The 71560-nt window shown below is 36.2% G+C and overlaps 6 protein-coding genes and 1 pseudogene across 6 annotated transcripts in view; 6 read left to right on the top strand and 1 right to left on the bottom strand.

Annotated features, from left to right (window-relative positions):
* The window catches only part of LOC126788960 (ubiquitin C-terminal hydrolase 12-like), a 12551-nt gene extending 1410 nt beyond the window's left edge, over window positions 1-11141 (top strand). The window contains exons 5-32 of the mRNA XM_050514994.1: window positions 429-694; window positions 813-1031; window positions 1161-1269; window positions 1369-1484; window positions 2686-2784; window positions 3302-3411; window positions 4104-4178; window positions 4415-4493; window positions 4610-4756; window positions 5107-5187; window positions 5273-5392; window positions 6171-6293; window positions 6522-6599; window positions 6683-6771; window positions 6863-6971; window positions 7104-7172; window positions 7275-7385; window positions 7961-8016; window positions 8124-8301; window positions 8400-8501; window positions 8585-8656; window positions 8811-8876; window positions 9698-9763; window positions 9841-9927; window positions 10046-10162; window positions 10291-10365; window positions 10476-10562; window positions 10728-11141. Coding sequence (XP_050370951.1) covers window positions 429-694; window positions 813-1031; window positions 1161-1269; window positions 1369-1484; window positions 2686-2784; window positions 3302-3411; window positions 4104-4178; window positions 4415-4493; window positions 4610-4756; window positions 5107-5187; window positions 5273-5392; window positions 6171-6293; window positions 6522-6599; window positions 6683-6771; window positions 6863-6971; window positions 7104-7172; window positions 7275-7385; window positions 7961-8016; window positions 8124-8301; window positions 8400-8501; window positions 8585-8656; window positions 8811-8876; window positions 9698-9763; window positions 9841-9927; window positions 10046-10162; window positions 10291-10365; window positions 10476-10562; window positions 10728-10769 — 2948 coding nt within the window. The 3' untranslated portion in view covers window positions 10770-11141. The remainder of the gene's footprint in view (window positions 1-428; window positions 695-812; window positions 1032-1160; window positions 1270-1368; window positions 1485-2685; window positions 2785-3301; window positions 3412-4103; window positions 4179-4414; window positions 4494-4609; window positions 4757-5106; window positions 5188-5272; window positions 5393-6170; window positions 6294-6521; window positions 6600-6682; window positions 6772-6862; window positions 6972-7103; window positions 7173-7274; window positions 7386-7960; window positions 8017-8123; window positions 8302-8399; window positions 8502-8584; window positions 8657-8810; window positions 8877-9697; window positions 9764-9840; window positions 9928-10045; window positions 10163-10290; window positions 10366-10475; window positions 10563-10727) is intronic.
* A 2183-nt stretch (window positions 11142-13324) lies between these two features.
* Window positions 13325-16937, bottom strand: LOC126787225 (uncharacterized; annotated as a pseudogene).
* A 6587-nt stretch (window positions 16938-23524) lies between these two features.
* LOC126788961 (uncharacterized) lies at window positions 23525-26102 on the top strand. Its single transcript, XM_050514995.1, has 4 exons — window positions 23525-23872; window positions 23996-24032; window positions 25388-25471; window positions 25918-26102. Exons 1-4 carry the CDS (start codon window positions 23543-23545, stop codon window positions 25968-25970), a joined length of 504 nt encoding a protein of 167 aa, XP_050370952.1. The 5' UTR covers window positions 23525-23542; the 3' UTR covers window positions 25971-26102.
* A 99-nt stretch (window positions 26103-26201) lies between these two features.
* Window positions 26202-27197, top strand: LOC126787224 (uncharacterized). Its single transcript, XM_050513144.1, has 2 exons — window positions 26202-26254; window positions 26492-27197. The coding sequence occupies exons 1-2, from the start codon at window positions 26202-26204 to the stop codon at window positions 27195-27197; spliced, it is 759 nt and encodes a 252-aa protein (XP_050369101.1).
* Window positions 27198-32900: 5703 nt separating this feature from the next.
* On the top strand, window positions 32901-33986 carry LOC126787223 (F-box/FBD/LRR-repeat protein At1g13570-like). Its single transcript, XM_050513143.1, has one exon. The coding sequence runs from the start codon at window positions 32901-32903 to the stop codon at window positions 33984-33986; it is 1086 nt and encodes a 361-aa protein (XP_050369100.1).
* An 18262-nt stretch (window positions 33987-52248) lies between these two features.
* On the top strand, window positions 52249-54143 carry LOC126787222 (probable carboxylesterase 15; the record flags this gene model as incomplete). Its single annotated transcript, XM_050513141.1, has 2 exons — window positions 52249-52922; window positions 53764-54143. Coding segments are annotated over 2 exons (981 nt in total), but the record flags the coding sequence as incomplete, so codon positions are not given.
* Window positions 54144-58594: 4451 nt separating this feature from the next.
* Window positions 58595-68872, top strand: LOC126788959 (kinesin-like protein KIN-12E). The gene is made up of 22 exons (XM_050514993.1): window positions 58595-58865; window positions 59297-59452; window positions 59549-59632; window positions 59733-59852; window positions 60472-60585; window positions 60808-60900; window positions 61405-61494; window positions 61618-61688; window positions 62019-62093; window positions 62236-62323; window positions 62749-62807; window positions 63035-63098; window positions 63305-63370; window positions 64110-64262; window positions 64350-64454; window positions 64741-64976; window positions 65289-65358; window positions 65454-65510; window positions 65600-65668; window positions 65881-65940; window positions 66029-66108; window positions 66355-68872. Exons 1-22 carry the CDS (start codon window positions 58605-58607, stop codon window positions 68567-68569), a joined length of 4386 nt encoding a protein of 1461 aa, XP_050370950.1. The 5' UTR covers window positions 58595-58604; the 3' UTR covers window positions 68570-68872.
* Window positions 68873-71560: the final 2688 nt, after the last annotated feature.

Genomic DNA, 71560 nt, shown 5'->3' with positions numbered 1-71560 from the left:
TGAGTTTCGGAGCGGTTTGTCATTTGTGGAATTCAAGAAAGTAGCATAAAATATTTTTTCTTATTCTTGTTGATCTATAAGATTAGGTTGTAACTGTAGTTTGTTAGAACATACTACCCCAATAAAAGTTCAGTTGCATTGGACGAATTCATTTCAGTGACTGTTTGACTATTGGGAATTTTAGCACGTCTTACATAGTTATGTTTTTTCCTTGCCATTTATTTCCCCTAGGCTAGCCTTCACATTTTGAACTTTGATAGTCTCTTAGGATCAAGCTTGAAGTAGTTGGATATCTGGTGGCAACAATTTACCACATTCCTAATTTAATGTTGCCTTCTGTTGTATCCTTATTAAAAAATAAAAAATATGCAGAAAGTACAGTTCAGTGTGGCTATAGATATTAATTCCATCCTAGTTGCATGGTACAGACACACAACATCAGTTCAATGCACGTGAAAGTGATTGGGGTTTCACATCCTTTATGCCTCTCGGTGAACTGTACGATCCCAGCAGAGGTTATCTCGTGAATGATGCGGTTATAATAGAAGCGGAGGTTCTCGTTCGCAGGGTTGTAGATTATTGGACATATGACTCAAAGAAGGAAACAGGGTATGTTGGGCTTAAGAACCAAGGAGCAACATGCTACATGAACTCTCTCCTGCAGACTCTGTATCATATTCCTTATTTTAGAAAGGTTAGCCATGTGACATGTTTTCGTCTATCCCACAGTAACTTTATTTATTTGATATTTGTGAAGAAAACACTGTCTTGTGATGAGGAAAGCTTCCATATTTTGGATTTATTTATTTCAGGCTGTTTATCATATGCCCACGACTGAGAATGATTTGCCTTCACAAAGCATACCATTGGCTCTTCAGAGTCTATTTTACAAACTCCAGTACAGTGACAATAGTGTTGCAACAAAAGAGTTGACAAAGTCTTTTGGATGGGATACATATGATTCATTTATGCAGCATGATGTGCAAGAACTGAATAGGGTTTTGTGTGAAAAACTTGAAGACAAAATGAAGGCAAGTAATATCTTTAAAGTTAAATTGATGACCCCCTTTTTATCTGTCAAGAATCAAAAACCATATATCGAGATTTTGAGCTTAATAAAAATCTTTAAATCTTTTAATTTTGTCTTACTATGATCACAGGGAACTGTTGTGGAGGGAACCATACAGAAGTTATTTGAAGGTCACCATATGAACTACATTGAATGCATTAATGTGGACTACAAATCTACAAGAAAGGAGTCATTCTATGGTACTGCTTTGTGTTTGAAAAATTTATATATTTTTTCCACCCAACCATGATTAAACTTTGCTTGGATAACACTATTTTTTTTTTGCATGCCTGCGACAGACCTTCAACTTGATGTCAAAGGTTGTCGCGATGTGTATGCTTCTTTCGATAAGTACGTAGAAGTTGAACGTCTTGAGGGTGATAACAAGTATCATGCTGAACAGAATGGATTACAGGTTGGTGATTCTATTCAGTTGGCAGGCTGATAATATTGCATGAGCTTATGTGAGTTTATATGTTCATTTCCTTGAGTAAGATTATGGCTGCAGCCATAGATTATTTGTTCTTATTCATGTTAGGTGACTCATTACTGAACCGGAAAATCGTATTCATCTCAGCTTCCTAAACTCTAACAATCTGCTCTTGAACTGCCTAGCTCTCACCACCCTGAGAAAAAAAACCGTGTTACTGTTCCTCCCTCCCTCCCTCATGAAAATCTGGACTTCAGTTTGGGATAGGTGCTTGATCATGGCACTGATGGCTGCAAAGTTAACCCCTACCCCTACCCCTCCCAACCTCTCTCTCTCTCTCTCTCTCTCTCTGTGCTGACTGAAGGCAGAGTACCTTTCAATGTGATTTTTCAGTCAGCACAGAGAGAGAGAGAGCATTTATTTATGCATTTGATCCTACAGGATTATTTAATTTTAACCTTTCACTCCAAAAATATGTTTAGGTTGCTAAAGATTGGGTTGGATATTAATAGCTGCAGCTGTATGTTGTCCTTTTCTTGTGAGCTATTATTCTTGATCAAAGTGCTGCTGGACTTTATTTGTTCTGCCGTGGTGGGAACTCCGTCCCAGAAAAGCCAAATCTTATTTTCAGTGTCATTTGCACAATAATCTGAGTGAACATATTAAAATCTTGCCTCCCAAAAAGGTAAACAAGGGATGAGTGTGGAGGATGGTAACTAACAAAGATTTGACATTGCCAATAAGCTAAAGGAATTTAAAGTTGTGTTGCTATTGTCGTTTAATGAAAACTGAAGGAGTAATAGATTTCACAGTGCTTAGAGTTTCATTTTCTCGATGGTGGAAAACTTATGGATTCATAAACCTAACCCCAAGTTCCTAACCGTATCTGCTGACACGCGAGGATAAAGCGAGTTCATAAGTCACTCCAGTAGAACAGATTATAATTTTTTATTATTTTGCTTAAATTTACAGTTTTAAGAGCATTAATAAGACTTGTATTTGTGAAAGATTTCTCCATTGTTGTTTGCTTTGTGGCTGGACTGTAACATCCCATCTCTAATGGGCCAGTGCAGTGTGCATCGGCAACAAGCATATTTTTTGTCCTTTTGTTTACTGGCTATCATGAGATAGTTGCTTTGCATCAGACTTCTTGATGACCATGTTGTGCTTTTCCATAATATTTCAGGATGCTAAGAAAGGTGTGCTCTTCATTGACTTTCCGCCTGTGCTTCAACTTCAACTGAAACGGTTTGAGTATGACTTTATGCGAGACACCATGGTGAAGGTTGGGATTTACATCACTTCCTTAAAAAATCATTATATATTATTTGTGCATTATTATCATGAATTTTCTTATTGTAGTTTAATTTCGTATTCCTGTTAGTAATTTGAGTCATTGGATTGGAACTCATGGTATGTATTCCCTTTGTAAGTTAATACACAATTGCATCTCCAAATTAAATGTATAAAATGTAATCTCTATAGTGCTGAAGTCTTTTATTGATTCTTATCAAACATACACCAAAGGAAGTAAGCCTGATGCATTCTAGAATGTACAACCTCAAATATGTACGAAATTTTATCAGTTTGGCAGTCAGTTGGGTGAAGTCTAATATAGTCAATAATGACTCTGGTTGCTTCATGATATATTTGCCTCTTAAGGGACATCATAATTCAATTAATTGTTTCTTTGCTTCATGATATATTTATGATTAGGTTGGCTGTTGTGGTTTGAATTTTAATCTACAAAACTTGCTTCAACATCACAGAGTAGTGCTCTTATTTTCACTCTCATTGTGTAGATTAACGACCGTTATGAGTTCCCTTTGCAACTTGACCTTGATCGAGAGAATGGAAAATATTTATCACCTGAATCTGATAGGAGTGTTCGTAACCTTTACACACTTCACAGGTAATATGTCAACGGTTTTACCATCTATCATAATTACAGACCATTCTGCTGAAGTAAATCTCATAGTTAAGTTTTGTTGTGATACATAGTAATTATAATTGTGTGGTCCAATTAGACAATCAGTGGTAGAAATATGGGAAGTGATCCAGGTCCTGATTCTCACGTTTAAAATTCCAGTGCTGGCTTTTCATTTTTAGTTGAACCCTGTTTCTGACGTCAGCATCTTAATATGGTCATACAGTTTTTGCTGCGAGGATACTTTGACTGAGATCTTGCAATTGCCTGGACTAGTAAATATTTTGCCCAATGCACGTGTTTCCCTAGTTGTCAAAATGAAAATTTTCTCTTACTTTGTATCTTTAGTATACAAGCTTGCTCACCAAAAATTAAAAACTAGATGATTTTCAATTAGTAAGTGCATACCCTATTTTTTCGTGTAAAAGAGCATATTGTGTAACTAGGAACATTTAATCAATTCATGTAAACATAGATATTTGTCCTTAGTTTCATTTTGAAATAGATAGGAGTTTAACTCATATTGAACCTGGTGAAAAAAAATTTCCTCATTAAATTCCGTAATTGAATCGATTCACAAAACTTGTTGAGATTGCTTCATTTTAACTTTTTAATATTCTTACCATCTGGAATAGATAGGATTGTATTGTACTTAAGTGTTTGGTGGTTGTTTGCAGTGTATTGGTACACAGTGGTGGGGTTCATGGTGGACATTACTACGCTTTTATCAGGCCAACGCTTTCTGATCAGTGGTGTGTATCCAGTTCTTCATTCATATGTGTAGACACTTTGTGTGTGTGGACAACTTAACATTGATTTGACGATTTTATTACGTCTATCTTTAGTTGTGGATATACATTTTTGAAAGTCTCATAAGCATGTATTTATGCAAACTTTCTCTTACCGAGAATTATGAAAAATGCATGCATTATTCTACTATTGCCGAGCATTATTCTACTATCATGCCGTTAAGATTTGTGTTTCTTAGGTACAAATTTGATGATGAGAGAGTAACAAAAGAAGATATAAAGAGGGCACTGGAGGAGCAGTATGGTGGTGAGGAAGAGGTATGCATATCTTATTCTTCATGGACTATTGCCTTTTTTACCTGCTCAGATATAGTCAGTCTATTGTCTTCCCTGAAGTTCGGGTCATTTCTCATAATTTGCATATGGTATGACAGCTTCCGCAGACAAACCCTGGATTTAATAACACTCCTTTCAAATTTACAAAATACTCAAACGCGTACATGCTGGTGTACATACGTGAAACTGACAAGGACAAAATAATCTGCAATGTTGATGAGAAGGACATTGCTGAACATCTACGGGTGAGATCTTGTTCTTACTGCAAAGTTTTGTATTTGAGACTTAAAGTCCGATATCAATTCAGTAAAATTTAGAACATTGATGAAGAAAAGACATGGAAAAAAAAAGCCTATGCTTTTTCCCGCATATATAGCTGTATTAATTTGCTCACAATTGACAACTAATAGCTCTTCAAATGTTCACTTTTCTCATTTTCAAATTGTCATGTGACTCATATCATACTCTTTCAAGTGGTCATTTGAGTGTATACATATCTGGATGTATGCATTTACACATATCTCTATCTATGTACACATTTCACTATGTATGTCTTCTGACAGATAGTGTAAATTGAAACATTCATTTGTCTCAGGAGAGGTTGAAGAAAGAACAAGAAGAAAAGGAGCATAAGAAGAAAGAGAAAGCAGAGGCACACCTATATACTATCATTAAGGTTCATCTGTTCAACCTCTTGCTACTTAATCTCTGCTTTGTTTGTGCAATTGTTTTCTCTGGCGTAGTAACTTAACTACCTTCAGGTTGCCCGGGATGAGAACCTAGTGGAGCAAATTGGGAAGGATATATATTTTGATCTTGTGGATCATGACAAAGTGAAAAGTTTCCGTATCCAGAAGCAGATGCCTTTCAACCTTTTCAAGGTATGATCCAAATTTTTTTTTTGTGCTAATTTTTCTGTAATTGACATATTGTTTCATGCAGTAGAGAATATGCAGTTAAGAATTTCTTTTCTGCTCTCTTTTTGCCTGTGTAAAGTGTCTGGCTTAAAAATTCATGATACATACATATATATATATGTATTGTTATAGTTATAGTTATATGGTGGGGTATATATAAGGATTGATGCATTCCATTTGTTTTCTTTCCATTATACTCTTATATATCTTTTTTAGATTGTGTCTGTTTTGGTGACATAATATAATACTTACCATCATCATTTGGTTTTCTTATTCGACATTTTCTTTTCTGAGTTTCGCTACCAGATTCATTTATCTTGAAATACAAACTTCTGAAGCAAACTTTCAAAAAATTTCTTATAAAAGAGGACGGGCCCAATTTAAAACCTGATCATTCTGCTCCTTTTTGTAGGTAAGTTTTTATTTTTACATGAAAAAGTATTTGGGGAACTTGTTTAGTGATAACATCTAAGCAGTCTTTTTAAGGCATCTGAAGGAAAAAATTACTCCAGATGAATAGAGTACGGGGAAACATTGTAAATTGGATTGTTTTGCATTGTTCACATATATTGTGGCAGTTCCCTTGAAAATTTAGCATAATTAGTTTGGTAGAAACAGTAATCAGCTGAGTTGAAAAACATATTGTGTCCAAAATTGTCCTAGCGGATATTTGTTTATATATTGCAAATTGTTATTTTATCCTACTGTTTTCCTCATTCTTCATCAAAATGACTTCATCCAGGAGGAGGTTGCTAAGGAGTTTGGCATACCAGTGCAATTTCAGCGGTTCTGGCTTTGGGCAAAGCGTCAAAACCATACATATCGTCCAAACCGTCCATTGACACCTGTGGAGGAAACACAATCTGTAATTATCTATTTTTTTTCTCTTTTCTTCTGTTTCAAGTTTTTTTTCTCTGTTGAAGCTATCTTTTGCATTGCTAAACGTCTTTATCTGTTACTGCTTGCTAAGATTCCTGGTTTACTATTTCCAGAATAATGTGATGGTGGCCCTGTGTTTGCTTGTTTATAGGAGTGATATGCATATGGATCCATTCTGATTCTTGAATTTTTGTTTCTTTTTATTTGTTGTTAGGTTGGGCAGTTGAGGGAGGTATCAAACAAGGTTCATAATGCAGAACTAAAGTTATTCTTGGAAATAGAGCTTGGACCGGTAATATTGCCTTGCATCTAGACTGTAGTTCTTCCTGAAATGAACTATTCTGCTTATTATCTGATTTTTGCATCCTCGTTCAGGACTTGCACCCTATTGCTCCACCCAACAAGACAAAGGATGATATTCTGCTCTTCTTTAAGCTTTATGATCCTGAAAAAGAAGAACTACGGTACTTAGATGTCTTTTGGTTAGCCTTTCTTGTAGTAATGTAAAAAAGAATATTATGTCTGATATAATGCTTGTTTTTCTATACTATCCAGTTTTGTTGGAAGGCTTTTCGTGAAGAGTACTGGTAAGCCAGCTGAAATATTATCTAAATTAAATGAGCTGGCTGGCTATTCCCCTGATGAGGAGATTGACCTTTATGAGGTTTGCATCAAGCATCCTTTTCTAAGAACCTTTTTGTGTAATTTCTAGACAACGTTTCAAGCACATCTTCATTTTCAAACTGCATATGGGGGCAAACTGTCATGTAAAATATGCCGCATTTTTCTCTTGTAGGAAATTAAGTATGAGCCCACTGTTATGTGTGAACCCATCGACAAGAAATTCACATTTCGAGCCAGCCAGGTTTTATTTTGATATTTTGAACTTTCACGAACATCTGTTGCTTGTCAATGTTTTATTTGTTTGGGCTGATTGTTTTGAGTTTTACTTCTGTGTGTTTTGCAGCTTGAGGATGGAGACATTGTTTGCTTTCAAAAACCAATTTCAGTTGAAAGTGATCAACAGTTCCGGTATCCGGATGTTCCATCTTTTCTGGATTTTGTGCACAATCGCCTTGTAAGACTTTCAACACTTTAATTTACTCTATGGGAACTGCTGGTTTTATTTCGTCGTGCTTTACTACATTTGGCTTTTCTATGATAGCAGACTCTAGTGAATTTAAACCAGAAACTGTTTGTCTTTTTAAAATTGTTTTGCTTCATGTTTTCCCCTACTATTGTATTCCAAAATGAGCTGGCTAGTGTGCTGAATAATGGTTTTATTTGAAATAAAGCATCCCTACCCAAACCCCATTGGCAAGGATAAGCCCAAGATCTTACATATCATGCAAGAGTTAGAAATTTTTAGTGGAGGATCATGCATTATTCGGTGTTTTTATTTGTTTCTTGGTATTTCTAAGATGGGAATGCTATTTTACAAAACATGGTTGTTTGTTTTGAGGCCTGATTCATGAATGTCTATAATCATTGTAAAATTGAGACCATCTTCCTAATTGACTACTGTTTGTGATTGGGATGTACTTGGTCGAGGTGTTTTGTATTTAATTATATATGATGTGTGACCAATTTTGTCTTTCAGGTTTACAGCTTTACCGTGACTTAAAATTTTATAACTGATTTGATTTGTGATAGGTTGTTCATTTTCGATCATTTGAGAAACCCAAAGAAGATGATTTCAGCTTAGAATTGTAAGTTTTATTGGTTGGTGGTTATGATAATTTATATATCACTGCTATATAATCTTAAGGTGTTTCAGTAATATTTTATTCATAACTTTTCCTTGTTGATTTTAAAGGTCAAAACTTCATACCTATGATGATGTTGTGGAGCGAGTAGCTCAACAACTTGGATTGGACGATCCATCCAAGATTAGGCTGACCTCACATAACTGTTACTCCCAGCAACCCAAACCTCAGCCAATAAAGTACCGTGGGGTAGATCGTTTGACTGATATGCTGGTACACTACAATCAGGTAATGTTCTGTAATGACTGTCCTAGGTGATGTGTTGTTTAATTGGTGACATTTTCTTAAAACTAGAATATCACTGATTCTACAACAATATGTGACAGACTTCAGATATATTGTACTATGAAGTGTTGGACATCCCCCTGCCTGAATTGCAGGGGTTGAAAACCCTGAAAGTTGCATTCCATCATGCCACCAAGGAGGAAGTGAGTATTCCAGTCAGATCTGATAAAATTATGATTGATTAGTGTTAATTTTAATCATGTTTTGGCGTTTTTTCCTTCACCAGGTGGTTATTCACACCATTAGACTGCCAAAGCAGAGCACTGTGGGGGATGTAATCAATGATCTTAAAACTAAGGTGAAGGTTTTAGCCTCTTGGCACACCATGCTATCCACCAACTTCTAACCCTCTATAAATAAATGGCTATCTATAATACTTTGTACCATTTTTTGTTATGGTTTGTTGAAAATTGTATGCTTTGTCGTAACTAGTGTGTTTGATTTTGGATCAGGTTGAACTGTCTCATCCAGATGCAGAGCTTAGGTTGCTCGAAGTTTTCTATCACAAGATTTACAAGGTCTGACTTGATCTTCCCATGAAAACTACTTTCTGACTACGTACCTCTGATGTGTGTGTGTGTGTGTGTGTGTGTGAGAGAGAGAGAGAGAGAGAGAGAGAGAGAGAGAGAGAGAGAGAGAGAGAGAGAGAGATTGATGTGTTTATATTTTTGTTGTGGGATCAATATCTCCTATCCAAAGTAAATCATTTTATACCATCCATGCAGACTAGGCTTGTGGAACTGTCAACCAAGTTTTGGCTGGTTTCATTTTCTTGTCTGAGTTGTCAATTCTCAACTTGGATTTTGGGTAGGATAGAGCTGTCTTATCATTCATATTTGGTGGCGGAAGAAACTTTTTTCTTTTCTTTCTCAGGGTTCAGTGAAGTATTTAAATAAGCTTCACCTCGCATGTATGCCCATGCTCTCTTTTGCCATTGATCAAGATTAATGATATCTAGCACACTAAGTTTTGTGGTGTGTGAACATGGGAGAAGAATCCCATCTGTCATTTTATTAAAGCATCAGTCAAACAGGAAGTGCTCCATCAGTGCGTGTATACTAGAACATGCATGATAATAAAATATGCTTAACATACTTTATATTCATTTTATCATACAGTAATGCCTATGCCTTTTAATTGGTCTGGGTAATCCAACTCTTTCGTTCTTCCTGATTTCTTGTCTATTTATTGCCAAGTTGGCATATTGAAAGAAAGGGAGTCGGGCACTTTTGATCCTTCTTGTCCACTTTTGCAATTGTATAGTGCAGCTTAGGAATAGCACATGATTGTTATTTCTCTTTTTCCATTGTTCTTTAATCATGCTGTGACACATCTGCAGGTCTTTCCTCAAAGTGAAAAGATCGAAAACATAAATGACCAATACTGGACATTACGTGCTGAAGAGGTCTTTCCCTCTCCGATATGTACTCCTGGTTGACTTAATGAGTGGTCTATATTGATCTTTTACTGTGTTATGCGTAGGTTCCAGAGGAAGAGAAGAATCTTGGTCCTAATGACCGTGTAATTCATGTCTACCACTTTACTAAAGACACTGCTCAGAATCAAATGGTAGTTTCAACTACATTGTAATTAAAATATTAATATTTCTCTTTTGATGTTTAATTGCTTGCCTTCAATCAAATTTTTTTATATCGTATTGATTAAAACTTTTTCCATACTTCCCCAGCAAATTCAAAACTTTGGGGAACCTTTTTTCCTGGTTATACATGAAGCTGAGACCTTGGCTGAAATAAGAGTTCGCATACAAAAGAAGTTACAGGTTGCAGATGAGGAATTTGCGAAGGTAAAATCTAAGTTGCCTTGCAAACATTAATATTAGATTAAATTTTGTCTCAACTGCATAAATTTATGTTGTTGAATTGCGTATTGCTACTTTAAGCTAGTTTATATTTCAATTTTGTCCTATGCCAGTGGAAGTTTGCATTTCTTTCGCTAGGTCGGCCAGAGTACCTTCAGGAAACTGACATTGTTTCTAGTCGGTTCCAGGTGTGTTTATCGACCATAAGTGTTACTATTTTGTGTTTCTGTTTTGAATTATATTGCTTCTATTTTCTGTTTTGATTTGAATTTCATTTGTTCTGTCCATCTTCCTACAGAGAAGAGATGTTTATGGTGCTTGGGAGCAGTACCTTGGGCTGGAGCACTCTGACAGTACTCCTAAAAGATCTTATGCCGCTAATCAGGTAAGATGCAGCTTCTGTTTCATTTTTTGGTTTTCCCCTGAAATGTGTTCGCGGCTTTTGGCTTACAGCAGTTCATGTAGGCCAAGTTATTCACATATTTGAGGCCAGATAATATTTGTGCTTGGACAAAATTGCATTGTGATTTCACTTTGCTGTTGTTTGCAGAATCGCCACACATATGAGAAGCCAGTAAAAATCTACAACTAGGATGCAGTGCGTCGAGTGCACTTTCTTCATTCCAGGGACGAATTTGGTGATCCTGTACATCATTTGGCTGTAGAAGTGGGAAAGTGGTGAAACGCAACTGTATAGCCTGGAAGGTGTCAGCAACTGTATAGCCTGTAACAGTAAATAAACAGGATTTTTGAACTAGTGAATGTGTATACAGGGTATAGTTTGGTCCTTCTGGTGTTTGGTTCGTGTTTTGTTCACTACTTCAAGTTAGGTAGGAAGATGGGGTTGTATAATGGTCCATCAATTAGTTTCTAAACATGTTTTGTAAAAGTGACTTCCGGGGTACTGCCATTGAGGGCTATTCTTAATTCAGTGTAGTATATAGATACACTTGTCAAGAGTCAAGACAGGCGTGTTTCAAATCTGTTTCAACTAAGATCACCTACAAACATGTCAGTTTAGCCTCGTTACATGAGTTCATGTCCGGTAGTAGCAAAAAATAAATAAATAGAAAGTGAACCATTGTTGACAATGTATACCCCTAATAACCCTGTTGTTAACTTCAGGTTGTCTTATTCATCCCGTTCTCCGTGAACTTGCTTAGCACGCATGAGGCTGTAGTTGAAAAAATAGAAAACTGAGTCTAGAATAGGATTTCAGAGAATCCCAGAGCCTGATGAGAAGGTATCGTTGTGTTGCTTTCCAAGTAATGGAACCGCAGTTCGATATTCATTTCATGATCAAGTATTTAACGGAAGAGTGTGGTTCAGTTGGGATGTTATCTCTGTAATCTGTATGGTTGTGGAATTGATTTGTCTGACCAATTCTTTAGACCGTATGCCTCGTTTGTCTGTGAATTCCAAATGAAGATAGAGTTATAGTTTCCAACACGATTAGTCTGAAGAGTCTTAATCTCTTTCACTGGAATCTTAAAACTTCTAAGCACACCAATAGCCTCAGAAGGTTGCTCCATGAGACACGCCCATGAAAACCTACTAATGTTGTGAGGAAGAAACCCGTCACTAACCTCTTTTGTTGCAGTCTTCAACCCATTAATATTAAGATGACTATAGCGCATATCAACAAGCACGGCACATACGACATATGCATAATTACCAAGTTTGCATAGTCTTTGAATGCCGAAAGGATACATATGGTAGGTTGTTTGGTAACTTAGAGCTATCAACCCCCTCTCTGGATGCATATTTTGATCGCATCCTCCTTCCGAAAACGGATGAGATTGCTTTTCAAGTCTGGGACGTAGAAAATATCATTATGAAGGTCAAACCTTTTGCTCATATATATAAGGTGAGTAGGTGATAATCAGTTAGACTAAGGGTCACATTACTTACATATTTCAATCTTCAGTTTTTAGGTTGGTCACTTGGGTAAATTTTCAGGAAATTGATGACGTTATCTTTCATTGGGTTTAGCCGTTTAGGCCGTATCTTTTGTACTTTAAATTTGGAATTTTACAAAAAATTTCCTCTAAAAATAAGTTCGTACTATATGCGCGCCTTACGTAGGCACCAATAGTGATTTTTTTTTTGGTCGAAACCCTAAACAGTGATTTCGGATGTGCTTCATTCTTTGTTAAAAAGATAGAATTCTCTAAATTACAACTCTTTCAGTCTTTCTAATGACCTTAATTAAGGATGAGTCGTTATGTGTACTTTCCGTAATCTAGTATATGAGTTTATAGTTTTTTGAAAATCATACAATTGAATTACCCTTTCACATAAGATGAAGAAAGATCAAAATTAATCAATAAGATGAAGAAGATCAAAATTAATCGAAGTGACAACTTTTCTGACCACCCAAATGTGTAAATTCTAATATAGTAAAAGAGTTCGATATAATTTTTGAAAAATAAAGTTAAGGAAGAGTGAAGTATTGGACACTTTTATTTAACATCATCTCCAACATTAGCATCTATCAAATTGCTATATTGAATTGAAAATTTGGGTAGCAATTGATATAACAATATTACTCCAGCAACAGTTGTTAAATCAATCGTAGTTTGACACATGGAGAGTGGATATTGAGCTATTTCTTTAGTAATGGATGAGTCAATTGACAAATTTATCAATTCGATCTAGCGAATATCAAATTTAGCAATTCTTTTGGAGATCCAATTTACCTGAAAATTTGGTAATATAATATTTCAAATATAGCAATACTAATGGAGATGGGTAAGACTTTGTTGGTATTAGGTTTTACAAGGAATCAAGGATTAAGGATATCTTGAAATAGCCCAAACTTAAAATTATATACTCTCTGGAGTATAATTGCATTACTTTAAGATCAAATTCAATCATAAAACCAGAATCCCTATACAGAACACTAAGAACTTAAGACATTAGATACAGTAATTTAGTAAACTTCATGAACTCCCATAACTTCTCTCAACTTGGAAAAAAAAACAAATTAGTAAAATTTTTACTCATCTATGTAAACACAAAAACTCTTCACCAACAGAACTCATGAAGCACATATCAGATTCAAAAGGACCTTTGCCATTTATAACACAGCTTTCATGTATACCATTACTTATATATATGTTTTATGATCACACAAACAAACAGATATCCACCTATACTTCATAATTAGCTTCTATCGATCAAACCCAAATTTATTAATTTACCATATTAGTAACACTACTGATCAGCAATCACTAAGTTCATCATCAATACCTGTGACATTCATCCTAGCCGACTCTTGCTTAGCCCACTTGACAATTTTCTCAGCTTCCCTACTGATCTTCTCTTCCTCCTTCATCGCCTTCTTCAGAATCTTGCTCTGCTCTTTCTTCGAAAAGCTTCCCAAACCCGATAAGAGCTCATCGTCATCGCTGAAATCGAGACCAATCCCACCTCCAATACCCCCATTTTCCTTACTCCTCCTCTGAGACGAAGCACTGTTCCTCTTCGGGGAACACCAGAAGCACCCGGCTTTCCTCGGCGGCGAAGGAGAGTCCTCCCTCAACGAATTGCAAGAGCCCAACGGAGAAGACAACCACCCTGACTTCGACTTCGACTTAGACCGCTGCTTCTTCCCTGAAACTCGCTTGGCCGGTGAGAACGTCGCACTTTCTGGAGATGAACTCGAAGAATTCGAGGCAGATGAAACGGACCCATGTTTCGGTTTTGGCTTCGAAGCCTTCGACGACGACACTACCTTTTTCGGTGAAAACTCCGGCGATTTCAGAGGCGGCGAGACATTCCCTGATAGTTGTGCTTCTGGAAGAGGAGCCTTTAGCTCATCTGGGCTTTGAGGCGGAAGGAAGCGGTGGTTGTGGCGGGGGCGGTGGTGGCCGGGAAGGACTTGAGTTTGGAGAAGCGGGACTCGAGGTGGGTGGGAAGGACGGAATCGTGGGTGAAGGAGGAGCAGTTAATGGCGGCGAGCTGCTCGAGGAGGACGTGGTCTTTGGCTTGGGAGAGGAGGTCTTCAACGGCGGAGTCTTCGTCGGAGTCGGAGAGGTGGTGGTGGTGGTGGGAGAAATCCATGATGAGGAGCAGCAACAGAGCTCGTGGAAGTGTGAAGGAGTCTAACGGCTACACTAAAGATTTCGGCGTTTCGTGTTGAAGTTTCAACTCGGGGGTCCCACGCTCCTTTCTGTTGCCCTCATCACCGACAAAGCATTATATATAGTCGCTATATATTCCACCTGCTCTAAATAAATTTTTATTATTTTCACCGCGTACATGTTAATTATATCATGATGTAATATAATTAACTGAGAAAACTACATGACATTGTCACGTGGTGTGGCAGGTACACAAAATAATTACTCATCCCCACTATAATTTTCTCACCCCCTTCTTCTTTGAACGGACATGGTGACCATTTTATTTTCTTCTTTCTCGTTTTATTTTGATTTGAGATATTTTCTCCTCCTTTTACTTACTAGGAATGTAATAACATATTTATTTCAGTGTTGCAAAATTCACACTGTGAAGGATGGTAATCTAAGCATCAATCTAGTTCTACTCCATATTAATCGAGATTTTTTGTTTATTTATCAGTAAAAGGTCATTATTTTCCACTCAGTTTCTTGCTTTCTTAATTGAAGTGGAGAATGCAACAATTTAGAGGTGGCAAACAGGCGAGGTCAGGCGGGTCCATTTTAAACGAGGTAAAACCGTGCTCGGGCCGGCCCATTTATTTATCGTGCCGGGCTCGGGACGGGTCATTTGCTTAAATATTAGGGCAAATTATAAAAAGATACAATCTATCAACTTATATTAGAAAAAAAAATCACTACTTATGAATTAATTATATAAAAGTGATCAGATTTAAGTGGAAATTAGAAAAAAAAAATCATTTTAAAATTATTTTCTGGACTGTTTTGCCGTTTCTCACTATTTTTTTCCTTCTTTTTTTAATTCCGGCCATAACTTTTCTGTCCGCCGATAGATTTTGACGAAATTTGTACTGTTAGAAAAATCTTGCTCCCCTCTTTCATTTAATATACTCCCACTCCGAATCGACTAATCGTACATGGTGCCACAACCATCACAAAGGGTTGCCACCATCGATGGCGGTGCTCCAAGCAATTCCGGCGAAACCGAAGCACAAGGTTCCCTAATTCTAGCTATTCTCTTCATTCTGAGCATATTTATACCAATCTCATTTGAATTTTAACAAAATTTCACATATTTCCATATTATCTCTCGGCAAGTCACACATACTGTCACAACCACTGTCACAGACACTATCACACTACCTCTTACACTAACTGTCACACATACTGTCACAACTGCTATCACACCCACTGTCACAGAACCTGTCACAATATCTATTTACACTAATTGTCACACCCACTGTCACAACCTCTGTCACACTACCTGTCATAACTACTATCACACTACCTATTACACTAACTGTCACACTTACTGTCACAACCACTATCACACACATTGCCCATGTCACAACCCTTGTCACACTACCTGTCACAACTCCTGTCACAACTTCTATCACACTACATGTCACAACCACTATCACACTACCTGTCACAACTCTTGTCAATACTCTTGTCACACTATCTGTCACAACCTCTATCACAACCTTTGTCACAACCTCTGGTACAACCAGTATCACACTACATGTCACAACACCTGTCACAACTCACAACCCTTGTCACAACTCCTATCACACTACCTGTCACAAACCCTATCACACTACCTGTCACAAACCTATCACACTATATACATGTCACAACCACTGTCCCACTACCTATCACAACCACTATCACACTACCTATTGCACTAACTGTCACACTTACTGTCACAACCACTGTCACACACATTGCCCTTGTCACAACCCATGTCACACTACATATCACAACTTATGTCACAACCCTTGTCACAACTTCTATCACACTACCTGTCACAACCAATGTCACACTACCTGTCACAATTCTTGTCAATACTCTTGTCACACTATCTGTCACAACCTCTATCACAACCTCTGTCACAACCTCTGGCACAACCAATATCACACTACATGTCACAACACCTGTCAAAATTTACAACCCCTATCACACTACCTATCACAGATCCTATCACACTATATACATGTCACAACCACTGTCCCACTACCTATCACAACCACTGTCACTGTCACTGTCACTGTCACACTTTCTGTCACACCACCTGTCACAACCGTTGTCACAATGTTTTATGTGACTAGGTTGTGAAAATATGAAGAAGAAGAAGAATGACTAGAATTAACGTACATTTGTTTACAATTATGTGATCTTGAACTTCTTGAATCAACTCATACGATCCAAATATCGATATTAATGTGATGTCACACCACAACCACACTACCAGTCACACTAACTTTTTGCTGTGACAGGTAGTGTGATAGGTAATATGACAAGTAGTGTGACATCAATTTTCTAAAAAACAAAATCATTTGGGCACCCATGTCAAAACCAGCCATCCGACCTCCTCTGTCGTTATGACCTCCTCTGCTGCCACCAGCTCACCATCTTCAAGAAAAAAGACTACCCAAATTGATTGCTCTGGCCACCCTTCACCATCATTTGCTCATATCTAGGCATTTCTCATGGGATCCAATCCATCTTCATCTTCTCTGATCACAAACTTTGTCGACAGCGGCAACGACGCCACCACTGCAACCAAATCCCATTGTGTTCTCATCTCTATCTACCCTAATCTGCGAATGACAACGCATTTCCTAGGCGCAAAATCGACAAGAAAATCCTTTAGGTCCTCCGACGCTGACGGCCTATTCTGAGATCACAAGGCTCCTCTGACGCCGACAACCTATTTGCCCACCACTTGCTCCTCCATGGAGCTGATCTCCGCCGTGAAGCCCTAACCTTCGTCGTCCTCCATGGTTGCAGGTCAGCTCTGCTGAGAGAGAAAGTGACGAAAGTGAATGGGTGGCAACTTTTGTAATTTTTATGAAAAACAAGGGCAACAATATAAGATTTTTAATTGAGTGACTAAATTCTAATTTGGAAAACTCACTTGACTATTTTTTAATTTCATAAGTGAAAATGGAGTTTTTTATAAGAACCCCTAAATATTAAGCCCGGCCCAGCCCACGGCCCATGTCGGGTTAGGCCCGTGCTGGGCTAAAAAGCGAGCCAACCCGGCCCATTAGCATTATATGACACAATAAAAAAAATACTATGTACTTTGAATATTTGTTTTATATAACTATTTAGAATAGTAAAATAAATAAAACTGCAACACATTTCATAATCTTATTTTTAGAACGTTACGTATCTCAAAACAATGACGTTCGATTCACTATTTTGATAATATTTGTGAAAAAAATTTAAAATAATGAAATTATCAATAAATTTTAATTTAAAAAGTATAATATTCGAGTTTAATAATGATAATTGTTTAAATATTGATATAAATAATATAAAATTATGTGTTTAACGGGCCGGCCCATGAATTTATCGTGCTCGGGTCGTGTTGGTCTAAAAATGGGCTCGGGCCGTGCCGGGCCCATGTGCCAAAATATCTCGGCCTGACCTGACTCATTACAATAACGGGTTCGGACCGGGTCGGGCCGAGCCGATTTTTAATGTGCCGAGTCCGGGCCGGGCTCGGGCTTTTGGGCCCATTTGCCACCTCTACAACAATTACCTTCTTCTAGGTTGGTTTTGTTAACCGGAAAAAGTGAATGTGGTCACTCATACTTTAGCTCAGTTAGCTATGCGGTCTGGAAGTACTTTAGATTAGTCTAATGATGCGATCAGACTGAAGGTCTAGACTTGATTTGGTTTGGTGAGTTTGAGTTTTTCGAAGGGAGGAGGCAGTTCTTGTGCTCTTGTTTAGAAATGATGGTGATGCTGTGACGTGGATAATGTCGAGATGACAAATTCAGCAGCACCGACAATCTTGAAAAAGACAGGTGAATATCGTTCCTTTTTTTGTAGTAATGATAATTTCATAGAAAGAAACATCAAAGGAGGAAAGCCAAACAACCGAGAAACAAAACTACCAAAGCAAGAAACAAAAAAAAAAACAAACTGAAAAAAGGAAAAAGAAGAAACACTACTAGATGAAGAAGCTATCCACTCAAGGGGGAGGAGCCGCTGCATCAAACAAGAGGATATTCAAAAGTGAGCTGGGAGGGTTTGAAACCCAATCAACCGGACACACTTTTTTCAGAGACATGGCAGCAACAAGATCAGCGGCTGCATTTGCTCTTCTGCTAGTCCAAAGCCAAGAAATTCACTCAAAAGAAGTCACTTTTAGCCTAATTGAAGAAACCAGGTTATCAGCTTACCATCCACTAGCGAAAGCAGGCGCGGATCTACGTTGATGGTTGGGTGGGCTCAAGCCCAACCGAGATTTATCAAATAAATTTGTTAGTATATGGATAATGTGTATTTAAAAATCTGACAGGCTTGGTAAGTATTGAAACTTGCATCTAAACCGCTAAGGTTCGACTTCGAGTCCGAGCAATTTCTTTTTTTTCTTAAATTTTTTTTTTCTTTATTTTCTAAAATTTTCTTCCTAATGATTGATTATATAATATATTTTTAAATACCTTCTAATGATTGGTTATCCAATATTTTTGAATGGGTTCTTATATTTGCATCTTAGTGCATGTATAATTTGAATGGTTTCTAATGTTTTTTTTCTTAGGTATATATTGAGTTCTAATCATTTTGATGAACATGAAAAATTTTCAAACCCACTCTATCGTGAAATCTTGGATCCGCCACTGAGCGAAAGTGGATTTAAAAAGGCCGAAATCAAACTCAAACAGTCTGACTCCATAGTAAAAGAATGGAGGGAGAGAAGTTTGGCAAGAGAGATTCCAAGATCAATGGCTTTAGCTTCAGCCGCAATTGCTGATGGAGCAACCGAAGAAGAAGACAAACCACCAATCATCACACCATTAGAATCTCTTGCCACAACTGCGAGACCACAACTTAAAGAATTCTTGTCTCAAGAAGCATCAGCATTTAACTTGAAATAACTAGCCTTAGGAGTAGACCAATGATGATTACTATCCACATTCAAACAGTTCTTAACATGACTAGGATTCTTGAGGAGCTGAGGGACCGACAAAAACTCCAGGGCTGCATTATAAGCCGACATAGCTACTTGAACAGGATCATGAACTTTGTGTTCGAAAATAAAAGCACATCTATTCTTCCAGATATGCCAAACCAGAAAAGACATATGGGTGAAGAAGACAAAATTAGTCTTGATTATCCCTTCGATCAGAACGCAAGGCCTGACACCAATGGAAAAAAGAAGTAAAAGCTTGAGTGTTGATTCTGTAAGAGAAATGATGAGCAACCTAGACCATTTGAGCCCACGGACACAGAAATGCGACATGTTCAAAAGATTCATCAAACATGTTGCAAATGAAACAGAGAGGAGTCTCAGCAATATGTCTCTTGAATCTTGTAGCATTGATCGGAAGGAGAGATCGCTTTCCACAAAAATAATTTAATTTTTGGGAGGGTTTTTATCATCCAAATGAACTTCCAGAAATCAGAGGGAATCGACCAAGAATGATGTTCTGAACATTATAATTAGAGTCACGCAACCCACATGCATACTCATAAACCACTCCTAACAGAATAACTACCAGAGTTAGACTCCTTCCAAATTAAGCAATCTGAAGCATTTTGAAGACCAAAGCTAGTGGCCTTAATCGCATTAAGGACAGTTGCAGGAATATATTGGTCAATCCTATAGAGGTTCCAAGAATCAGAAGCTCTATCAATGATATCACTTACAACACGAGCTTGAGAGTAGAGAGGAATATGCTCTCGCAAATTCATGGAAGAGCAACAGGAAATCCAATTGTCTCTCCAAATATCAACAGAGTGTTAGATTAATATTAACCTAGTAATGTTTGCCTTATTCTTATTCTTTTGCTTTATATTTTTGTATATTTATTTATTTCTTTTTACGTTTCCTACTCATGCTAGGAAAATGTGCAAATGATCGGAAACACGTCAAGAAGAGTGGATTTAGCGCACATTATGGACTCGGGTGAAAGTTTCAAGCCAAAAAGAGCAAATGTGGAGATTTCATAAGAAAATAAAAGTTAACGCCGGAAAATGCCGGTTAAACTCCGGCGATGAGAAGGTGGTTGCCGGAAATGGTGGTGGTTAAAGTTAATAAGTCAATGAAGCATATTGGTGAATTATGGATTGTAAATTTTAATTTACAATTTAAATTCAAAATAGAAGAAGACAAATGAAGGAGACAATTTCAAGAACATGATCCACAATTTGTGCTCCATGAATTGGGGATTTAAATTTAAAATAGAAGAAGACAAATGAAGGGGACCATTTCAAGAACAAGATCCACAATTTGTGCTTCTACATTTGTCCACCATATCTAACCATTCATCCCCTTACATCTCCACCATTCATTTGTGACCTTAAGGCCTTTAAATACCCTCATTCTTCACAAATTCGTGCATTCTCCTTCACCACACTAAAACTCCATCAAAACTTCATATTTTCCATAGTTTTAACATAGTTTTCTTAGGCCTAAGTCATAGATATCAAGTTGTGCAAAGAAAAGTGTAAAGTGTCTTGAGTTTTCACCAAAAACTAAAGATCCTTTACACCCTTGATCAATCACAAACTTGTTTCATAGATTTGGGTCACTTCACTCTCTTTATCCTCTACTCATACTCTTTCTCAACCCTTGTTCTTTGTTCCTAGATTGTGTGGATAAAGTATGGTGTTCATGGAGTTCTTCTTTTGTTAGAACCCATTAATACCATACTTAGAAGCATTTTCTTTCTTATTACATCTTTGTGGGTAGTAAACCTTTAGAGGTACGGTTTGGTATCATTTGTACCAAACCCTTGGTAATCTCTTCTCTCTTTACTCTACTTCTCTTTTGATGTATTTCATTTTCAAGGGTTGTTGTATTTAATGGGTTGTGAGTAGTTGGATTTGAGGCTAGGCTAGCCCTAGCCAAACTCATGTGCTAATGAATTCATTTTACTTTTAATTGATGTTGATGCATGTTGAATCTATGGGCTTCTACACTTAAAATGCTTACTAAATGTGTTACTAGTTTTGTCACCTAGAAACATGTTTAGGTAATTAATGAATCGGAACTTGAACTTGACAACTTCTTGAATCCGTGAGCATGGGTAGCCTTTAGGTGGTGGCTTAGTGTTTCTTACGGGAAATACTAAGTTGCTTGAATTTCTTACCATGAACTTAATGCTTGTTCCATGAGTGTAATTACTCTAAGGGGGTGTTATGCTTGTGGTACATAGCCCACTTGTATTATAAGGTAATATAATTGGGACTAAGGTTTTGTGATTTAATTTGGCTCCAAAAGACTTTGTTAAATTACATGATTAGTTAGTTTCTTGGTAGCTTCACCAAAGCACTAGGGGGAAGTTTGTCAAACATGTTATGCATTAATCTTGAGTTACATTTGTGCATGAGTAAGGCTAGGTGCAATGCCTAAGTCTCTACTCCTCTTTTGATTCTATCTCTACATTTACATTTCTTTGTTGTTTTAGTGCAAGAATTAGTTTACTTAGCTTAATTCTAAAATCAACCAAGTCGATTCACTACCACTTGTTAATACCATCTCCATGATTCTTAGCTTCCAAAGGGCTAAGGTTGTGAACTTGTAAAAAGTTAGAATGCATGTTTTTCTAGTTTTTCTTGCGAAAATCTAGTTAGAGTTGAGTTTCCCCCAATCCCTTGGGTACGATACTCTACACTTTCCCTTACTAAAACTTGACCTCCTATACTTGGGAGTATGTAGTTTCACCCATAAATACACATAATCATACTTAAGTGATTCAACCAACACAGAGGCACCATTACCAATTTTCCAACAAGTTCCAGAGGATAACAAAGATTTTCCATGTAACAAACTCGACCAAACCTAAGAAGGAGATGCACCCTTCGAAGCTTCAAGGAAAGAACAATTCGGAAAGTATCTGCTTTTTAAAAAATTTACCCAAAGAGCATTCAGATTTTGTAAGATACACCAACCTTGCTTAGCTAGGAGTGCAGTATTGAAATCAGCCATACACCTAAAACCAATGCCTCCCTCCTCCTTAGACAAACCGAGAGCCTCCCAACTTTTCCAATGCATACCATAGTTTCCCTTGTATATATTCAGATCTAGATCAGGAAGGTTGCCTTTATATATATATTGATATATCATGTTACGAATGGTAGAGTTACGAATTGAAAACAAGTTTTGTAGAGCTACATAGTTCCCCGACATTTGAGGTGCCCTAGGTGAAAGGAGAAGAAATGTTTTGGTAAGAGTTGGGGTTTGGAACACAGTTTTATGTTTAGGAACATCATTACATAAACCTTTTGACATGGCTGTGAGTTATTTTTATGTAAATTGGCAAAATTTCAAGAATGGTACATGAACTATTGTCCACTAATAATTAAGGGTACTCAACTTTCGTTTCTACAACATTAGTACATGAACTATCGAATTCGAACCATTTTTGGTACATTTCCATTAGCTCACCGTTAACTTACCATCACATGACATATCTACAAAGAATAGTTTCGTCTATTCCCATTTTCCCATCATTTTGTTATGCTAAACCCTTATTCCTTACTGATATTGCTTCCAGCTTGTCTGGGTTAGCCACTTAGCCCCGTCCAGAGGCATAACTTCTTCCCCATATACTGCATATTCACAAGGATCTTTCCTCCATGGTAAATCCTAATTGTGGTATTTATCTATTAAGTCTTCAACACCATTCACCTCCCACCCAAACCAGAAACTCTAAATATAATAAATTTGACTATTGAACCTATGTCTCCATTATTGAATATGGTGAGTGCGTCATCAACTACCATTGATCTCCTTCTTCTATTCACTCTGTATTTATTCAATTATTCCCTCATCTACTTGTTATCAAAGCCTCTTTTTTTTCTTGGCTTGATTTTGTCATGAGATATATATATATATATATGACTTTTTTGCATGTCAGTGCATCAAATAAGGTTAAGATTAAGATTATGTAAATACCACTCTACTCTTCATATTTTTAGTAATGGCATGGCTGTCACAATGAGCTAACATAGATGTAAGAAAAGTTGTTCGAATTCAATAGTTCATGTACTAACGTTATAGATATAAAAATTGAATACTCTTAATTATTAGTGGAGGATAGTTCATGTACCATTTTTGTAATTTTGCCATGTAAATTTTACGATCTTTCATGAATTGACTTTAAAGCCACTGTGATTAAAAGAGAAATTACGAGACCCGCCGAGCGAAAAAGAAAAGGATGAAAAGAGAAGAAAAGGGAGCTCCACATAGTTTGTATCCATGGCCACACTCTTCTGCTCCTCTCTTCATCCTCTTTCTTCTTCTTCTTCTTCCTCCTCTTCTTATTCAACATTTCTCACTCTCCCCCATCAACAACAACAACAACAACAACAGCCCCAAACAGCAACAAGACCTGAGAACCCATTACTGCTGTTACGCTGCTCTGCCTCTGTTAAACCCCTTGAAGTCATTTTAGAACCAACAAGACTCTTTGTCCAACCCATTCTCCTGTTAACTACTGGCTTAAACTCCCCCGTGGATACCCAAACCTTTCTTGCCACTATAAGTGTCTTGGCCGCCATTGCTCTCTCTCTGCTTCTCGGTCTTAAGGTAACAACAACAACAACAACAACAACAACAACAACCACCCACTCTGCTCGTATCTCCTTTATGTTTCGGAAACATTCGCTTATTTGTGGGTTAAGGTTGATGAATTGGTAATGGGTTTTGCAGGGTGACCCTGTTCCTTGCGAGAGGTGTGCTGGCAATGGTAATATTTTTCTCTACTTTTACCCTTTTTTAGTTTCTTTCTTTTGGAAAGTAATGGAATGAAGGATCACTTTGAACTAGTACTTTGCAAACCCAGTAGCACTAGAATAAGACTCTTGTGTTTAGAACCAATAACGTACATTTTACGGATTAGCCCAGAATTGAGTTAATATTTGATAAGAAGTGGGTGCTTAAAGTACGATTGTTTTCGGAAGTAGACCATCTTAGATAGATAGTTCAATAAAAGGACTCTATCCAACCATTCTGGACAGAAGAGCTCAAGTGAATTTAGTATCAGTGAGCTCTCATGAAACCATCAAGATCAGAATCCTTGTGCATATGTACTCATCACTTCTTGTACTATGTAAATGTCTTCCATAATGTAAGCTGTATCGTCAAAGAGCTGTAACAAAAAACTATTCCATAAGCGAAAGAGGAATCTGACAGTAACTGTTAGCTTGAAGCTGTAAAAATAAAGATAGAAAATAACAAGGTGCCCACCATACTTTGGTGGGATCTCTTTGTGTAAGCTTTGTTTAAGCTCTGTTTTATCACTTGTATGTCTGCTAACCATGTAACAATTTTGTGGAATGCAAGATTTACTATCTTGAACAATGATTTGGCTTAGCTTTGTGGTTTCAAGAAATAGTGAAGCTGTAGGTATCTGAAGAATTTTTGTTTTTTCCTAGTCAGGTACTGAAGCTCAGCTAAAAAAGCATTTCATAAGTAATTGACCTATGAAACCTTTGTGATACAATTTGTACAAAGTTAGTAGTCATTGTTGGACCTGAAATAAAACACAGGAGAAGTCTCTGACAACTGCCAGAAGGCAGTCCCTATGGGCTTAGTTTGTTTTGAAAAAATTCTGTAAAATAAATATGTCCACAGTGCCTTAATAAAACATAATATGAACCAGCTATCTGAGTTTTCTGATGGCAGATTTGTACTTATAAAGACAAGAAAGAATACCTGTTTATTTCACCCAAATGCATGGTAACTAAAATGAGGAAAAACTAATCAGATCATATATGTGGTAACAGTATATGATGCTGAACTGAATGGAAGATGATGTGGTGACCTAATGATTTATGGCATAGCATATTTCTAATTGTTTAACGAAACCTTATTCAGACCTTGCTTTCTTCAGTAAATGATTTTAAAGCCCTGACGGTTGTGTAGGATTACACAGAAAAATGGTGCAACCGTGCAACATACTTTTGGTGCTGCTATGTAAAACATATCTGCAGTCATCTAGCATTTTTTAACATTTAATAATTCTTTTTAGCTGCTCAATTTCTCATTAACAGGTGCCCAATTAGTTTCTCTAATGTAACATGTTTATTTCTATATTGGCAGGTGGTACAAAATGTGTCTTCTGTAACAATGGTAAAATGAAGTTAGAAACAGGCTTGGTTGATTGCAAAGTGTGCAAGGGTGCAGGTAATAATTTCTGATAGATATTTCCTTTGTTATTACTCTTGGACATGATCATTTCAGGACAGTCAATCTAGCATTTTGGTGAATAGTAATTTATCATTGCTCTAAATTTTAATGACTGATGCCCTGATGGACATTAGTTGTGCATCACCAACTATTGCCTTCAAAAGCACTCATTACACTGTAATGATCAAGTATTGCCATTAGTTGAGACTTGAGATTGAACCTTATTCAAAGAAGTAAATCGTTGAGGTAGATGTGCTACATACCTGGCGATTACTACCACCTTTGATACACATTACAATCCTTTTAGTATTGTAGTCTAAATTTAATTGATGGTAGGGAGATTTACGTACCAGGTTGTGTATTTTTTCAAGGTTTGCTATCTCTCTCTGTTTTTTTTTTGGTTCAGTCTCACTGCTTCTCTCAGATGAATTCTATCTTTGTAGGATTGGTACTTTGCAAGAAATGTGCAGGTTCTGGATATTCTCGACGGTTGTGAACTGGGGTTTTCAGATTATTGCTCCCTCTCTTTGTAATCGATCTAAATGAATTTTCCTCGACTTTAGTTGCAAAAAGGACAGAAATTGTACATTTTAATGTTACACTATATTGCATTGATTGCATTACAGTCCTACACCGTTGAAAAAGTTAACTGAAAATAAAGAAAAGAGTTGTGTTTGAAGTTTGAACTTGAATGGGATTTAGAGAAATTCAAGGAAATCAAACATCGATGGCAATAAACCGTAAACAGAGAAAAAGGAAGAAACAGTCTAAACAGCCTCAGTACTTACAAGGACCTCGTCTATATCAACTCGAGAAAACATGTCAATGCTTATGTTATTAAGGCCGCCGTTTTCCACTCTAATGAAGCATGTCAGTGATCAAGTTTTTACCATTATCCACCACAACACATAAACTACTTGTGTACATTCAGATGGTTACACATACTTACATTGACATTATATTAGGATACGGGATAATACATTAACATAGAGTATAAGGCTGTATCATATGTTTGAGAGTTAAGGGTATCGCCCGTCTCAAAATTGACGCACCAAATCTTCAATCTCTTAGAATTCAAGGAAAGTTTGAAGATGTTGAACTCATGAATACCTTGATCTTGTTCATGTTTCAATTGAACGAAAATGGCCTTATGGTAGGTGGGACAGATTGCTCAGAAGCGCAACTAAATCCCCAAGAAATTGAGGAGGCAACCTCCTGGGAATTCCTTAAACTGCAACGTGTGAAAGTAACCGGTTTATGTGGTGCAAGAGTTGAACTAGAATTCATCAGGAATCTGCTTTTAAGCTCCCCTGGTCTTCAAGAATTCCATATCTCGTTTCAAGAGAATAAGAATAATAACAGAATTCGAAAGAGCATGTGGAGACTAGGTGATGCTACTATGGGAAACGGAAATCCCGAGTTCACCCAACTGCGACGTATGAACATTAGTGGCTTTTCTTGTGCCGAAACAGAAATAGGTTTCATCAAATATTTACTTACAAGTTCACCCATGCTTCACCAGATAACTCTTCAACCTGCTTCTGCCGATGTTGCTTGGGAAGTAACTAAGCTTTTGATAGAGTTCAAGAGCAGCAACTCGGTACAGGCAGATTTCAAGTTATTGGATCCATCATATCCTTCTGATGACTACCACCCCCAAGCTGGTAGGCTTTATTCTGGCTTCTCCCCATCTGACGACTCTGACTATTTTTCTGATTATTGATCGATTAATTGTATAACCATGCAAGTCATATCACGACAATAATAGATCATATACTGCTTCAAATCGCAAACATGTATTTTCAAAAATAGAATAAAAATATATTAAGGAGGGTGGCAAAGAAACTGAAAAATGTGGTTTTCATGAGATCTTCATTCGATAATATATATTTAGGGTAGTCACGCCTTATTGTATTTTTTTTTGTGAAAACGAAAGTTCTATTAACCAGCAAGAAGACACGTACATCATAAGTTAACCTGAATCTAGATAAAAAAAAAAGTGGTAATAGAGCCACCTGGAACAGTAACATCATATAACATGTAACATTAATTATAGATTACCCACAGATAAACCTAAACTACCAATGATGAACCGAGTAGTCTATTAAACCCCCATAGAAGATACTACCTCATCTAGGACCTCAATTTGTATGCAACAAATATTATCCAGAGTAAAATAAACAAGATTCACCCCCGCATAACTTAGGTGAGGAACACTGAGATCAAAACGACCCCCATATCCTTGTTAGGGCTGAACACATCCAGTTTGGAATTCGGCCAAGACCTAATTCCAAAACAGAAGTAAATAAAATGGGTGATAAAACCCGTAAAATCCCAATAAGGGGTAGGTAGGGTTAAAGTCTACAACAACAAGCTTAGCATGTTAAGAACCACGAAGCCCAAAAATAGAAGCCTAAGTCAAGACCTTGTAGAATTGGTCCACCAAATGATCCAAAAAACTCACACGGCTTTACTGCAATAGCGCCATCGCCATTCCACCCCGCTGTCGAGCTACACCACCATGCCCACCCCTAAGCCACCCACTGCACTCCACATCGCCATGAACTTCTCTTGCCTATCTAAGACAACGAAAGCACTACATCATTACACCGTTGCGCCGCCATGCTACCACTCACTCAATCCATCAATGTACCGTTGTCAAGCCTCAAAACCTGTGCAACCCAGCAAACACCCTGTAAGCATTGAAACCTGAGGCACCCTCCACCAAAACCTCAAGCAAAACACCTCTATCAATGGAATTTCGGGTTGTAAGAACAATTATCCCGTCCAACAACGGCCCAATGAATGTCAGGGAGGTTAAAACCTCGACCCGACAATAGGGTGCCACCAGACAGGGGATGAGATTTACTTAGAAGGGCGGCTATAGAGCAGGGTTTGAGAGAAAAACCCTAGTGCGGCTACCGCCTTATTGTATTCTTTGCTCACCTTACAAATTAAACTAGGGAGCTTCTATTCCTACCTCCTTTATAAAATGGTATTTTGACCTCTCTTTTTTTCCAAGATAATTTTGACTTAGTCAATCAATATAAACCAAAAAACATGTAAGAATAAAAATACAAAAAGGGAAATAATTGTTAACTTATCAATTCTAAAATACAAACGTAGATTATTTTATATATTTATTGCTAGAAAATTCCAAAATGGGATATTAAATTACATAGAATGATTTAATTGATTACTTCTTCTTTGATAAACATCATTAGTTAAAATTTTAATGTACATGATTAACATTAATGTAAATATAAACGATTTAATGTATCAACTATCTAGAATTTCTCACAAATTTCGATTTGAGCCATAGAATAAAAATCGTTTATTAGAGGTTAGAATATTTCATTTCTTTTTAGCAGGTTGTACCAAAAGTTTGTGATTTAAAATGGAAAAATGAAGCTCCAAACAAGCTTGGTTTTTTTAATAATGAAAAAAAAACCAAGCCTGTTTAGAGTGTGCGCAAGGGTACAATGCGGGTAATAAATTAATAGTTTCTGATATTCTATATTCTCTAATTTCTTTAAATCCTTTCTGGTCACCATTGGCTATGATCATTTGATTCATTTCCATCTAACATGTATATTGTACGTGGTTGATAGTAACTTATTATCTTCAATTTAAATTAATGTTTAGTGACTGGACCATTAGTTTGGATCACCAACTGTTGCCCTCAAATGCAGTATAAGACGCTGTCTAAGGATTCTTCTCCCTGTGATAACTTCACTATAAGAAAAGTTAATTTTGGTAGTAGCAAGACTGAAGTTAATCAAGTTATCACTAGGTTGTGAATTTCTTCAACGCTTTTTTACTTTTCTCTGCACATATCATTCAATCTCTCCGCTTCTCTCAGATCAAATCAATCTTTGTAGGATTGGTAGTTTGCAAGAAATGTGCAGGTTCTCCATGTAATCGATCCCTCTCTTCAGTGGCGGAGCCAGAAAATCAAACTTACTGGTGCACAAATTATTATGATATTAAAATATAAAGAAATTTGTATATGTAATCTTAATTAATTAGAAAATTTTGTAAATTTAATCATTAAAGACGACATCTCTCTTAATTGTATAATTCTAGCAAACATATTGTGTCATTTTTATGTAAAACTATGCTTTGGTGTGCTGTTTCAAAGGAAAAACTACAAAAAAAAAAAAAAAAAAGACTGCTGTTTGTAAGACTCGAACTCCCTTGGAAAAAGTGTTGAAGCAGCTTGCCACTACACCAGGAAGGCTACCCTGGATTATTAGAAATCATAAGAGGTTTAATTGTTACTGGCTCACTCGATCTCAATGAAATTGCCTCAGTTTAGTTGCGAAGGACAGAAATTGTGCATTGATGTTACACGTTGTTGTACTATGTTACATTACAGTCCTGCAGTATTGAAAATGTTAATTGATATCAGAGGAGTGTTTGAACTTTGAACATGAACTATAAAAGGATTTAGAAAAATTTAAAGAAATATTTCTTGGTATTACATTTATTTAATTTGGCGACAATGGAGCGATAAACCCTAAGTCTAAACAGCCTCAGTATTAAACACTTAACAAAGGAAGGCAACGCATCCAATGTGCAGGTTCCTAATTAATCAATGCATGCTTATGTTATCAACTTATCAAGCATATCGGCCTGTCTTATATCAAATTTTGCCATATCCATGACAGAAACTAACTGTTATACATTATCCTTTGTTTTTTTTAAGACCCTTATTGATGTTTATTTAAGTTTCGTTGAATGGATTCAGGATTCCTAGCTTCTTCAGCAGACAAGGATCAAATTTCCTTTCCTGTCTAGGAAATGATTTTATAGTTAGAAGAAGGATTTCCTTCTGAAGGCCTATATACCCTATGAGTCATCAAACCCTTTTTCCAAGTAATAGTACTCAAATATAATAGCATGATTGTTATTCATACAACTTTAGATCATACATTTTTAAGAGACATATCTAATATAAACACTGAACACAAAAGTCAATTACTATAACTACATAAACACAATATGTCCATAAGTCAAGTTGTTGAGCTAACACTCCTCCTCAGGTTGACACATACACATTAATCATGCCCAACTTATCAAGCGAATCATAGAATGCATTTTTCGAAACACCTTTAGTTAATATATCTGCCAGCTGATTTTTTGTAGAAACAAAAGAAAAACTGATAGTATTTGCATTAAACTTTTCTTTTATGAAGTGACGATCAACCTCGACATGTTTAGAGCGATCATGTTGTACCGGATTATGTGAAATATCAATTATTGTCTGGTTGTCACAATACAATTTCATGATATTTTTGGTTTGACACTTAAATCACATAATAGGTTTCTCAGCCATAGTAGGTCACACAAACCATGAGACATACCTCTATACTTAACTTCCGCACTAGACCGTGCCACCACCTTTTGTTTCTTGCTTTTCCATGTAACCAGATTACCTCCCACAAAGGTAAAGTAACCTGATGTCAACCTCTTGTCTGTAATATTTCCAACCCAGTTTGCATTTGTAAAACCACTAACCTAAAAAATGTTGTTGTGTTTAGAGAACATTACTCATCTCCCTGGAGTTGACTTCAAGTACCTCAAAATTCTCACAACAACATCCATGTGACTCTCGCTTGGATTATGCATGAACTGGCTCACTACACTCACTGTATAAGCAATATATGGTCTAGTTTGAGTCAAATATATCAAGCACCCAACTAACCTCTGATAGCGAGCTCGATCAGTCGGTGTCTAGTCTGGATACTCTGCTAGACGATGGTTTTGCTTGATAAGGGTGTCGATAGGTGTGCAAAACATACATGTCTCTGTCAACAAATCAAGTATGTACTTCCTCTGGCACAAGTAGATCCCGTCTCTCCCACTGCTACTTCAATCCCTAAGAAATACTTGAGATCACCCAAGTCCTTCATCTCAAACACAGAAGACAACTGTTCCAGCAGCCGATCCATCTCTACAGTATGATTCCCAGTAATCACCATATCATCAACATATATAATCAAAGCTACTACATTCCCTTGCGATGCTTAATAAACATGGTATGATCTGAATTACTCTGTTTGTAACCAATCTTCCGCATAAACTGTGAGAACCTCCCAAATCAGGCACGAGGTGACTATCTGAGACCATATAGAGACTTTCTTAATTTGCACACAAAATCACAAGAAGTAGTTACGTACCTTGGAGGGAGACTCATATACACCTCTTCAGCTAACTCTCCATGAAGAAATGCATTCTTGACATCAAACAGTCGGAATGACCAATTCAAACTAGCAGCAAATGAAAGGAGCACTCAGATAGTGTTCATCTTTGTAACATGAGCAAAAGTCTCATCATAATCAATACCATATGTCTGAGTAAACCCCTTCGCAACAAGGCGTGCTTTATACCTGCTAATTGATCTATCCGAATTATGCTTCACAGTGAACACCCAACGACACCCTACAACTTTCTTGGCATGTGGTGGAGACACAAGTTCCCAAGTATCATTTTTCTGCAATGCCTCTTGCTTTTCTCTATTTTGGATCCCCCAATGCATCATGTAGTTTATTAGGTACCGATACAACATATATTTGATTCATAAATGATTCATATGACTTTGATAAGCTCATAGTGGACATATAATTGGCTACTGAATATTTTGATTTGGCATGTAAACTAGGTTCATATTTTTTGGGAGTTGACCTCTAGTAGACCTATTTGATAACACATATTGCCCACTATCAGACTCACTACTAGTACCAGTGGATGGACATACCTCAAATGAGTGACCTTCTGCACCAGTAAGTCGTTGGTCAGGGGTATGAGTGATGGCGGGAGGGGCAGTTGTTCTCTCAACTATTGGTTCTTCTTCTGGAACCTGGCTGTCTAATGCTTCTACCTCTGGTGGAGCTTCTGCCACTGTTGGTAGTTGATTATCTGAAGTTTCCACCTCAGAATGAGCTTTTGATGTTGGAGTAAATGTATCTCTAACAATGACTCTTTTTGATTCCCCCCCTCGCCATGATACAACTCTTCGAAAAATATTCTCCCCATGAATGATTGGATCAGAAAAAGTAAAATAACTCATGTCCTCAAAGAAAGTAACATCCATAGTGACATAGTAACATCATTTCTATGTCACTATGGATAGTACTCCACAAACAAATTGTAGCGGAAAAAGAAGAGACAAAGTCCTTCGGATCTTTGCTCTGATACCAACTCAAATAGAATAGAATAGAATAATTGTTATTCATACAAGTTCAGATCATACATTTATAGGAGACCTATCTAATATGAGCACTGAACACAAAAGTCAATTACTACAACTACGTAAATACAATATGTCCATAAGTCAATAAGTTGTTGAGCTAACAATAGTGATCGGTCTTTTGGCTATCTGGGTCCGATCCTTTGGTACATAAATATCTATCTTGTCCCGACGATGATGCCAGGAGCAACCTCCTCCCCCATAAGGAAGAAAAGAAAGCTGGAGTTGGACAGAATAAGCAACCTACCGGACGACCTTACGCAACAAATTCTGTCATATTTGCCTTTCAAGGAGGCAGGGAGGACAAGTATTTTATCACGTCACTGGAGATTCCAATGGGCTATGCTTCCCTCTCTAGCTTTCGATCTTTTTATAGATGACCCCTATGTTGTGGATCACGTTCTCTTACTTCATGATGGTCCCATACACTCTTTCAAACCCTCTACAAAATATGCTATGGACATAATTGCTATGGACCGATGGATTCGTCATCTATCGAAAACTCCTATCAAACAGTTCATAGTGAAAGGGTATAAGCGTAGTAGATTATACCGACCTTACGTTGTACCATCCTCTTTGTTTTCTTGCCAACATTTGACTCATTTAGAGTTGAGCAATTGTTCTCTAAGCCTCCCGCCGACATTCAAAGGCTTCAGGAATTTGAAGACCCTTGATATTCAGAGAGCTATCGTGCCCCAACTAGAATTGGAAAAACTGATTGTTTATAGTCTTTTGCTTGAGAGATTGACTGTATGTCATTTGAAGGATATCGCTCGTCTAAAAATTGACGCACCAAATCTTCAGTTTCTTAAAGTTGGAGAAGAGTTTGAAGATGTTGAACTCGTGAATACCTTGAATCTTGTTCATGTTTCACTTGATCGAAAATGGCCTTGTGGGAGGTGGGACATATTGCTCAGAAGTACACCTACTCTACGAGAACTAGAAATTTCGTTTCGCCAAGAACAAGAATATTGGGGTCGCCAGAAAAATGAGGAGGCAACCTCTTGGAAATTGCCCAAATTGCAACGTCTGAAAGTAACAGGCTTCTCTGGTGCGGAAGATGAATTAGAATTCATTAAGTTTCTGCTTATAAGCTCCCCTGCTCTTCAAGAGTTACATATTTTGTATGAAGAGACTAAGAAGAGGGACAACAGCATTAAGATCCAGAGAGTAGACGATGCTGCAATGGCAAACCAAAATTTCGCATCTACCCAACTGCGAGTTTTGAACATTATTGGCTTTTCACCAAAGCTGAAGTAGGTTTCATCCATTCTTGATTTACAAGTTCACCCATGCTTCAACATATAACTCTTCAACCTGCTTTTGCGGAGTGGCGGATGCAATATAGACCAGTATAGTTAGGCACTTTGCCGGTGGCGGATTCAACAACCGGTTTTTGTTGTTCCACAGAAGTTCTGCCAATGTTTCTTGGTAAGCGACTCACTGCCTGGCCAATGCTCTTTCCAGTCTTCTGCAACCTTTCTTGGAGTGGTTCAGACTTGGGAAGCCAAAGATTCCTCATTGTACTAATCAAGAATTCTGGCCGGTAGGGATTGGATGTGAGCGATTTACACACCAGAGAAACAAAAATAAATTACATTCCGGTGGACTACTAATCGATGGTAGATTTCTGAATGAGAGTTCTAATGCGAACGTTCTATATTTCATTATTTCTAGCTCTTTGGTGAAAATGCAAGTATGCAGCACTTTTACGGTTTTAATTTTTGAAATTAATTGATCATGGTTGCTATTTTTTGCTACTTGCTAGCTAGTGCTTCTACGTAATTTAATCTGTTTTGAATTAATTAACCTTTGAATCATAAAATGAATACATTCTTGTTAAATTTGGTGAGTATGAAACTTTTTGTTCTTGTTGTTAATTACATGATCATGACCAGACCTCCAATATATATTATGTTATGTCTTCTTTAATCAGTAATTAACTACTTATCAACCCAGCCACCGTTCCTTGAGACAAAGCATGCACCCGGCCACCAATAAAACCAATGAAGCTGATTCATTTTTTTCTTTTATTAATTAAATCCTAAAGGGCATGTGTCAGGCTCTTTAGATGAGGAATTTCTTGATTTATACTGATGTTTTAAGTGGATTAGTTTCACATGCTGTGAAAATATTATGTGACAATGAAGCTGCAGTATGCTTTAGTAAAAACAGTAAGAGGTCTACAAATTCCAAACACATTAATTTGAAATATTATGATGTGAGAAAGAGGGTTAAGAAGGGTGAAGTGATAGTTTTGGACATAGACACTGATTCTCAATTAGCAGACCCATTCACCAAAGCATTAGCCATATCTTGTTTCCAGAGGCATGTGAAGAACACGGGTGTGTTGGAAGATTTATATGCATGAGCTCAGTGGGAGCTTATATCAATTTAGCTTTGTGGGAGCTTCCAGCAGTTTTTCATTTCAGTTCATTTAGTGTAATAGGTTGTTTTTCCAAGTTGTAATTTTTGATTCAATAAACACTTGCTTATTGCAAGATGCTTAATAAAATCTCGAGGTATTTCAGTTCAGACTCCATTTTATATCCTTGAATCTTAAATTTACAGTTATGTGTTATAATCAAATCATTTTTATATAATTACATATATATATATATATATACCAATGCAGTATATAATATCATTTAGTAAATCATTAACCATACAGTTCAGTTTCAGTTTCACTACAGGTAAATTGTTTTTTGCAAGTTTTGATTGAATTCAAATATTTGTAGGACTGTGAGTTTTTGGTGCATCAGATAGATATAATTACCAAATACATGCTCACCTTATCATTTGGCTTATGTGATCTTAGTGTTTGACATTAATGGTCTCTAATCATCTTGGTTTGTAATCAAACATGGTTTTTGGTTCTATGTCAGATGCTATGTATTGACCAAGCTGTTTTTTAAAGTCTATTAGTTACATTTGCTTCAGCGTGCATTTCAGTTGTTAATTGTTCAGTATTGCAGCTTCTTAGCATAAATAGATTATATGAGTCCAGTGGGAGATTGTAAGAACAATATTGGACTTAATATTATCTATTAGGAATATATTAACTCATCTGCATTTCATTAATCCAATTAACTTGAAGTAGATGAGTTTAACTAGGATTGTAGTAGATTGTGGAGATTATATATCTCTACAAGATCAGAGGACTTTAATCAATTAATTATCTGATTAATATACATGTATAATGATAAGATTATATCTCATATTCTGTTAAGATTACAGCTGATCTAGGACTCCTTATGGGGTGAGTCTCTAGTTCATAATAGGCCAATATATAAGGAGATAAAGTCCATGTACTCAACATCTCTTATTCCCAGCATTAAGTCGCAGTCTCATTCTGTTGCTTGGTGTTGAGGTACAGAAGACCTTCTCTCTATTACTAATCATTCTACTTAGTGTGCAGTTGTTCCATTTCAACATGTTTGGATCTGTTGAAGAAAGGGAAAGGAGAGGGATGTAATTAAGTATGTTTCTTAGTTCTTCTAAGAATACATTTCTTCTGTACTCATATATATATGTGTGTTTATGATTCTTATGGAATGATCTTTATTCAGTATTGTCTGATGCATATACACTCTGCATCATACCTTTCAGAATGATGAATATATATTAGCTTACGTTGAGACACTCTGGGATCTCGAGCTTCCCGAAGAGAAGATCGAGGAAACTGACAGAGGACGAGATCATTAGCCTCTGTTCTGAATTTTTGAATGCGGGAACTGATACTATGATAAGAGCACTTTGTGCGATGTTCTTAACATGTTTTTACCTCAATTTGTACTTTGCTTAGCCCTTATTGTTGTACTATTGAGTCATTGAGTCGTAGTAAGAGTCTTGAGCAGTATTGGATGCATTTTTGTGCTTACATGAGTTAAAACGCATAATTGGTTTAGAGCCCTAGTTTGACTAGGAATCCTTGTTAGGTTTTGAAACTAATTATTTCTTAATTATGATTTTATTTTCTTATTTTCAGATTGGATTGAAGAGATAATTAAAGAAAAAAAGATGAAGCCAAGTCATGCAATAATTAAATAGAAGATGATCATTAAAGGCATAAAACATGGCATGTTTTAGGGAATAAAACATGACATGTTTTAGGGATTAAAGCATGACATGTTTTAGGGAATAAAACTTTCCATGTTTTATGGATTAAAGCATGGCATGTTTTAGGGAATAAAACTTTCCATGTTTTAGGGATTAAAGCATGGCATGTTTATAGGAAGAAACACCACCATAAATTTCCCTCACAAATTAGCCAAGCCGTCCACCCCAAAAATATCATCATCTCCACCGAGTTTCACTATTGAAGACACACCTCCAATGTTCCTACAACGTGTGATTCTCGCAACTCATCTCCATGGCTTCGTCTATTTGTGTTAATCTATAATTCTTTGTCTATGAAGAATGTAAGTTGTTATTTATGTGGAAATATTGGTTTTGTATTTGTTTTAGAATTTTCAAATTGTATTTGATATTTTTTTTGAGACTATGCCGAATCTATGTTCTTATAATTAATGAGTTTGTATTTCTATTGTTGTGTTCTAATCATCTTTCTCATACTTTTAGATAATTTTCAGATATGTGCATATGAATTTAGTGGTTGGATGCAATCCCTAAGATTGTGTTTGAGTGCTAGATTCATCAACCATATTAACACAAATCGAATCATGTCTTAAGTAGGTTCGGTTTGTGTTGATTAAAAGTGGTAAAAATTCTGGAAATTTGCATGTGAAACCATGGTGGGTGACGCCACACATGAAACATGTCTCCAATAAAGATTTGGTGCTTAAATATAATCTACTCTAACTGTTATTGAATTCGATTGCATGCAAATTTAGATTAGGCCCTAAGTCAATCTAAATGTTAATTGAAATCTTGCATGATTAGATGATCCCCTAAGGCTCTAATTGTATTGGTGTCTAAAAAGTATGTAATTGGTCGAATTAGAATGCATGATAGGTTCGAACTTGTAATTATGTGGTGTAATGGTAAATTTGGTTTAAGTTTGTTAAAGAGAAGTCGATCATGTAAATAGTAATTTAGGTTTTATTTTAGTAGCTAATAATCAATCTCAAACCCCCCATTATTTGTTAACATTAAAAGTTTAGAGTTCCCTTCAATTTCCCAGAAAGAACGATCCTTGTTTATTCTATACTAACGATGATGTTTTACAGGGTTTATTATAGACATTTTAACAAAACGATCTATCATACTACTTCAACGGCGTTTCAGTGGATTGTGGCTAACATTATCAAGTATCCAGCTGTCTAGGAGAGGCTCGTTGCAGACATTGTAGGGGTTGTGGAGGAGTCTGAAGAGGGTGAAAGAGGAGGACTTTCAGAAGATGCCCTATCTAAAAGCTGTCATCATGGAAAGTCTAAGACGTCACCCGCCGGTGCATTTTGTACTGCCGCATTCCGTCACGCATGACGTCGTTGTGGAAGGTCATGTGGTGCCCAAGAACGGGACGGTGAACTTTATGGTGGCAGATATGGACCCTATGGATTTCAAACCGGAGAGGTTTCTGAGTAAGGAGAACGACAAGGGGTTGATATGCTGGGAGTAGGAAGATTAATATGATGCCATCTGGGGTTGGGAGGAGGATTTGCGCCCTGGCCTTGGTTTGCCAGTGCTTCATCTCTAAGTATTTCGTGGCAAATTTGGTGCGTAAATTCGAGTGAGAAGGGGCGAATCAGGGAGATGATGTTGATGTTGCGGAGAAGCAAGAGTTCACTATGGTCACAAGAAATCCAGCTCAGGTTACACCTAGGGGAGTTATGAAACATTGAAACCTTGATAATTCGATCACGTACTTCTGAGTTTAATACGTAATAGTTTTGAGAAATAAAAAATTATATAAGTAAAAGCAAACCGGCTGTGATCACAAAATATAGTATTGTAGTAGTAGTTACCAGTGAAAGTTATAGCTGATAAATTCTTAATCAAGTCTTACGGTTTTACCACTCTTAATTACCAGTTTATTAATTTGTTTACATACGTAAGGTTCTTCTCTAAAGCTTTGAAGCAGTACGTACGTAATTATTAAGATCTTTTTCGTCATGTGTTTGTTTAATCATGTGATTAGTCGGAGTGCCGTTCTGTATTGTTTTTTGTTTCACTAGTGGATGAAGTGTTTTTGTTTGGTTAGATACGTACATGTATGTCTAGTCATTCAACCTTGTTTGGTTCTCCTAATTATAATGTTAAAATGACCGATTCAATATAAATTTGTTAGATGATGTTCATCAAGTATAGACGTATTAGTGACATCCATGAAAGCCCTACTCCAACATAAGGTATCACAAGTCGTAATTTTAAATTTCATGAAAGGTTATGACTCATGGGGATTGTAACTTTGGGTCTTTGAGTCGTATTGTATCGGTACATATAAGCTTAATTATAAAGCTACTTCCGAGTCAATTAGAGCATCCGCAGCGGCGAGCAATTTTGCCGGCGTGCTCGAGCAGGAGGAGGGACCAGCCGGAGGAGCTCGAGCAGGAGAAGGGGAGGCTCGCACCGGCGAGCAGGAGGAGGCGAGCTGCTCGCCCAGTCAACCCAGCCGCGGTGCTCGTCCGATCGCTCGAGCAAATTTTGCTCCGGCGTTTGCTCGATCGCCTGGCGGAGCCCACCGCCCGTGGGTGACGTCAGGCGCGGGCGAATTTTTTTATGTTAGGCGCGTGCAACGCACGCGCCAAAAAAAAAAGCGAGCCAATGAATGGTTGCCACGTGTCAAGCAGATTGGCCAACGGTCCAATTGATCTGGGCCTTCCATTTTGAATCAGAAATTTCGATCCAACGGTCAGAATTAATTGGCAACGGCTACTATTTGATCATAACGGAAATAAACCCAAAAAATTGTAAAAAAATCCCCAAAATTTCAAAATTCTCCCAAAAAATTGCCTATAAATACTACTTCAATTTGTTATGAACTCACACCAATTTGTGCACAACAAATTTCACATCTTCCTCCATCTCCTCTCTCTTTTCGTATCTCCTCTTTCTTTTCGTTTAGCATTTTTTTCTCAAACAATGGGCACCCATTGGCTTCCTTCCGAAGATTTACAAATGTGCATTTCTTTTGTCCGTCATAGCATTGATGAATATGACGGTAACAAACAAAAGAGGGACAAATTGTGGGAGACAATTCATGGCGATTATATGCAAAATTGGGTGCTAGCACCGGGTGAGAAACCTCCGAAGGAGCCAAGGACCCGAATCGCGCTCGCTTCTCACTACAACAAGTTCAAGCTACTCTTGCAATGACAAGACATGTCGTGGTTGCAGAGATCCGTCATGATAATGTTGAATCGGTCTCTGCTCATCCTGTACCTCCGACGAAAGTCTTGAGCGTCGAAAATTGGACGTTCGATGAAGTAATCTTCCATGAGATTGTGTCCCCTAGATAGCCTTTGACGTGGCTTATTCGGTTTTTTACCGCGACGTGAACCGCTTGGTCGTGTTGATTCATCATCGTGTTGTGCTTCCGCCATGACCACCTGATTCACGAATGATTGCTCCATATCGTCATCCTCTTCTTGTTGACGTTGTCTCCGCCTGAAAAAATTGTGAAAGCTGAAAGGATTCATCAGAGTGATGAACAAGGAAATGTTGCTAAGTGTTTAGATTGAAGGATGAGTTATAATGAGTGATATTAGACGTTTTTATAGCAAATTGGTCGAAAATCTTATCAGAAATTTGGTCCAATTATTTTGCTGACAGTGACACGTGTCAATTCTCTACTAGTCGAAAATCTTATCGGAAATCTGCTCCAATTATTTTAGCGACAATGACACGTGGTAGTGACATGTGTCAATTATCTATTAGTCGAAAATCTTATCGGAAATTTTGAATAATATCGAGTCGATAATGACACGTGGCACATTATTATTGGTTGTAAATATATCTGATAAAAAAAATTAACTATTTCACAACAAGACAAAATTGAATTGCTCAAGCAAATTGTAAATGGGTGTGTGAAAAAATCGATTTGCTTGAGCAAAATATGAAATCGATTTGCTTGAAGCAAAATTTGCTTCTGGCCCTACCAATGCAATTTATGGGTGCGGATGCTCTTATAGATCAAAACCACTGTGATCAGGGTAGCTCGCTCTTGTCAGAACCATTCACAGTTGTGTTTGGTGGAGCTTTTCAGCTCTAGCGCTTATAAGTGGAGCCCTGACTTTTTTTAAGGCCAAAAGCCAAAGCTGCTATACCCTATTTCTAAAAGTTCTTCTGCCGCGCGAATGTTTCAAAATACCAATGGGTGATTCAATATAATTACGATCCAATATAACTGTTGAAAACTTTGATCATTCGCATCTTCTCTTCAATGTTGTTGCTGTGTTTTGGAGATATGTCGAATCAAAACCCTAGGTTGAAAGAGAGGGATGTAGGCTAGGGCGGAGGACTCTTGATTTTGTGGTAAGTTGTTTTCTTCTCAGTCATAAATATATAAATTTCTTACTTGATTTTCATGGTAGTTCCATCACTGAATGGCTCATCTTGGATCAGTATGTATTGAAGTCATTCCTTCTTATTTCTCTTGGTTTAGGAATTCGATTCATATGAGATTTTGGGTCATTTTTATATAAAATAAATTCATACCCAACTGCTACTGGATAGGAATTAGTAATTGGCATGTAATTTAATTCCAAAGTATGTGGATGTACTGACTAGTATGGGTGACTTGTGATTGGGGATGGAAGTGTTTGTTTATTAGCTCATGCTAGATAATCAATGAAGGTCTGGTTCACGATATGTATCTTATTTGGGTTCAATTGCTCTAAATAAGAAAATTGGTTTGGGGGAGGGGGACTTTTGTGTTTATGATGAGTTTTCAAACTTCCTTAATTGTGTCAAAGAAGCCTATTGTCTTTTACATTTTGTTGCTAATATGATGATATATGTTAGCGCAACGCACTGCTAATTAAGTATGACACTACTCCTATCTAGCATGATTCTCGTCGTCCTGATAATTGATAGATTCATTGTGTTCATTGCTATTTATATTTGTAATCAACATGTAGGCCTCAGTATGGTGGTGGAGCACTCTTTTATACCTTTGGTCTGGTTTCTGTTGCTATTTTCTTTTGCAATCAATTACGGTTCTTGTTATAGAATGAGATTAGATATACTCCATTAGTTTCTTATTCTTACTGAAGTTCATGGTTGAGCATAATGGCTTTCTTGATTAGCTGCAAACTTTGTTTATTTGAAATTGAGAGTTGTTGAATATTTGTCCGAGTCTGTTAGAGAAGGAGATTGAAACGATGTAAAATAAGAGCATGTTGTTTGAAAAATGTTTGAAGTCTTACTGAGGAAGGAGAACAAGAATGAAACGATGTTGAGTTAGATTTAATTTTTGAAAAATAGAATATAAAGAGATGAATTAAAGCCAACTCTAGTTTGGCAGAATCCCTTCCATGATTTTGGAACACATTGTTTGAATTCTTACTGAAATTTACTAAGAGCGAGCATGTTGTGAGAAGCATTTGGAAAGAAGAGTGGGCTGCTTGAATTATAACTAAATAAGAGTAAGAGAGGCAATAAAGATGTGAGCTTCTCTGGTTAAAGGATGAAGTTATGAATGAGATCATTCCTATCACTTGTTTCTGGTGTTGATCAACCTAGTAATGAATGTGAATTTTAATTTGTGTTATTCCTACTGGTCAAGTTCATTAGTAAGTGAAGGAATGTATTCAAGATATTGGCACCTGCACTGAACAAATTGTTGAGCAACAGTCAGCAAGTAGTAGAGCACATTCATCATTATGAGGTTCTATTAGCTTTGGGAAGTTCATGCATGATCAATACTGTTGCAAAGGAGAAAAGATAAGATTATTGGTTCCAAACTTAGACAGGGAGCTCGAAGGTGTCAGGGCAATCTTCCTGCAGATAAATTATTAATGTTGTTAGATTATATGTATTTAGCAAAATGGATTGTCTATTAGAATGAGACTAATGATTCATTGTCCATATTCATATTCAAATATATGTGTTGAAAGTACCTTGAATCAATATCATTCATTATTCATTGCTTTTTTGAAAATAAAGAAATTGTAGGCAACTGCTTGTGTATCTCAATATCACTACTAGCAAAAATAACTTTCACACTGATTTTACTCACACTGATTGTCATAAATCTGTGTGAGATACTAACTCACACAGTTAACCGTGTGAAATGAGTATATGTGGGTCCACACACAATCTCTAAACTAATAATAACTACCAAAATCAGTGTGTAAAAAATAATACACACAAAAATCAGTGTGTTATAAGAATATACATAGATAACAGTGTATATAAACTATATTATTGAATTATAATCTCACATGATTGTCGGTGAAAAACCTTATTTACACATATTTCAGTGGGAGATTTTGTTGCCTCACTGTTGACAGTAGGTATTAAGCACAATACATATCCTTTGTATATTTAATATTCACATAAGCCTTATGCCCATGTATTAAGTGAAGAGAAAGGGTTCGAGAGATAAAAAAAAAGGAACAAAATTGCGCCGCATCGACGGACTCTCCCTTGAGTCCCTTCTCCAGATCGGAATGTGCCGCCCTCTCCTTCCCCTTCTTTCGTTGCTTTCAGTCTAGTGCTGATGAAATCTCTGAGATTCAAAGCCTCACATAGTCAAAGAGACTTGAGAATGGTCGATCTTATTGGAGGTACAACGATGGACTGCAGTTGCCGCCGCCGCCGGGGATGGTTTTCGACATGGGAAAGCGTCAGCGTCCAGATTACGGTACGCTTCGATTTCCTTCTTGAATATTAGTACAATTTATTGCTTTGAGGAATTGAAATTGAGAGTGCTAATTCGTGTGTTTGTGTTTGAAATCTTGATTTGGTTACTAATACGACCTTTGTATGATATGTGCTGTGTCGATCTTGGCACGGTGGATGTGTGCGTTAAATCAGCTTATTAAGGCGCTATGTTAGATTTTGATGCTTTAGTTGGTGCTTGAGTTGTTATTAGAGTGTACATGATTATATGAGATGATAAGTTAGCATTCGTGGTAGCTTGGTATCTGCATGCATAAGCTGAATATAGCTTTCTATTGATTGAATATTGTCTCAGATTTAACAATATATGTGCGCTACAGCTATAATCATGCTTCTATAATCTTGTTGTTGTATTACAACTATTATATGCAACTATATTACAATACCACCACTACAAAAATTCAGTGAATGCAGTATATGGCAAATATACAGGAAATAAGTTAGCAATTATTTTGCTATTTCATTTATAAACTTGCAAATGGATCATCACTATACTACTTTTCCCACACAAGAATCCGAGTATGAACATACAGAGGAAGCCTATCAGACAACATCCAAAAAGGTAATTAACTAATCATAGTGCAATGAGTATAATTTTCTTTTTGTCAAGATGATATGTAAGTTTTAATAATTGGCTCTTCTGAATCATAATGTCTTGTGGATTCCTCTAACTCTCTATTATGGAGTTGCAGAAAACGTTTTTTTTTCTCTTCTTACAATATCTTATATCTAATTGCAAATTCTTGTGAAAGCTTGATCTATGCATATCATTGTTCAATTTGCTGGATACATGTTATCAATTTATCTTTTGCACTTATCTGTGATACATGTTATCCACATGCTTGGAGTCATACTTTGTTTTTGTTTTGATAGTAGTCATGCATCTTTTTGGTGTATAGAAAGAGCACATATCTATTATCTCTGGCTTGCAGTTAAAATGCCTACGTGATGAAGATTATTACAATAAGTACAAGACATGTCATAGTGATCATTCCCATGCTTGATGAATATTATGTTTAACAAGGTTACAATCTTAGTTCCTTTTATTCATCTTTTGTTTAACATGTCATACTTCTGAAAAATAAAAGAATTAAATTGAACTGATTTATTAAGCATGTACGTCTATGAGCCTGCTAAATTAACCGCACAATGATTTTGTTGCAGGAAATAGATGTAGTGATTGGGTCTGCATGGAGTTGATGTGGAAGAGAGCGAGGTCGGAGAGGCGGCAAGTAACCAGCAATGTCGGCGTGGTAAAATGATGTCTACAAATGAAGTCGGTAAATATATAAGTTGGCTCTGGTTCTATGTGAGTATGCTTACATATATTGTGGTTCTCTATGTGCAGGAAAATTCTTACATGTATGAGAAAGATGAGATGCCGAATCTTTAGGAAGTTCCGGAGGTTGAAATTCTCTTATTAATGTTTGTTTAAATTCAAATATTGTTAAGTCTGCAGCCCAGAATTTTCAGTGAACCTCCTTGCTTTCAGTTCAGTTTTCAGGTTTCATCTGTTCCATTTAACATCTGTTCTTTTTTATTATCGTTCAGTTCTTATTCCAGAATTGCTAATTAGCTTATAGAAGAAGATGGTTTTAATCATACTTAACTTGATTCGTACTAACATAAATATATATATATATATATATATATCACATACTAGACTTGATTCCAGAGTTACTACAGTCCTGCTTTGAAATGCTCTGCTATCTCTATTTTCTTTTTTATTTGTTGGTCTTTGTATACTAAGATGATTGGTTGCTATATTTGCAGAATGCCATATGCAAGACTAGGCCAGTGGTTAAGTCATCTGGTATGTTTACTAATATTGCTGAAAGCTGAAAGCCATCCAGTGGAACTCACTTTGGTCCAGAGTGCAGTTGCCAAAGGGGCTGGTGAGAAAAAAGACTTTAATAGGATTTATATAGTTTCATTACTCAGTTTCTGCTGAATTTGAGCTTCATCATGTGTCATAATATTGGTCTGATTAGAGTTCTCATACTTTGCAGGTACTTGAGAATGAGGCTACTCCAGCTGGAAGTGTGATACAGTTCTGAAGAATGTTTTTTAGTATTTCTAGTCTGACTTATATTAGGTTTATTGAGATATATTTTTGTGAACTTGTTGTTTGTCATTGTGAAATTTTCCATGTGTAATTGTTACTCTAAGTTATAATAAAAGTTAATCATTTCCTTAAAGCCTCAAATTGATTTTATTCTTGGATAAGAAATTGATATAAATATTGATGGAGATATATGAGTAATATATATTAGGCCAATATTGATTTTTTTTAAATCTATTATAAGACTCAAGACATCACACTGATATCAGTGTGTATTGTAGTATAACACACAGATATCAATGTGAATAAAGAAATTTATTGACACTGATAACCTATTGGACAAATTGAGTATGGTCGTAGATATTTATGGGACCCATGTTAACAACTCGCACGGACTTTAAAATCTGTGTCTAATAGCTATTAGCCCCCCCCTCCAAAGTACACCGATAGACATTCTGTATGCACACCGTGTCTAATAGCTTTCTGACACTGACATCCGTGTGAAATACCTTCAATTCTCACAGATTAAAATCAGTGTGAGAACTCTTTTTTCTAGTAGTGTATGAAAACTAAAAGTGAATATCATATACGTTTGCCTATGTTACTCATTCTGGATAGGAATATGATAAGGAAAAATGACTAATTCATATAAATTTAGACCTTTATTTGAATGATAAAATTCAAAATATGATCATTTACTCTAAAGAGTATCTACAACTATTTGACCAAATAGTACAAAAACTATGATCTTGTATATTTTTGAGACTATTTTACCTTCATCTATTTAAGAGAGAGAGAGAGAGTTGATGTCACATCACTTTGCCAGAACCTTGCTGGACTCCGAGCTTCGATCACCGAACTCTGGTCACTGTTGTCGGGACTCCATCCACCAATCGCCTAATTTCGGCCATCGGAAAAAATTACTGACACCCAGTAACCATCTAATAACAAATTATTGACACCTAGTAACCCTCTAATAATAAATTAGTGACACACAGTAACCCCTAATAACAAATTAGGGGACATTTAATAATCATGCCAATAACCTTTGATGAGTCAATGAGGGAAGAGTCACAACGTAACTAATAAAGCTCGAAAATAAAATGAGGAATCTCAAGAACCAAAATACTCAAAGCAAAACAAGGGGAATGATATATGTAATATGTTAAACATATATCAAACCGGCTAGATGTCTTAGGCTGTATTTGGTACAGCTGAGCTTATTAAATAAGTTGACTTATACTTATTTCTGAGAATAAGTAGGTGATAAGTAAAGTAGCTAAGTGTTTGGTAAACTGACTTCTATAAGTGGCTTTTAGTAGCAGAAATAGTGACAGAGCGTTTGGTAATCTTAAACTGGCTTATGCTTTTAATTTATCAAATGACTAATTTGGACATGTAATAATTTCAAATTGATCTTATTGAATTATAGTGTTTCATATGATTAATATTGGATAGATTTAAAATTTGTTCATTAAATGTATTCCATTACAACTTGTTTCTGATCAAGTAACTACATAAATGTATTATTTCCTTACCATTTTTCTCAACTCTCAAAACTTAAAAAACTATAATTAATATGTGACATTTGAAAATAAACATATGATATTGGACTAGCAGGTACAAATAGCTGCTTACAATTTTTAGTCAAGGAAAAAATGGCAATAAATAATTAATGATTTTGATTTAATACATCTATTTGAATATGAATGTGCAATGAATCATCTCATAAATAGATAACTAACTTCGTCTACTATAAATTCATGTTATAGATACTCTAACATGTTATTTGTAAGAAGATTGTCCTTGATGGAATGACAACATATGAAGCTCATGTTACAACACCTGTGAGAAAATGCCACAAAAAGGGGTAGGTAGCTGTTAATATTGACATTAAATACAAAAGTTTTATATTGCCAATAAAGTGCTCTAATCCTATCAGCCTAATCCTCTAATGTAAATCTATTTTCTTGATTCGTTGTCCAACAAATGAATGTACTGCTAGATCGTATGAAAGTTATCATGATTAGTTGTGCATCTCAATAAGCATCACAAGCCTTGCGATATGCACCACAACGTCCAATGGAACTAACAATTTAGGATTGAAAGATTATCATTACCTTCACTTAGGGACCCCAAGTTAGTCCTTTCAATGACACTAAAGTCAATTGGTGAAGAAGCACACTTGAGCTTAACAAGGCTCTGGAATGAGGGTAGAACCGTAGAAACAAGATTGTTCTTTCTCCAACTTTCACAAAATTTCATATAACATCATATTTTCCAATATTAAGCCATGTGACCAGACAACAACATTCTTCCATTTTAACTAAAACAACATCTTCCAGAGAACTTCCATGACATCTGCATGTCCACAAGCAATAAACCTAAATTCAAAATCCTTGAGATGTGAAATTCAAATACAGTATAGCAAATTACACCAAGATAATGTTCAACATTGACAGATAATGTTTTTGAAGTGACAAGCCAACAATAGCTCACACATTATTAACCTAATAGAAAAATAATAATGCAAGAAAGTGCATAACCATTCCATTAGAAATAAGAAAGCAACAAATTGTCTATACAAAAACAGAATTACCACCAGTACTGTAAATTTTGTAGATGTTATAAAATGAATGTATGTGAATCCCACTAGAAATTATTATACATAAAAAAGAGGCACACAAGTCCTAACAATCTGGAGGATGAGGAGACTCGTACTTAAAGCATGAGAAGGATCTAAAAAAATCGTCTCAATCAATATTATGGTTTGTGTTGATATTCATATGCAGATTGAAGATAAAAGCATAAAAAAAGTAAGTAATTCCAACCAACTTGAAATTTGCAATGTCAACATGTATACTCGCTAAACCATCTCGAGAGAGAGGTTCAGTAAACTTAAGTACAGATACATCATAGATCAACTTATTATTTCCAGCATTAAATTAGTATATGATCGAGATTCAGATTGCAGTAGGCTGAAAATACTTAAATACAATCAATAAATTAGCTGAACTTTCAGCGTTAAGTTTTGTGGAGAACAAAGTGTAATACTTTAAGAATCAATCAACACTTAACAGCTTAGATCAAATTTATACACACACACACACACAGGCAAGCAATATGATCAAATTAAAAAAATTCAATACTTCAGAAATTTCAGCATACAATATATATCACAGTATATATCATTATATATTATGACCAAACATCATGATCACAGTCCATAACTCCATATATTGCTATTCACTGAGACTCACTAGCTCCCCTGTTGTCAAATGATAAGCTCCTACCAGTGCAAGCTCCCTTTATCTATAAGACTACAAGCAATAAACCATCCGAGTATGAAATATGTTTCTACAAAGTTCATCGGTGTGAAGTGCATTAAATTTATATTGAAGCCTTGACTCAAAGGGCGATGTTGTAAATCTCTAAGACATTATTAAGTCTAAATACCACACCATAAGATTTAGTAAAGTGATATCCATGATCACAAAATCACTAAGGTATGTATAGTTTAGGCAACATGAATGATTCATAGGTAGCACGCTATGAAGTTGACAATTAACATTTCGTATTATATACCTGACAGGGATAGAAACCATCAGCAATATGGTTGACAGATAAGTACAAGTTACAAGATATTTGGTTCACATAGCCCACAAGATTCTGCTTGAAGTGAAAATGGGCTTGCATAGGTTCCTCAATGTTTTCCTTTAGATCCTACAACCATCGATAAACCAGAGTATGCAAATGTACATGATCTTCATATGCAAATAATGACACATCACTTTCAAACTCTCAAAGAAAATTCATCAAACACTTTCTGTGCATCATTTGCTAACCTGATCGGAAAAGGTAATCAGATTTTTGAAGACGAAGCACATGCCTATTCGGTTCCGAAGCTACTCTGATCTGCGCCAAGGCTACGAAGGCGAAGGCGAAGGCGATAGTTTCAAAATTCAGAGTTGGATTAAATCGCTTGTTACCTGCTTCAAGTCTCTGAGAAATGGAGGCGGCAAGCTCCGGAGATCGAGAACGAAGCAGAGCTCTACCATTTCTTCTTGATTGCTCTGGAAACAGCTAACACTGGCGATGAGTTGTTGTTATTCTTCTCAATTTGAGCTGGATTGCTGGAGTATCAAATAGGCGAAAGAGCTCTCTGGTTTGGATTTCAGATTTCACTGGAAAGGTGGGAATGAGAATGAACATCAAGACGGTGATGTTTTTCATCGACATGTGATGGCGTCGTAATTATCTGAAACTACGAGGGGTACCTATCGGTATTTTGAAGGGTTCATTAATTCGCCGCTACAGTGCGCGTGTTGAGAAGTAGAAGTAGCTTTAAAAGGAGGGTAAGAGCTCCTTCTCCATTTAGCTGAAAAAAGCTACGACTTGAAGCGGGGAAGGAAGAGTTAGGTTACCAAACATGTCAAGTGGCTTAGCTTATAATCACCTGAGCTAAAAAGCTCTACCAAAAGCAGTCTTACTACTTGTGGTGAAATGGAAATGCCAAACTTTGGAGAGAGCAAGTTGGCTTTGAAAGTTCAAGTTAACTACTCACCAAGATGAGCAATAGTGATAAACACAGAAAGAAGAAGCAATATATTTTTTTAAAATAAAAAGAAGAAAAGCAAACGAACTTGGCCGAGCATTCCTGTATTTCAATCTCAAAACCAACAAACCTAAATGACTTCATGAATCTGTAGCTAGTGAAACACCTAATAGCATGTGCTCACCTCTCTCGTCGATTGTTCCATGGATCTTCTCAAGGACGACAACTTTCATGTCTCCCATTTCCGGATCTATTTTTCACAAAATTAAGCTTGTTCAATCAATATTTTTTCCGGTGAGTCTCGGCATCCAAGTTCTTTGAGTCCTTAGAGAATCCAGCGAACCTCTTCTCACTGTGCGGCACGTCAATCCCGCCGTCGAGAGCTCCCTTGAGAGCGCCGAAGATGCGGTTTATGATGGTGGTGTGGACAAGGCCGACATCAATAAGAGCTACAAACAAGGCATCATCAATGTTGCCTCCGCCCAGGTGTGGTCGGGTTCAAATCTCGTAGGCGTTGCGATTCGGACTTCATTGCCGTTGCTCGGGGGAGAGAGAGAGAGAGAATCGTAAGGGTCTGAGGGTCAGGATTTTGTCAACTGTGCAGTGAGGGACGGAGGCGGTGGTGGGGTCGGCGTCAGTTTGAATTATTGTTTTGCACTAATAGGTGGAGATCTCATATCTGGCTTTGCTGATGCGCTGGCGATCCGAGAGAGAGATACGAGGGATCTGTGAGATCGTGTGAGGCAGTTGAACAAACAAAAAGGGCAGTAATGTATTTTCTAAGATAAACATTGAAATTGGCACACAATTTTGAATTGGGTATATTTTCTAAGATTTTTGTACATTTGGTCATTTCCCTTATAATCAATGCAAGTTTGTAAACTTTTTAAATATGTGGTATGATATCTCTCTCATATATATTCACAATATAATTAAATGATATTACATTATTAACAAATAGTTAAGGCGCTTATAAAAACAAGGAATTTTTTTTAGTATTAATCTATAAACTCTTGTGGTGAGGTCAAAGTAGTAATCCGACTTTGGTGATTGTAGTATACAAGCTGATTATTTATGTAGTTAATTATATGATCAAAACCAAGTTCTAAGCCCCTTGTTGAGAATATATTTAATTAACAAAATTTAAAACCATCCATAAAATTAACTTGAAATCATCTTACATGTCCAATTAAATTGGTTATTTGACAAATTTAAAGCAAAAACCAGTTTGAGTTTATCAAACATGTTGTTAATGCTTCTACCACCAACAACCACTTATAAAAAGCCAATTTATCAAATACTCAATTATTTTGCTTATCAGCCACCATAAACCAGTTTTTTAAATAAGTTCAGCTGTACTAAATACAGCCTCAGTCGAATCGATCTCGACCTAGAAACCCTGCTTGGCATCATTCCCATAATATGCAACATATTCATATAATTATATTGAATTTGTTTTAATTAGAATAGCTACCTTGTATATAGCTTTCTTTGGTTGAGTTGGGAAATGGTGGACGAATGAGTCTACCATTCCGAGCCTGGAGAGCAGATACGGTACAGGCCCTCCTTATGAGGTGTTTTTCACATGCGGATAATCGAACTAGTAACCACCTTGTATATAGCTTTCTGCCCGCCTTTGTTCCTACTTTTACTCATCGAAAAAAAAAATAACCATAATCTGACAAAACAAAAGACGAGCCACTAAAACTAGTTTTCCGTGACATGATCACTCCTAACCACTTCATAATGCTTCACAACAAAATAAACTTGATAATATATCCATGGTTAATTCCATTCATAACGACAAGACCTACATGATCACTTCAAAAGACGAGCCACTAAAACTAATTTTCCGTGACATGATCACTCCTAACCACTTCATAATGCTTCACAAAAAAATAAACTTGATAATATATCCGTGATTAATTCCATTCATAACGACAAGACCTACATGCAAATAGACAAATGGTGCATGCCCAACTCCACCTTATATATCACCAGGGCACAACATCAAAACTTATGACAACCATTGAAGCATTCGCTAAGTTACAACCAAATATCCAAAGCTAAGCTCCAGAAACCAGAAACATCAAAGATAATGTCAAAACACTACTGAAACTACCAGTACTATTTTACCTTACGAAGAGTGCAGGGGCGTTCTTCGTGTCTACAGCGACGGCTCCGTAGTCCGTTCCACACAGCCAAGCTTCGACGTCCCTGTCCACGACGACGGATCCGTCGCGTGGAAGGACGTAATTTTCGAACATACTCACCACCTTCAACTCCGCCTCTACAAGCCGGCCGCTGCAAAATCCAAGCTGCCCATATTATACTACATCCACGGCGGCGGCTTCTGCATCGGTTCACGCACCTGGCCCAACTGCCAGAACTACTGCTTCCAGCTTGCCCTCAGCCTCCAAGCAGTTATAGTCTCGCCGGACTACCGGCTGGCTCCCGAACACCGCCTCCCGGCAGCCATTGAAGACGGTTACTCAGCCATCAAGTGGCTGCAAGCCCAAGCGGTGTCGGAGGAGCCTGACACTTGGCTGACTGACGTGGCTGACTTTGGTAACGTTTTCATTTCGGGTGACTCGGCTGGCGGCAACATTGCTCATAATTTAGCTGTTCAACTCGGGGCCGGTTCACCTGAGCTAGCTCCAGTTCAGGTGAAGGGTTATGTGCTTTTGGCTCCGTTCTTTGGTGGAACAATTCTGAGCAAGTCGGAAGCAGAAGGACCCAAAGAAGCATTCCTCAATTGGGAGCTCATTGATAGGTTTTAACTTCTCTTCCTTAATAATTTCGTGGTCATTTCTTTGATATCAGCGTTTATATATACTTGGGCATTAAGGACAATGGACCACTAACAAATCTTTGTATCTCTTTGTTTTTTGGTCAATAATCTGTACGTGTATCTCTACTTCTCTACTATATAGCTAGGGAGAGTTAACTCTTGTCCATAGAAGTTTGTATACAGATATAAAGTGAAGAAGAGGAGTTAAGGGATAGTTTACTTAAAAAAAAGTGTTTGCACTGTATTTGTGAAAAAAATCAACTATGAATTAAAACAGATTTATATTTGATAAATATTACTTTTATAAATATTTTCGATAAATAAATTGTTTAGTAAATTCTAAACAAAATTGTTGTAGATATGATCAACGATAAAAAAAGCATAATTTTGTTTTAACATATTGAGAATAATTACAAATAAAGATGTTATTTGAAAATTCACAGAAAAATGTTATCATTTATTAAGCTTTAAGTAAAAACAGCACCTAAAAGCAATCTTCTGGTGACTTACAAATTCTAGAAAAAGCTGATTTTTTTAAATTTACCAAATAATATAAATTATAAAAATTGATTTAGAAGCTGATTTTTTTTAGAAGTGAAGCCATACCAAACTAGGACTAAGTACTCTGCAATTAATTTAAATCTCTTCACCACCTCATATCAAAATAAACTGTATGTTTTGGAGATTGTTAGATTGAAAACAAAAGAAACATATATCAGATAATCTAGATCCATTTTCCTATTGTATTTCATTTTTGTTGGTACGTACATATAATATATATGGAATTTCGAACAAACTTATGTGATATAATAAATTTCAACAGGTTCTGGAGGCTATCGATACCAGTAGGAGAGAACACTGATCACCCACTTGTGAACCCGTTCGGGCCATTTAGCCGGAGCCTTGAACAAGTGCCATTTGATCCAATCTTGTTGGTAGTTGGAGGAAGTGATCTCCTGAAAGATAGAGCTGCGGACTATGCACACAGGCTAATGACTTGGGGGAACAAGATTAGGTTTGCTGTATTTGAAGGGAAGCAACATGGCTTCTTCACGATTGATCCTAAGTCGGAAGCTGCAGAAGCACTCATGCAACTTGTCAAAGAGTTCATTACCGAAAATTCCAGCTGAAAATTAAGCTGCAGTTATGGCGATAACTAGTGATGACAAAATACTCGTGGAGATCTTAATTATGTTTTATCTATTGGCAACATATGATGGGTAGGGAGATGGATAATTAAGGAACTGAGTAAACAGGCCTTTCGTACTGACTGTAGTTCTTGTTTGGATTCTAGTAATTTAAGTGCCCCGTAGCACCTTCGATTACCCCATTCCATGGCGGAGGGAGGGTGAGATCATCTAGAGTGACAAGATACGGCGGGAGGGTACGTGGGAGAATCAGCACCAAGAAGCACCTCGCCCAAATTGGACCGAGGGCTCTTATACCAGTTGATGGGATCAGAATCCATCAAATAAGGAAAAACATATAAATTGCAGAAAATTAGAGGAAATAGATTACAATAGATTCATATTCATTATTTGTTGAACGCCTTATATAGATATTTCTAGCATAACCATAGATACTGTATAAAACATGACCTAACCCGAGTCCACTAATGAGCTCATTTGGGTAAATGAACATAATAGCTTCAAACAATATATAATTATAGGGTCTGTACTTATAATGTAGTACTCCTAACAAAGAGCACCAAGGTGCCCAGAATTTGGGGTGGGTGCGGGTCGGGTCAAATCAGAATTGACCCAAACCTGCATTCGACCCAGTTTAGTCAATGTTGGCAAAAACACAATCAACAACTGTTTACTAATGTGTTGGGCCGACAATTTTGGGTCACCAATTTTTCGTTTCGGCCCGGATCGGTTTTTCGGTTAATATGAGTTTCTTCCTCTTACTTATATATATATTTTTTTGCCTAGATTTATATTTTTTTGGCATAAATGCCGATTTGCACCCTAAATTTGGCTGAAATTGTCAATTTGCACCCCGAATTTGCATTTAGTCAATTTACCTCATAAACTTGGTAAAAATTAACGATTTACACCCCAAACTTGTATTTGAGTCAATTTACCTCCTAAACTTGGTAAAAATTGCCGATTTGCACCCCATTCATTAAATTTAACTGTTTCTATCCAATTTTGCGTCACATGTCATTCATTTAAGGGGTAGTATTGTCATTATATATTTTTATTTTTCTTAAAAACAAATAAAAATATTCTTTAAAATGAGGATTATTTTGTTAATCAAATTATTTATTTACATCTTTTTTTCTACCTACTTAACCCTACTTTGAATTATATATTCAATATATCCACCCATTCAAATATAGTGTGTTGTGTATAAATATATTTTTATATGTACACATTGTTGGAGGATGAACAAAACGAGAATAATAACGACGTAATAGAACATAACGTAACCGTTTATTGATTGATAATGAGGCCAATATATAGGCGTTACATAACCACAATCCAGTAGGATTCGGAGTCCTAATCTATTACAGAGATGCGAATCTATCTCTAACAGAAAACCTAATAAGGCTAAGACACACACAATGGTAAAATAGTAATTCTCTCGGAACACACATTTATTTTTAATTTTCAATGTATTTATTTATTTATATTTTTTCTAATATATTTTAACATACAATATCACATAAAATAATAAATATATAAATCAATAACATGTTCGAAAAAACAAACATTGTAGCAAGTGTTCCTCTTAAGTAATTTTATTAATTTATTTCATTATTCAATATGAATAAATATATAATGACAATACTACCCCTTAAATGCATGACATGTGACGCAAAATTGGATAGAAACAGTTAAATTTAACGGATGGGGTGCAAATCGGCAATTTTTACCAAGTTTAGGAGGTAAATTGACTCAAATACAAGTTCGGGGTGTAAATCGGCAATTTTTACCAAGTTTAGGAGATAAATTGACTCAAATGCAAGTTCGGGGTGCAAATTGACAATTTCAGCCAAATTTGGGGTGCAACTTGGCATTTATGCCTATTTTTTTTTCTATTTTTTTTGTCGATGTGAGTAAAAATGGAAAACAAGATTAGATCAAACACAATCAAAGTGCAAATTTCACAATTGCCATGGAAAGATATCAAGATTATACATCTTTTTGTTTCCAGATCATATCCAACTTCCAATTCTAGGACTCCATATGACTAGATCTATGCCCAAAACATTCAAAATCAGATCTAATTCACAAGAGACAATAATGAGCAAATCCGAAAGGAAAGATATTTCAATATTGGAAATCAGTAAGAGAGTGAATGATGAAGAGGTGAAATCAAGTTAGAGTAATTGGTAATTGACATAGTTCGTGGAAGTGGGGGAGAGAAAAAAAAAAGAGAGGGGAGAGAAGAGAAGAAACGAGCATGAGAGAGAGTTTGTAGAAAAGAGGAGAGAGAAAAGAGAGGAGGAAGAGAAGAAGGGTGCATAAATTTTTATATGTTACCGTAAAACCACGTGACAATACTTAGTGGTTATATTTACCTGTTATATTTCGACACGTGAATTTATTACACTAAAATTATAATTTAACATATTTTTATTATGGCAAAAATGTCGATTTGCACTCCAAACTTGGCTGAAATTGTCAATTTACACCCCGAACTTGTATTTCAGTCAGTTTATCTCCTAAACTTGGTAAAAATTGTCGATTTACACCCCGAACTTGCATTTGAGTCAATTTACCTCCTAAACTTGGTAAAAATTGCTGATTTGCACCATATCCGTTAAATTTAATGTTTTCAATCCAATTTTAAGTCGCATGCCATGCATTTAAGGGGCAGTATTGTCATTATATATTTATTCATATTTAATAATGAAATAAATTAATAAAATTACTTAAGAGGAACACTTGCTACAATGTTTGTTTTTTAGAAACATGTTATTGATTTATATATTTATTATTTTATGTGATATTGTATGTTAAAAGATATTAGAAAAATATAAATAAATAAATAAAAATATAATTAAAAATAAATGTGTGTTCCGAGAGAATTACTATTCTATTATTGTGTGTGTCTTAGTCTTATTAGGTTTCCTGTTAGAGATAGATTCGCATCTCTGTAATAGATTATGACTCCGAATCTTACGGGATTGTGGTTATATAATGCCTATATATTGGCCTCATTATTAATCAATAAACGGTTACGTTATGTTCTATTACGTCGTTATTATTCTCGTTTTGTTCCTCCTTCAACAATGTTTACATATAAAAATATATTTATACACAACACACTATATTTGAATGGGTGGATATGTTGAATATATAACTCAAAGTAGGGTTAAGTATGTAGAAAAAAGATGTAACTAAATAATTTGATTAACAAAATAATCCTCATTTTAAAGAATATTTTTATTAGTTTTTAAGAAAAATATATATAGAAAATGACAACATTACCCCTCATGTGCATGACATGTGACGCAAAATTGGATAGAAACAGTTAAATTTAACGAATGGGGTGCAAATCGGCAATTTTTACCAAGTTTAGGAGGTAAATTGACTCAAATACAAGTTCGGGGTGCAAATTGACAATTTCAGCTAAGTTTAGGGTGCAAATCGGTATTTTTGCCTTTTATTATTTGTGAAATGAGCTTTTATGTATATTGATAATTTTGAACTAGACTTTAGGGTTTATGGGTAGGGTTTTAGGGTTTAGGGTATAGGGTTTTAGGGTATTAAGGTTTAGGGTTTTATAAAGAAACCCAAAATAGTCTTTGACAAAATAGCTTAAATATAATTTTTCTAATTAAATCTTGTATGTCAAATTATGATTGGAAAGTAGTAGATCAATGTGCATTGACACGTGATGCTATGGTAACATTGAAAAATTTCTCTAAAGAGTGCAGCTAGGTAGACGAGTAGAAATTTAGGGTTTCACACACACACACACACAGATATATATATATATATATAGTATTTAATTTAATTATACTTTAATTATTTGGTAGGTTCTTTTTTTCGGCCGGCTGGCCCGGCTTAACAGCTGAATTCGGTTTCGCACTAGTTTAATTAGGTTCAGGTTGGAAAAATCTGTTTATACACCATATTAGATTTGGTTCGGTCGGTTTTAAAAATTTGAGCCGTGGGTTGATTTTTTCCCACCCTACCTAGAATACATTTCCCGTTTATTCATTTCAGAGTTCGGACACTAACATCTCTGAGCGTGTGTTACAAACGAAAAATTATTATATGTACCTAGTACATTGTCTACGTGATATACTTTTTTAATATTATTTATTTTATTTTTTACTGTGTTTGTTTCTAATTAGTTATTCATATTTAAATAAATTTTTTTCTTACCGATTTATTACAATATAAAATAATATAATTAATTAAGTGCAACAGTTTCTTGAGTACACAAAATAATTGCTCGGTTACGTACTGTGGCTTCGCGTGGCCTAATTCATCGCCTGATTAAAGTTGTAGATAAGCGGGTCCGCAAAAGTTTAAAATCCAAAGATTCAAACGGTCCACTACTTTAACAACGACGGCATCCGAACCGTTGATTCAAACTCCCATCCGCCGTCGGATTTCTGCATTCCCCCTTCCTCCCTCAAATTCAAAAACACTCCAAGACTTCTCCCAACCCTCACACATTCTGCGCAGATTTGCATCCGAAATGTCTTTCATCTCAGAAACGGCGAGCGCCCTCAAGAGCCGGTTCGGGTTCCACAACCACTCTTCCGACCCGGTCCGGAGCACTCCGGCCCCGGAGCTTCTCATATCCGCCGCCAAAGGGAGTTTCTCGGTTCGCCGCATCGCCGGCTGGGAAGACGACGGCGACGACGATGGAAACGTAGTCAGCGCCTCTACGACGTCCTCCAGTCAGAGCTTCGAGTTCAACGAAGACCCGTCCTTCTGGAAAGATCACAACGTTCAGGTAGATTTAGATTTGAATGAAATTTTGAAATCGCTTTTGTGTTTTTTCTTTCAGATGCGGATTTAAATTGGTGCTAGGAATGTTAAGAGGCTTCAGTTTTTGAAGTTTCCGAGTCGGATTTGTATATGATTTCATGTTGATTTTTGAGCTTTCTGTTTTCAAATTTTCGAGTCGGATTCGTATGTGATTTGTTGTTGATTTTGAGTTGAATTTGTATGTGATTTGATTTTGATTTTGATTTTGAGTTTTCAGTTTTCTGAAATTTTCGAGCCGGATTTGTATGTGCTTTAATGTTGATTTTTGGGTTTTCTAGGGGTTAGGGTTTTCATTTTTCAATTAGAGTGGAAGAAGTGGAATTGTCATGTTTTGATATTGGATATATATGCCGGTGTGCTTAATGTGTTGTTTATTTTTGGTGAAAATATGGTCAGGTTATTATTCGAGTTCGGCCACTTAATAGCAATGAGATATCTGTGCAAGGCCATGACAAATGCATTCGTCAAGAGAGCTCTCAGACGATTACTTGGACCGGGCATCCAGAGTCCCGGTTTACGTTTGACATTGTTGCAGATGAGAATGTTACTCAGGTAAACTTTTGTTATTAGGCTGTGTGGTTTTTTTTGTTGACTTTGATTGTATTGGGAGCTAGGGCCTCACTTGAGCATTGGACTGTGTATATACAGGAGCAATTATTCAAAGTGGCAGGATTGCCGATGGTGGACAACTGCATGATAGGCTACAACAGTTGCATGTTTGCTTATGGCCAAGTGAGTTTAGCGTAACATCCTGCTAGTTTTCTCCATGTGCAATTGTTTCACTTGATTTTTCTGGTGGTTGCTCTCCCATGACTTGATAATTTCTGTGCAGACTGGAAGTGGTAAGACCCACACAATGCTTGGAGATATTGAAGGAGGCACGCGAAGACACAGTGTCAACTGTGGGATGACACCTAGAGTATTTGAGTACTTGTTTTCTAGAATTCAAAAGGTGTGTATCTTAGTACAGTGTGAAATTTTTTAATGTACCTGGAAGAATTTATTGTATGTCCACTAAACTATGAAATGTCAAGAGATCATGAAGATGGTCTTGAAGATGGAAGGTTCATAATTATATTAGAACTAATGATATAAATAACTCACTCTTTCTGTAGGTAGTGGGATGGAAGGTTCATAATTGTACTTGAGAGGCATTTTTTTTCACCTGTGATACCTAATGTTTTTCCAAATCCTGATTCAACTGAATTTATTGAATTTCTATGGAAAATCATATGCCAATATGTGTGTGGGGTGGGACAAATGGAGATTTAGCTTATTAGTTCCTTGACTTCCTTTGTTACCACTGATATTGATATCAGCTTTAAACTTAACAATCAAATTAAATTTTTTCTTAATGCCAAGTAATCAAATCATAGGATCTGCATAACTCAGAAAAAAAAAATACAGTCAGGCATTAATCAGACATAGTCCCAAGTGTTATTTGGCTACATGATTACTTTTGCACCATATAATTCTATTCAAGTTCACTGTGATGACATAGATTATTATCATTGCTTAGTATTTTAAACAAGCTCTTAATGCAAGCTTATGGGTTAAATGTGATGTTACAGGAAAAAGAGGCTGGCAAAGATGAAAAGCTAAAGTTCATATGTAAATGCTCATTTTTAGAAATATACAATGAACATATTCTAGATCTTTTGGACCCATTGTCAAACAACTTGCAGGTATGAGTCGCTTACTCTTAAGTTATGTTTTATGCAAAAGGTTTTCTGCTTGTCTGAGTACATACATACCAGGACTAATTTGAATCTTTTTCTATTTTCTATCAAGAACCATATACTTAAATCTTTTGCCATTATACTAAAGGAACATTACAATCTTCTTATACAGTTTCTCATTGTTGCATTTTTTTATCCCTTGTCATTAATATCTTGAATATATTGCAGATAAGAGAAGACATAAAGAAAGGGGTTTACGTGGAAAATCTCAAGGAGGTTGAAGTTACCAGTGCTCGAGATGTCATCCAACAACTTATTCAAGTATATAACACCTCCCTTGTGCTCCTTAGCATTTAAATATCTTTCCTAGCTACTCATTAGTTATGCCTTAATCTCAGCCTTGTATGCATGTTTGTGTCTGGGTGTAATTACTACTGAAGTAAGGTCAAACAGAAGTATATACAAGGTTTTGTGTGCTTACTGTTAATTCTGAAGTTGTTAGAAACCTCCTATAGTTTTTATCACAGCTTTATGCACTCCTTTATCCTTTATTGGATTAATTCTAAGCTAAAGGTCAGCACTAAATTGTATACAATGCTTTGTCTAAGGATCAAGTAAGGAGGCTGTCTAACAGTTTTCCAAGCAATCAGTAATTTAGTGGTTTGAGGTGACCATACTCTGAAAAGTTTGTTTTGGAATCTGTGAAAAGTTCTTTTTACTCCTGCATACTTTGATTAGTTTTTTTTCTTGAGTATAAAACTTTTAGAATTTTCTATAGTAAACTAATGAGTTCACATCTCCCACCAAACAATCTTTATATTTCAGGGTGCTGCCAACAGAAAGGTAGCTGCTACTAATATGAATCGCGCCAGTAGTAGGTCACATAGTGTGTTTACGTGCATCATTGAAAGTAACGTAAGTTTTTTCTTTTCTTTGTTGTCATTTCTGTAAATTTTTTGACAGATCTTGTATTTATTTGTTCTTACTTTTTTGTGTGATATTTCATACTGAAATTCTACATGATGGGTTTGTTATTAGAGAGAATGCCAAGGAGTAACACACCATCGGTTTGCTCGGCTTAATCTTGTTGACTTAGCAGGATCTGAAAGGTAAAGTGTTTGAAAGAAGTGCCTGTGAATTTTCTATTTTTATTTAAGTACTTATGGCGAAATGGGTAGGTTGAAATATGAAGGAATATAAGCATGGTGTTCTTTACTTTTATTCCATCTGCGTGTTTAAGAATAGATGGTAAAAAGCAAGGGGGAAATGAGCTGAAATGTTGGTAAAATTTGGGCGCCTCCCATAACTTGTGTTAATAAGTTAGTTTCCATTTATTTCGTTGCACTTTTTGGGATAAATCTATACTATGTCTTTCAATTTTTATGATATTTACCAAGTACCCAGACCTAGGAAATGTTTCATATATCTCTTTTTGGCAGGCAGAAGAGTTCTGGTGCTGAAGGTGAACGGCTCAAGGAAGCTACCAATATCAACAAGTCTCTTTCAACATTGGGGTATACTTCTTACTAATTCTCTTTTGTTGTTTTTTTTTTCACGGTTAGAATAGTTTCCTGAACTAGTTTCTTTCATATATTTTCTTTTTCCTTGCTCGACAAGTGATAGATAAACTAATTTAAATGATTGTTATATTTGCAGACTTGTGATTATGAATCTAGTAAATATGTCCAATGGGAAGTCACTCCATGTTCCATACCGGGACTCAAAGCTAACATTTTTGCTTCAGGTAGAGTGTGCTATTTCATAAACTTGAGTTAGTTATATAGATGCATAATGATACATACAATAAGTCAGTCAGTGTCCTACATAATACGAACTGGACGTTAGAGAAACTGTTGTTTGATAAGTTCAGGTACGCTATCACTACGGATTTGATCCCTTGTAAGGTTTGTCGCTTGTAAGCCTTTTCGTTTAAGTTATATGAATTTTTATTATTTGTTCCCAAACGATTTTTTTTATCAGTTTAAAAGTAGTTACCATCTATTTCTAAATGTTTGCACTTATGCTCATGCTACAAAAATCAAACTTCTAGTTTCAATTTCAAAGTATTTAGTCAATTTATTGTAATAAGTATGAACTAATTAGAATATCAAGTCACATATGCTGTCATGATTTGTGTAATTTCAAAATTTAAATTTGATTCCTTTTCAGGATTCTCTCGGTGGGAATGCCAAGACAATTATTATTGCAAATATTAGTCCTTCTAGCTGGTTAGTAAACCTCATTTCCTTTACATTTCGGAGCCAAGACATATAAGCTTGCTTTTATTTTGGACTGCAGTCCCTAAAGTACATTAGGCTTTAGTCTATCTTGTTTTATTTTATTTCCTCAACACTGAATATTGTTGTCTCTGGAAATATAGTAAATGGGACTTTAGTTCTGTACATTGTCCTGTATGATTATGTAAATTTTTTCGTGTTTTGTTTTGTGTGTGCAGTTGTTCATTGGAGACATTGAGTACTTTGAAATTTGCACAGCGTGCTAAATTCATCAAGAACAATGTACGTTATTTTTATTTTTTTTCCACTCGTAAATTACTGTTGAACAAAATATATGGCTTTGTCATAAAAAAAAGGTTGGCATCAACTTTTGGTAGTAACTATGCTCTACAAGTTTTCTCATTCCTTCCCTTTTGTTATAAGTTTCTCTTGCCTGAGTTGATATGGGACAGCAGTATGACTGATATCAATGATTGTCTGATCTTCAGGCAATTGTCAACGAGGATGCATCTGGAGATGTTATTGCCTTGAGAGTGCAAATTCATCAGCTCAAGGTTGTAATCTTATCTGTGTGTGTGGGGGGGTAGATCCTCATTGCCGTTATATTTTGACATATGGAAGAATGATTATCAACCTTTTTGCTTGAATTAAGATTATGCACTAATTTACTCCTTAGAGCATCTCCAAAGATACTTATTATCTTTCATTTAAACCTCAAAGAAAACGGTACAGAGTTAACTTTCATCATCTAACCATGCTCATAGTTTAGGGAGCCACATTTTTTTTTTAAGAAAAAAATAAACTCAATAGTTGAACAAGAAAAGAAAATGAGAGAAATTGGTATCGTTCAAACAGATCAATGAGTTTCTCGGAGCCACTGGCTTACTACATATAGGAGCTTCATTATTGGGACTCCACTGTGAGATGTATTGTAATGGTAAATTTGATATATTTAACTTGATAAATATCTTACTAGATATCATCAGCTACTGATCAACATAGAATAACTTCAATGGTACTCAAATTAGTGTTATAGTTTAATATGAAGGTGTATTTTCTACTTGGTGGTTTTTCATTGTTGCTGATAAGGAAACGAATTAGTTGCCAAGAACTCAAGAGTATATTGCAGCATCAGTTTTTAGTGAATTAATAATGAGTTTTATATTCAGATTTAGACTACTGTATTTTCTAATGAAGTTTTTCCACCACTTTCTGACTCAGACCAGTGTTTATACTGTTAAATTTCTCATGATTCACATTCTATCTTAAGCATATCATCATAATCGTTTTCAGAAAGAAGTATCCCGCCTACGAGGCCTTGTGGGTGGAGGAATTGAAAATCAGGACAATGAAACGTTAGCTGTAAGCTTTCCAGGGTCTCCAGGATCTTTTAAGTGGGACGAACATGGATCTTTTAGTCCACTTGCTGCTGGTAAAAGATCTCAGGTATGATTTTTTAGTACAGCAGAGCTTGAAGAATATGTCTCTGTGAACATTGGTTACTAACCAAGTTTTGTACATTTTACTTTCCAGAAAAAGGACTATGAAGTTGCCCTTGTTGGAGCTTTCAGGAGGGAAAAGGACAAAGACAATGCACTGAAGGCGTTGGCTTTTGAATGTCAGGCAGCTATTCAGCTAGTATGTGTTAAGATATTTTACCATAATCAAACAGTGGCTTAAATATGTCCTACTTTCGGAGATATGCATATGCTGCAGAATTTCTGCAGAATTTCATGGATGATCTCTCTATTCATCAAGATCCTTAGTTCCATGTATATTACATAGTTCTGATATGAGCTTTAGACCTGCCATTATTTGCTTGAGTGTTTGTTTGATCTGTAGACATTTGATATCGATTTTAGCTTTATTTAACTATTGCAAGATTTGAAACTACTCATCAATAATTCCTTGTATTTTGGTTTAGGCCAAACAAAGAGAAGATGAAATACAGGGCCTGAAGATGAGGCTTCGATTTCGAGAGGCTGGCATAAAAAGGTTGGAAATGGTTGCCAGTGGAAAGATATCTGCTGAGACACACTTGCTGACGGAAAAGGATGAACATCTGAAGGAAATAGAAGTACTGCGTTCTCAGGTTGATAGAAGCCAAGAAGTGACTAGATTTGCTATGGAGAATTTGCGGCTAAAAGAAGAAATCAGAAGGTATGTAGCTGTTGTTAATTCACTCTAGGCTTTCTTCTCTCTCTTTCTCTTCTGTTATATATTTTATTTATAATTTTTTTTTCCTTCTTAACAGAAGATCTAGTATTGTCAAAAGGTTCGAGGACCTAATAATGTTCTTTATGCTTTTATTCTGAACAAATATCTTCAAGAAATTTATACATTTTCTTGATTTATCTGCAAAAGACCAACGGTTTTCAGAATACCCATTGTTTTTAAGAAGTTTCGTCTCTTAATTGAAACTTCCCTCAGTGTTTAAGAAGTTCTAAGATTCTTTAGTTATTGGGACCACAGGTTGAAGTCATTTTATGAGGAAGGTGAGCGGGAGATAATGTCTGAACAAATAAAGGTGCTACAGAACAAGGTGAGGCACTTCCTTTATAAAAAAGCCTGAACTTAAAAAGTTAAAAACTTCCATATTTCTGTGAATCTCAATTTGCATGCCGCTATAACATGCAGTTGCTAGAAGCTCTCGATTGGAAACTCATGCATGAATCAGAGCTCTCCACGATTCAGGTATTTCATGCATTTAAAAAAAAATTAAATGAGTTATCTAAGAGAATTTTTTGTTAACTCAATCGTTTGTGAAATTGTTTATACAATAGAATACAAATCCAGATGTGCCGATGGAAACTCAGCATGATGGTGATGATAATTTTCTGAACACGAAACAGGTGATATTCAGGTTCACTATATGTTTACCAACATAGTATGTTCACATGTTTCATTACGTTAGTCATTGCCAGAATACTGTTTCAACTAGAACATAAGTAGTGTCCATGTTTTTTTTTCCTTTCTTGAGTTTATATTTAATTTTTTTATTTCTTTATTCATTTACTGTTTAGTATAGTTTTAATCAATTTTTTACTGTACATAATTTACACAGGATAAAGCATTACACTGGCAAGCTTCAATCAATGAGGAAAATGAATTTCTTCGTGTGCAGGTAAATATTTAAATCTCTTCCTTCTCAGTTGAACTTCCTTTTTGCTTGATAGAAAAGGGTCTGATTAAATCTTTACTTGTTAATGCAGGCCATTCAAAACCAATCAGAAATTGATAACCTTCATAGACAGCTTGAAGTCTGTCTTATAGAGAAAGAGAATTTAGAAAGGTAATCCTATGGTTTTAAATCTATCCTCATAGAAATCTCGACATTCTTAAGTTATGATGGCTCAATACATAAGCTAATTTTCAGTAGCTTCTTAGTAAGGTTGGTTATTTTCTTATCTATTAAACGTCTCACAATAGTGCAAACATTTTTGCTTCACTTCTTCTTATGAATGTTCTTTTTCCTAAGATGTGATGACATGGGGTTTTTGATATATAATTAGTGACCTTATATTACTTACCTATGTAGGACTGTCAACGATTTGATGACAAGACTTGAAGAAGAGACATGTAGAGCTCTGAAAGATAGCACAAATCAAGATGAGCTTCCTTCCTTGTCATCCGATGTGCCTGTCATGAATGGTAGTGATCAAGTGGAGCTTAAGGCAATGGTTGATGCAATTTCTACTGCAAGCCAGAGAGAGGCCGAGGCTCATGAGACAGCGATAACACTTTCTAAAGAGAATGATGAACTGCGAAAGAAGCTAAAGGTTTTGATTGAAGATAATAACAAGCTTATTGATTTATTTGAAGGGGCCACTTCAGAGAATAGCTATAGAAATTTTAACAAGTCTCAATGCACTCATGATGGCACTGAAACTCATAGTAATACTGGTTTTGTTGAACTTGCTAAAGAAACAGAGGTTGAGAAATTGAAGCATCAGCTTGATGAAATGCATGAAGAAAATGAAAGACTTTTGGGTTTGTACGAAAGTGCCATGAAGGAGAAGGATGAACTCAAAAGAGCGCTTTCCTGTGGACAGAAAAGAGTTGCAGATAACGATATTGATACTAATGAGAAGCTTGTTGAAATTGATGGAGGGAAACAAACAAGTACACCTCCTATGAATGTTGAGGTGAGGAACTTTATCAGTGAAGGTGGAATTCCTGGTTCTGATGGAGAAGTAAATACTCTGTTTGAGAAACCTACATGGCAAGGAACACTATCAATTCAGGAATATGGTTTGTTTGCAGAAGATGGACATCATGCATCTGATGAAGTGAAAATGTGTACTGAAGAAGAAAGCGGTGGATCAAGGGTTGTTGTTCATGATACTGAAATTATTTCAGGAGATGAGGTTGATGTGGGAATTAAGTCTGACATGGAGACGGTGACACCATATTTTACTACTCCCGAGAACATTAAAGCAACAACCTGTACTGAAAGATTCATTCTGCATGATGCTGTAGTGGATGTCGGAAATGATGTCGCTGCTGCTACTCAGTCTGACATGGAAATGGACACATCAAATTTCACTACTGTCAATAATACTGAAGTAGAGGTTGATATAGGAGGAACTCAGTCTGACATGGAGCTGGACACACCTGGCCTTACTACAGCAAAGCTTTCAGAGGATCTAAATTTGGTCAGAAAGAAACTGGAAAGAGCAGACGAACAACTTATAGATTCTTCCAAAACTGTAGCCGCATTTTCTTCCATCGAGAAAGTAATACTAGAGGTTGGTACACTCTCGAAAGAACTTGATTTAAAGGAAGATGAAATTCAGTTCAAGCAACAGCAATTGGAATCCTATAAGCTTGTCGCTTTGAAAACAAAAGAAAAAAGGACTGTGACTGACAAAAAGTTGTCTGCTCTCAAATACTCCATGTCCAACTTTTCTTCATCAGTATTTTACTTTGAGCAACGAGAGGCTCGGGCAAGAGCGAAGGTAACTGCTTCATCAAATTATCTGGGCCAAAAGAAAGGGGAACTCAGCTGCCTACAAGCAGAGATGGATGAAATATCGGCTGCAAAGACAAGAATGCAAGAATCTGAAGTTGAAGTAAAGAACATCCTGTCATGCTTGAAGTCAAAACTGGAGGAAGAAAATGAAAAGCAACAGACTGATCAGGTTCTCTTTGCGATAGATAATGTGGAACGGACAGATACCTCACAGAAAAACTGGCAGTTGAGAGGTAAAGCTACAGAGTTGCTGAAGTCTGAGGAAGAGAAAACCAAGCTGCAAACTGAGATGAAGCTCCATCGAGAAAAACTTGTTGCTTTAAGAAAGGATGTTGAGGAGCTGAACAGGAAATTTGAAAAGGCAGAAAGTAAGATGCTGGCTGTTCAAGTGGAGATGCAGAGAGCTTTGAGGTCCGTGGAAGAGACAGAACTTCACCTCCATGGTGTAACCAAGGAGAAGGAGATGCTGTTAGAAGTAAGAGATAATGGAAAGAGTGAAATCGAAGGTATGATACTCGAGTACCAGCAGCATTGGTTTGAATCAGATTTGAAGGAAGGAGAGGTGGAGATTTTGGAGGAAGAGTTGCACATTGAGCTAAAGAAGATGGTCCAGCTTCGTTTATCAAGGGCTTCAGCGGCTGAGAAGGCATCTCAATTCTTAGACAAAAGATCTGATTCATGTTTCTTATCAGAGAAGATTGAGGAAGAGCTACTAAGTGTAAGGGAATATGTTCTAGAGGCCAAGTCATTGCTTGGGGAGGAATATTTAACCGTCAGTTGAAACCCTTGTCAACTGTCACCCCAATTTACTGTATTTCCACAAGAGAGGAAGCTTGGCTTCGTCACTTATTTCTCCAATTCTATGTTGGTGGCCTCTCTTTTTTATAACATTGTGGCTAAATGTTGGAGGTTAACACTACACGGGCACATTTTGCGCTCCTTCCGTTATTAACAGACATGTTATGAAAAAATGTGAATTGTAATAACCTGAATTTTCATTCTTAATTCATGTAATTTTTCGGAAATTATTTGAATGTTGGTATGTGAACATTCTTATTCTACAACTTTAATATAGTCCTTGTTCAATGTACAATTGGTTTGAGAGCCAAAAGTTTGGAAAATGATTAGGTTGTCAAGACTCAAGAGTTGATTTTTGACTCGTCACTCTTTTCTTGAAACATTTTTCACGAAAGTTGTAGAGCTCGTCAATACGAGTTAGTATTAGTCTTAAACTCGATTATAAAATATCGAGTATACGCAAGAAATATGAGCTAACATACTCAAATCGTAGTCTAATACTTATAAAAAGAAATTTTCTATCTCTGAAAGTATGAACATTAGTATCATTGGTTTCTAAAGAGAAATATTTGAAAAACAATTAAATTAATTCTAAGTTAATATAACCTTAGAGTACTAAGTAGTAAATATTAAATTTTAGGATATTACAGTCTACCCACTTTAAAAGAAAATCCGTCCTCGAAATTTACGTACCTTGTTCCATTTGTTCTATGAACAAATGCAGGTGTTTTTTTTTCTCATTTTTTATTCAAACTCCCATGAAGCCTCATTTTCATCATGTCGATTCCATTATATCTTCACCATTGGAATTTTCTTAGTACGGAGTTTTCTTACTTCCTTGCCTAATATGCAAACAAGTGCTTCGTGATATGTGAAATCCTCCGCGAGTTCTACGGTCCTATAGTTTATGATATGGGAATTGTCTGGCTTGTATTCCCGTAACATAGATACATGGAAAACGTTATGCACGTTGGACAAATGTTTTTGTTTCCTCCTGAAAAGAGAATGAGAGAAAAAGAAAAAGGTGCAACCGAGAGAGAATTAATGAAGTTTTAAAGATTATGCTACAAATGTGAAATTACTATATTTCCCTTGCATAAACTTTAATCTAATTTCAAAGCTTAACTTTGGTTGCTAACAACTCTTACATACGATAACCGTTTTAAGCGTACCACGTGTCTACAAACTCGTATCGACGAGCTCTACAACTTCGGTAAAGGAAGTTTTCACAAATAACATAAGAATTAAAAGTAAACTTTTTGAGTCTCTACACTTAGAACGACTTTCGATATGAGTAAATGATAAAGATAAAACTATGAGGAATTGAACAAGGTGGGCCGTGTCACTTTATTTTAGATTCCCTCAAGGAGAGCACTTGTCACTAATATCTCCTTAATCTTAAGAGTTAAGACTTGAACCTTCACTCCTCATTTAGATATCTTTTACGAAAAATCAAAAATTAGTCAATTGGGGAACTACTTTTCTAGTCTTCTTTCTGATATCCCTCGAGGTGATTAATTAATCAAAAACTCATATCCGAGAGTCCGAGACATCTAAGAGTCGAGATCAATTTTTTAATTGAAAATTTTCATATATTTTTCTAAATATCAAAGATATTTTATGTTATCAGAGAAATATCAAAGATATTTTATATTATCAGAGAAATATCGCAGATACGAGAAAAAATAAGATATTTACCCTTAATATCACATATACCCTTAAGAAATTTGATTTGTTTGGTTTTAATTTGGGTGGAATCTCAATATCGTGACCTTATGACATGCTATAGTTTGTTATTAAGGATGAAAGGAATGATTGAAAGAGGGCACCAAACTCCTTGGGTTAGTTAGTGAGTTTTGGGTTAAGTTAAATTACTTTTAGTCTCTATTGTTACTAAGTGAAGGCTATGTCACATAGGTGATTGACAAGACAAGTGAGTGAGCCTCACTTGGTGTAGTAGAAGACACATCAGGAGTAAGAGGTGAGTAAACCTCACATGATTTTAATGGTAATGTCTTGTTGATTTTATGAAAATGTTTATAAAATAAATAATTGTTACTATATGAACTTGATCGTCTACGGTTCATGGGTAAATAAAATAGTTTTGTCATTGAATGTGTTTATATGTGAATGTGGAGGAAGTAAAGAAAATGTACCTTCCGGTATATTGTATAGTTGAAATATGGTTGTTTGTTATTATGACGGAAGAGACCGAAAAGGAAGAAAACATACATTCTGGTAAATTGGTTTATTGGCATAAATTGTTCATATTGTGTTGTTGTGAGAGACACTTGGTTTTTTTTGGTACAATATTATCATGGGATGAATTGATTATATTTTTTGTGTTGTTTTAACATATGAGTCTTGTTAAAATATTTTTTCAACTTTGGACTTGGGCAACAGTTGTGACAGGAGGAAAATAAATCAGGAACCAAGCCTTTGGCCGGGTGATTGGTTACTATCAGTTAGTGCTCTAGTCTGTCTGCCGTTGCTCGACATGAGGATCTTGTGAGGTTACCTGGGTCTCATGAGTGCACATGTTTGTAAAAGAGAGTTATTTGTTATTTGTTCATTTGCATTGTTGAGATAGATTTCTAATTTCACATATGAATTTGATATGACACTTGTTGAAAAGTTAAATTGTGAAATTGTATAATTGTTTGGTTTATTCACGGCTGTACACGCTTATCGGGTTTGTGTTTACAATCCCGGTGCATCAATTGATGGTGTAGGGTATAGACCTGCATGTGAGTATTAGCAGGCTTGTGGAGTTGTTCGTTGGGAGGAATTGCTAAGTAGATCCTTTTGTTTTGGTGAGGAATGAGTGAATTTTACATTAAGAGTTTTTCACAACAATGAAATTGAATTTGTATCATTCAAAATTTTCGGGTTATAACATGAATATCCATAAATCACAGTGGATTTCACCATATAGGGAAGTAGGATACAATACTTAGTAATTCTCAATCACAAT

This window comes from Argentina anserina, chromosome 3, assembly GCF_933775445.1.
Source record: "Argentina anserina chromosome 3, drPotAnse1.1, whole genome shotgun sequence".
In the NCBI taxonomy this organism is placed as follows: Eukaryota; Viridiplantae; Streptophyta; class Magnoliopsida; order Rosales; family Rosaceae; genus Argentina; species Argentina anserina.
The sequence above is the reverse complement of the archived record's forward strand: the minus strand, read 5'-3'. Positions and strand labels throughout refer to the sequence as shown.

Excerpts from the sequence above, each read along its gene's own strand:
- LOC126787223 (XM_050513143.1), top strand. The coding sequence starts at position 32,901 with ATGATGCCAGGAGCAACCTCCTCCCCCATAAGGAAGAAAAGAAAGCTG.
- LOC126788961 (XM_050514995.1), top strand. The coding sequence starts at position 23,543 with ATGGCCACACTCTTCTGCTCCTCTCTTCATCCTCTTTCTTCTTCTTCT. Across the intron at positions 23,873-23,995 it reads CTCTGCTTCTCGGTCTTAAG|GGTGACCCTGTTCCTTGCGA; the intron begins GTAACAACAACA and ends TGGGTTTTGCAG. Across the intron at positions 24,033-25,387 it reads CGAGAGGTGTGCTGGCAATG|GTGGTACAAAATGTGTCTTC; the intron begins GTAATATTTTTC and ends CTATATTGGCAG.
- LOC126788959 (XM_050514993.1), top strand. The coding sequence starts at position 58,605 with ATGTCTTTCATCTCAGAAACGGCGAGCGCCCTCAAGAGCCGGTTCGGG. Across the intron at positions 59,853-60,471 it reads TGTTTTCTAGAATTCAAAAG|GAAAAAGAGGCTGGCAAAGA; the intron begins GTGTGTATCTTA and ends GTGATGTTACAG. Across the intron at positions 64,977-65,288 it reads CTAAAAGAAGAAATCAGAAG|GTTGAAGTCATTTTATGAGG; the intron begins GTATGTAGCTGT and ends TTGGGACCACAG.
- LOC126787224 (XM_050513144.1), top strand. The coding sequence starts at position 26,202 with ATGGCAATAAACCGTAAACAGAGAAAAAGGAAGAAACAGTCTAAACAG. Across the intron at positions 26,255-26,491 it reads AAACAGTCTAAACAGCCTCA|AGTTAAGGGTATCGCCCGTC; the intron begins GTACTTACAAGG and ends CATATGTTTGAG.